We start from the raw sequence: 72,089 nt of genomic DNA, 5'->3' as shown, positions 1-72,089 counted from the left end.
TATCCGTATACTTGTACTCCTTTTTAGCAATAACACAGACGTTATTAAAAGCTTTCTATATTATACCGTGTTTATTGTTTTACAAGTTCAGATTTAAAGTAAAACTATATTGAACTTCAAATTAAGGGATCTTAAAAAACTTATAAAAACAATGATCATGAGTTGTTCTTAAAAACTCTAACATTATTTATTTTCGTTGACAGTGAATTGTGTTCATTGCATAACTACATATCTAAAACTCTTCAAGCAAAGTTTCTGCTAACAATGTATAGTTAAAGTTATCTCATTCTTTTATTAGTTTATAATCGTTAGGAGGCGATGTTTTAGCTTATGTTTCTTTATGCAATATTTTGGTATAAAATATAATTATTTGATATTCAAAACAATAAGTAAAAATTCATTTGAAACTTATAAATTATTAAAAAAAATTAATTCAACATCTTAACATTTATTTTATGAGCATAGAAAATTAAAGTTGCTTGTAATATACAAAAAAAAATAAGTTTAATTATATTCGAAGTTAAAAACAGTGTTTTATTTTTGGAAATTATGCTTCTTAAAAACAAAATTTTATTAAAGGTTATATTTCGCTTCAGTTATCTGAAAAGTATTACTAATTTTATCACTGTTAAATTTGTAAAAGTTCACAAACAAAACTTTACACTAAAATTTAAACTTTCAAAATTTAATGATAATCAACTAGATAAAGTTTAGAAAAAACTCTATATAAAGTTTTTTTGAAATCTAAGCTTGCTTAAGTTTCGTTATTTCTGTCAGTATTGTTATTAAAATAAAGTGATCGTAGTAAAATTAAATTTTATCCAAATAAAAACATAATAGAATTCATTTAATGTCTTAATAAATCCAACATTGCGATAAGTATTGCTTGAAGTCTTGTTTAGCCATACTACTAGTTCCGCTTTTTCTAGACTTTTTTTTTGGTATTTATAACTTTAATGTTTTCAAGTAAAACAAAGTTGTATTCAAAGTTGTTACGCTTAGTTGTTACAAAACTTCGTGCAGCAGATTTTTAAATGATATTTTTTGACAATTTTGTGCATAGATACTTAATCTTTTTTTAAATTTTTAAATCAAAGACAACTAAAAGACTTTAATTTTGTGTACAGTTAAAGTTATTAAAATATAATTATATTAGTCTTAAACTTTAACTACTTAGTATATAGTATAAAGTATTTTTAAGCTAAAACGAATATTAAATGTTTGTGTTTTTAGTTGAATATCGTAAAACTTACTACTTAAAAAGAACTTATTAAAAAAAACTAAAAACTAAAAACTAACCTAAGTTGTAATTTAAATATTTATTCTTAATACTTTATTTAACTGTGGATAAGAAACTAAACATTTTTTTTTAACATTTTGAGTTATTCCATTTGTATATTTGTTTTTCAGATACAGTTTGTTTAACTCAAGAATCAAAACGGTTGACAGACAACAGTATGCCGATTATAGAAAACAATTCAGCTCATTTTGCTGTCTACAAACCTGCAAAACAATATGTCGTTGAAACTTCCTTAAAACCGTCTAACAATGAATCGGAGTCTGTACTATTAATCAAATCTTTAAATGTTAGTTAAGAATTAGTTTTATTCAAACTGTTTTTTTTTTATTTTAAGTTTGCCCTTACTTTATCGATTGATTTCTTTTATGTTGTCAATATTAATTGTAATATAATGTCAATATTAATTAATAGTGTTAGTCTTATGTCTTACTAATTAAAACGAATTGACTACTAAGTTATTTTGAACTAAAATTATTTTAAGTACAAATTATACAAAACGAACAACATAGATATAAAATTTATTCGTAAACCTTTCACAAAAAAAAACATTTTTTTTCCTTGTTTTTTAAATTAAGTATGAAAAAGACTCTTTAATAAATACTTTTAGAGAATTTGAATTTTAAGTGAAGTTTTTTCAGAAGGTTATAGAAGTTTTTACAAATCGACTTTTGTTCACTTTTTAAGTGCTTAACTTTTTTTAATAGGTGTTTAAAATTTCATCACTTCTCTAAAAAAAAATCATTAAAAATTTTTATATTATACTAATAGCCCTTAACTTCCGAAAAATAAGATACTTAGCGTAAATCGACTAGTTATATTGTTAAACCACATTCTGAAAAGATATATGCAAAACACCATTCAAATACACACTTATTAACGAAATTGTGTTAATGAGAACTTTTTTAAATATTAAACTGAAGTGAGGAAAGTTTAAGATCTTAATTGAAAATATCAAAAATAGTAAAGTATACAAGTTGTGTATTTTACAATACATTATTTTGTTTGTTTAAATATTTTTGTTAAATACGCATATTTGTTAAGTACAAACTTTCAACCCAAAAACCTTGTGTTTACATTGCAAGTTGTATTTTTAAATTTTAATTATAATCTCTATTAAGAAAAAATAAAACTAAGCAACTACAAATATCTAATTTAAACAAATAATAAAAAGAACTTTTACAATATTTATTAAACCGTTAGCAACTCAACAGTACACAAAATTGTAATAAATGTAAAGTAATGGAAATTGTTAAATTATGAAAAATTATATAGGGCTGTCTTTCACCTTTTCCAAAGCGTTTTTAGCTGCTTCTAATGTAGTCAGGCTTGAACTTAGATGATAAAAAATATAAAATATCTTCTTTTTATTTGCTTGAAGCATTTGCTTAACAGTACAACAGTTCAACATTTTTAATAGCTTCAAAAGAAAGAATGTTTTCGATGAGTTTTTATTTTCAAAAGGGTTTTAAAAAAGATAAAAACAGAAAAAATAAAAATATATTTATATAAATTATTCTTTATCTAGTAGGACATTGTGCTTATTTAAGCTGAAGGCAACGGCGTACATAAAATTCTTAATAGCTAATTACACATAGAATACAATAGTTTTATTATTTTAAACAGTTAAGTTTTTTCAGGTTTTAGTAACAGCTTTTTCATTGGTGTTAATTGTGTCAAGCTTTGCGAATGTTGTCTTGTCTGATAGCTCTTTTGATCAAATTACGAGTACTATGTTACTTGTTAGTTGTGTTAATTGTTTAAATGGTTATATGTATATCTATTTAATAATACGAACAGTAAATAATAAAATTGTGTAAAAAATAATATCTTTTAGTTAAATTTAAGAGATTCCAAAACTAATTTATCAAGTAAGTCTAAACCAAAAGGAAAATTTAAGACTACTATATTTTTGCTCGTAAATAAACACAGTTCTTAACTAACATACAAATTTTGCTGCGCTATTTTCATAGCATATCTTTTTCATAAGAAAAATAATAGAATTCTACGATAAATGGAATTCAAATAAAAAAAATAATTTTATATATTCAAACATGTATATAAAATGCATTGTTTTAAATTATTGCAGAATTTACAATTGCTGGGAATTGCAGCACACATATTAGCAGGAGTTTTTGGATGTTTATGGGAAACCGATTTGAACAAAAAACAAAAGGTTTGTTCACGCATATTGCTTAAAAAAACAATATGTATTGTTCTCAAATATTTTTGTTTTTAAAAACTGTACATATTTTAGTATTTTTATTAACAAATATTTATTTTTTGCATTATTTGTTAAAGTCTAATCAATTATTTCATTACTATTTTTGCTAGAAAGTTTTTACATTTTTATTGTAAGAGTTTTAATATTTTAAAGTTTTTAAAATATTCTACGACTATGATTTTACTAAAATGACAGCTTTCAACAGTATACAATACATAATAATAAATTTAAAAAAGAAGGATAAAAACAATAATGAAAACTTTGTTATACTAAATTAATTATTTCAATTATGATTAGGTTAAGTATACTCCGATACGTTACTAGATGGTTTTAAAGAAGTTTTGACGGCATAATTTTTGTCAAGTTTATTAGAAAAATTTATTTAGCAGCATACTATAGTCTGTCGACTGCTTTAATCCTTAAGTAAAGACAACAAAATTCATTATTTAAAAAAAAACTAATTTATTTTTCGTATAAAAACTGGAGACAAAAGGCTTCAACTATCATTTACTACGTGAAACTTATAATAGTAAATTTTTTAATAACATCTTAGAAATATCTTAAATTGTCATAATCAAAGCTTTTAATAGTAGTTATAACTACGCTGTTAAATATAAGGATAAAACTGTTCTTAATTTATTATATGATTAGCTACTAATATTTAAAGTAATTTAATAACACATAGCTTAAAAGAAATAGTTTACTTGTCTTTGACTTATAAACTAAAAAAAAAATATTTATACGTACAACATATTAGTTTGGATAATCTTAATTAATAGTAAACACCTTGATATTTTATAAAAATTAATGTAACCATTTTGAATCCTTTCTATAACACTAAAAAAAATTTAACTTAGAATATTTTCCTTCTCAATTTTATGTGTTTATTAAAATATATCAGCACCTACAGTTTCTTGTATAGAGCCTCTCTACATCAGCATTAACAAAACAATATAAGTATATATATGTGCATATACATATACATATAAAACTTGGAAGTATTTATATACGTGTTATTATTTGAATTTGAAGTTTTTTTTTTCAAGTTTCGGTCATTAGTGCTCGACAAACTAAATCGGAGCTGAATTTCTAATTATATAATAAACCACAGTTTTTATAATAGAAAGACCTCTCATAATCCTCAGAAAAGCTTTAGTTTTTTAGAAGTGTTATACAGAAACTTAGAGTTTACAAATTTTATAAAAATAATGACGTAGATATGACGCTGAATATTTTTGTACATTAAGTTAAGTCACACTTGATCAGTTTAAAACATCTTTCTAATATAACTTTTTTTTCCGTACTTTACACAATTTTTAATAGAAACTACTTTAACTTTAAAAAAAACACAAGTTCTTAATTTAATAACAAAAATAAAAGCAGCGTATTTTCAAACTTAACTTACTGCACAAAAATCTTCAACATCGTTACTACGTGATAACGTTTAAAAAGTTTGTAAGTTCTAAATTCCTGTAAAACACTTTTAATAAACTAGAGCTTTTCTGAGATTTATGTGAAGTATTTCCATTTCACATATAAAACTATTGTAAAAAACTGTAGTTTGTTATACAACTAAATGTATATAAAAGTATATGTAACTAAATGTATTTGTATGTATGTACTTTATAAATATTTTTTATAATATCTTATATAAAACTTTGTTATATTAATCGATGTTTTAGAAACTAAGTTGGGAAACATATCAAAAGTATAGTTTTACATGTAGTAACTATCAAACTCAATTTAAAACAATGATAACACGATCAAATAAAAATTTATGCATAATTATAAACCTTTAAACCGTAACAGCCAAACGGCGTAAAAATAAACCACTTTGATTAACAGTGATGTCAAATCATATTCAAAAATACAATATAATTCATCAAGACAAATTACGTGTTTTATAAATATAAGTATGTTTAAAAAAAACAGTTTTAAGCAATATAGAGCTAAATACTTTTACTCATAAACGAGCTTCTAATTATGCTTGATTTAGCAACAATAACATATCTACATAGATTTGAAAAAACATATGTATAAGTTTAAAATATTCAAAACTGCAAACAGGTAATTCTCTTGCTATCTTGTTACAGTTTCAGACTCGTCATCAGTTCTTTTGAAGCTCTTATTGTAATTTATTTTGGTTTTAAAGATAAAGTGAGTTAAAATTTTATCAAAAATTATATTTGTTATGAATTTTTGCTGCATTAAGTTATGTTAAGTCGAACCAAAAAATTGTATAAAAATATGCTAAAATATAAAAAAAAATCCAGCTTTAAAATTGCTATCTCTTTTTTATGTTAAATAAATAAAATGAAAGCCTTTCTGTTTAAAAAAACACAAAAAAAATTCATTATGATGTTTTTCTTACTATTTAACTTTAACACTTTAAAATATTTTTATTTGTTTTATAAATTTAAAAGTTAAAAAACTTTATTTGAAGCATTAAATAATAGTTTTTAAACAGTACAGTGTATAACTTTCGTAAAAATATGCAATAAAAAGGAATCACTAAAAATTCTAAACTAAAATTCTAGAGTTCTAAGAACTAAAGTTAAATAAATTTTATTCTTTAAAAGTTGCTACCCTTTTAAAACTAAAACGATTGGTAATATTTTAACAATAGTATAAATACATTTAAAAAGTACACAAGAAAAATTAAATTTAAAAAAATTAATGCTTATTTATAAAGAAAATTATAATAAACTGCCTTATATAAAATTTCAAACTTTACTGTATACAACTTAAATTAAACCTTATTTTTATTCATATATTTTATCTTTTGTAAAAGAAAAATATGTTTAACTTTGAAATATTTTTAAATTTAAACTATTTACAATTGAAAGTGGTGTAAATTGATAATTTTAATAAACAATTTTAACAGTGCTTTTACGAGGGCTTGTGTTCAATTGAAGTTTTGTGGACCATGTTAGTCTTATCAACTGTAAACATTTGTCTGCTGGTAACTATAATACACCGTTTCTTGAGTTTATTTATCGGTGAGTTTTACAACAAAACTGTAGTTGACCAAGTCTGAACAGGGTTACATTTTATAGTCTAAATGTTCACGTTTTTTTTTCTTAATGTCTTGAATTTTAACTGTTTTAATATTTTTATTTTGTATTGAACAACTTAGATTACAACAAATGGACTAAATTATGTTTAAATACTGAGTTATTAATGTTGAAAAAGTTGTTTTTTTACTTTTCTTAAAGCCTGAAGTACATTATTTTGATTTTAAATTTAAAACAAAATGTCTAACAGTTTTTGAGTGTTAACAGACACAATTTTGTATTTTTCAAGTTTCTATTAGTTTGACTATGTCAGTTATTTTTTGTGATTTTTTTGAATTCATTTTAATTGCTATAAATAAAAAACCGATTATTTTTGAAAAAAACATTTTTTATTTTATTTTGCAACCGTTATACATTCTTGAAGTACTTCTAAATTCGTCGTCAGAAAGCAAGTAGAATAATAACTAAAGGTTCATTTTATGCACATAACAAATTTATAAAAATCTTAGTTAGACGTAGCTATAAAAACTAAAAAATCTTTAGGTTTGAGTAATTTTTATTAAACTTTAACGTATGTAGACTTTGCTTTACAACATATTACTTCAAAATTTTTAAAACTGTTGTTTAATTAGTAAATTCATAGTTCAATAGATATAGCATTTTTGAAACGCTAAACGCTGTATAGCTAATTTTTTATTCTTTTAAAAAACTAAAAACAAAAAAACAAAAACTAGTTATGAATAAAAACTTTTAGATATTGAACTAATTTGTTAGATTAAAACAAGCTAAAAGTTTATTAAGGTCATGCATTGTAACGTGATATGTATTTTTAGTTGTCCTAGTTGTCTCTGCCCTCAAAAACGTTAAATTACTAGTTTATATTTACGGTTTTTAAAACACGATTCACGTATTCAAAACAAGTCACGTTTAGCTAGTTTTTAGCTGTAAATGCTTAGAGTCAATTTTGCATGACAAAAATTGAAAATTGTTTAAAAACTAAACGTAAACGATGCAAGCATAAGTTTAAGTTGAACCGGTTGTAAGTATTTTTCAATAAAGTTTAACATTACGCTAGTTAAACTAAAGTTAACACAATTATTCTTATAACACAAATGTGTTTACGAATCTTAATTAATTATTATATACATTCAAAATTAAACTTATGAAATGTACTGTTAGATATATTTTCAGTTTTCTCTACAGATAACTATCAAGTTTATCACAGAATTTGTCTATTATTTTACAGTTAAAAAAAAATAAGTTCATATAAACAGTTTCTGTACGCTGTATGTTTTGTCTATAATATAAGCTTTAAGTCAGTCAGTGAGTTTTAAGAAACAGTATGCTATTACTTGGTTAAGTTTTTGTTAAAGTAAAACAATAAACATTTTTTAAAAGCTATTTCAATCACAAATGTACTTAAAATTAAACAAATCGTTTTAAAATAATACTGCAATGTTACAAACAATTATCTATCGTCACGTAATATTTTAAATAAACGTTTTGTTTTCTATGCTTATACGCTAAACAAAAGGGTATGTGTGTTTGTCTATACAAAACCAAAGTAGCATAAATTCTTTTTAAGAACATATGTAGTATAACATTCTTTAGGTACTTCTTTTTTCTCAGTAGCATTTTAAACGTGTCTCGTACTTGATAAACATCAGTGTAGTCTAATTTTTAATCACTTCCTATGTAAAAGTTTTAAGACTTTACGTTTTATAAAAAAATAGTTTTACTGTTAAGTAATTTTTTGTTGTGAAAAGTTTCGTTTATATATTTAAAAAGTATATATTTTTTTATTATAAATTAAGTATAAATTAAAAAATTCTATGCACCGTAAAATAGTGAAACAAATGAGCAAAAAAAATTCAGCAATTTTACAGCTTTTGTTTTGTATCCGATGAACTGCTCTTCAGAGAAAAGGCGTAATGCAATAAAAATTAAACAACAAATTAGGTCAGATTCATATCTATTTAAAAACTGGCTATATAGTCAATAATTAAATCATTTTTATAAATATTTATATAAAAATTTGTATGAATAAAAATAGTAAAAAAATTGTTGTAAAATAAATGAGCCAGTGATGTTGTATAGAACGTTGCAAAACAAAAAATAATAATTGTCGAATTTTAAAAAGACCAATTTGAAAAATAGTAGACCAACACCAGATGTTTCTATTGCTAAAAATGAAATTTAAATGGTATGAAATTTTCTATTACTTTTAGTAAAACTATTTTATTTTATAATTTTCCATCTACAAACTTTAACAAAGCTAAACAAAACCACATACAAAACTATAAAAGTCTTTTTAAAACAAGTTTTTATTAATTTCTTCAAATAAAAAATATAAACTTTTAAACTTTAAACTTTTTCTTTTGGTTTGAAAAGATTTTATATGTTTCATATTTTAAATTTTTTATTAATATGTCTTTATTTATATAGGTTTTTCGACAATTTTTTATTTTGTAAGTTCTTACAAAAAGTAAAGTTTTTGTAAGTTTTTTGTAAGTGCATTAAAATTAAATCTGCTTAAGTTTTACCTTTTTATATATATATTTTTATTTTGTGTATAATTAAAACAAAAGTTTTTCTTACAAAAAAAAAATTATAATTTAATATTAATCATTTTTAAAGTATTTATTTTTAGTTGTTATTTTCTTAGTTTGCAATTATTGAACTATTAAAAATATTATACTTTGTTTGTTAAATGTTTTTATTCGAAGCAATGTCTGACAAAAATCTGCCTTCTACTTTTTACTGTTATTAAGAGTAGTTTTGACTTTTTGAAAATCATCATGCATTTTAGATGAATATCTAGTATTTATGTATTGTTATTATCTAGTATTATTGTATTGTTTTCAGCTTAAAAAGACAAAGACTCTGCTTTCTTAGCTTTAAGTTATCATTTACACTTAATATGCACTCTTGAGAGATAATTTTGGTATATATTTATATATTTAGCATTTTTAGTGTCGTAAAAATTTAACGAATTAAATACATCCAAATTATAACATTTAGCACGTTAAAGCTTTAATTTGTCAAAAAGCTGCATTGCAAAAAATGATTCTAATGGAAGCTGTAGCTTCAAAAATCAAAATCATACATCTTTATGTTACAAAAATTTTAAGCTAAGCTATTAAATGATAACATGTTAACTTACTAAAGTTTTGTTCCTTATCAGATTTTATAGTTTAATAGTCTGTAAAAGATTAGTCAAATGTTAAATTAAACTTCTTACAAACAACTTGCATTAATATTTCTAAAATTAGCAAAATCTTGTTTTATTAATAATTTTTGTTCTTAGTATAAAATAAAAGGTTGTGATATATTTAAATATAACTTGTAATCATTTTAAAAAATGGCTTTAAATTATTAATTGTAATTTTATTTAATATTATATGTATAAAACCGTCTGCCTCTTTTTAATATACTGTAATATTTTAAAGTGAAAAAAATAAAATAAACAGAATTTGTAGTACCATATAGATAAAGATAGTTTGAAAAAGTACAAGGCAGATAAGAAAAGTGCCATAATAAACTAAAAACTAAACTACACCATGTAATTTCATGTCATCAATTATTATTTTAAAGAATAATACTATCTATCTTTAAGAAGATAAGTAAATGTCAATAATTTTATAAGCAAAAAAATTCGAGGAAACTGAAAAATTTTATTAGTCAACTTAATTTTTATTTGTTTAAGGAACGTTTATTATATAATATTTTGAGATTTAAAGTATATATTTTTTATTGCGTTACTAATAAAAAATCAAACTCAAGCGTACCATTTGCCTTGCTCTTCAATTACTTCTATTTTTACTATAGCTTTCTAGTTACTAACAGCTGTAATTAGTCAATTTTAAATTTTTCAATGACTGGCTCAGACTGAATTTTAAATATTGATAGCCTTTTAAAACTTTAACACAAAATTTAAAACTTAAATGTTTAGTGATTTTATAAAAAAAAAGTTTTAATATTATAAGTTAATTAATATTCGATTAATGATATGAACACATAAATTTTAATAATGTATATTATTTAAAATTTAGGACTTTTTTAAACGTTTATCGCAATGTTTTGTAACACAGCTAGAATCAAATATCTGTGCCACTGTATTTTGTTGTAATGATTTACTTTTATTACTTACTTGATCTCTTTCAAACTTAAACTCAACACAAATTTTTTCAAAAGATAAGCTACAATTTATTGCAATGAAACAAAAAAGCTAATTCCTAAAATCGCGTGATACTACTATACATTATTGCTGTACAGGGTAGAACTGCATTACCTGCTGAGTATGCTGCTGATGACCTCCTGATGGGTTCACCTGCTGTAGTTGCTGCGGTGGCACACCATTGAGCATGGCATAATTTTGCTGCTGCACATGTTGGTTGATGTTTAGTTGCGCCACCTGTTGGTAAAACTGTTGCATGGCTTGCTGCTGCAAAACCTGTTGATGTGGCTGGTTAGTTACACCCTGTTGAAACTGATGCTGCTGCCCCTGTGGGTGGAGAAATTGTTGAACCTGAGGCTGGTGGTAACCCGGATGTTGGTATATTTGTTGCTGGGCACCAAAGTAAAGCTGATTTTGCTGATTGTTAGCAGAATGACTTCCTACTTGTTGCTGCGCTGCTTCGGCTGCCTGTATTTTGAAGTGGTTATACGTTATTAACTATTTTTATTATTGTTTTATTTATAATATAAAATTAAAAATGTTAATTGATTATAAACCGATAAAGATTTTAAAATATATTAACAAAATAAGCTATAGTTTTAAGATAATGCAATAACAACTGGTACACTTACCCTTTTAGCAAGAGTCATTTCTGCTTTAGTCTTTTTGATAGACACGTGCAACTCTCTACCGTAATAAATAGCTTCATTCAATGCATTGGTAGCGTTGAATGCGGAATACGAGGAACCGAAGTTCACAAAACCGTAGCCAAGATGTCTTGGTCCGCTGTACATTACCTAAAAATAGTTGTTAATACTTTTGGTAAATAGATTTCTATAGTGAGTTAGTTTCAAAAATTTTTATTACCCGTTATTTAATTTAGACCAAAATTAAATAAAAAGATCAAAATCAGCTTTTCATTGATAAAATATAGAAATAACTAAAATTTATGAAGTGACAGTTACATAAAAAGAAAGTAAATCAATTTTATACTTTGATAATTTTTAATTTAATAACAAAATATTGCAAACCTTTGCAGAAACAACATGGCCAAACTGCAGGAAAGTCTGCTGAAGCGCATAATCGTCTACAAGGTAGTGAAGCCCGGACACATAGACAACTCGGTTTTTGTGCTCCAACGCCAATTCTGCCTTCCTCTTGTTCTTGTCTTCAGCAAAGCCGACGTACAACTGTTGACTGCCGAGTGTTGCGTTGTTCATTGCATTGATTGCACTTAATGCAGCTTCTGATGTTCTGTAGCAAACAAAACCGAATCCTCTCGACTCCCCGTTAGGTTTGCGTGTAACCTGAAAATGTTTGATTAACCAACATTATTTAATGTTTATTTTATCAATATAATTTTATTTGTTTGATTCAGTGTTAAATTACAATACACTTTACGTATTATAGCTGATTTCTACTATTATACTTTCTAATTTACTTCTTATAATTAAAACATTTATTAAGAAATTTTATTAACAACTTGTTTTTGAACTTTTTGTTATAAACCGATGTGTTTTAGATGATTACAGAAAAGAAACCACACAATAGTAATAACAACACAAGTTGGAAAAACAAAAAAAAATAAAATGTTTTTTGAAATTATCAGGGTAAAATTTTTTGATGAAGTATAATGTAAAGTAATCAATTTTGAAGTTATACTGTAAAAAAACACACACCTTTGCTGAGGTGATTTCACCAAATTCTTGAAAGGCGTCAATAAGACTATGATCATTTACATCGGCATCTAAGTTCTTGATGTAAAGATTTCTGCCCTTACTTTGCTCCTGCAACGTTTTCTTGTGGTAGATGAAATTCTTTTTCAAAGCAATTTTTCTCTCAGTCTTCTTTTGAGCACGGCAAACATAAATCTGTTGTTCTGTTTGTGGAAACACAAATTATAAATAGAAAAAACCTCTGAATTTTTTAATAAAAACGTATAGGTACTAAGTTATAAAACGTATTTCAAAGTTGTTTTTTTTTCTAAATTATCGAGTACTTAAAAGTATAAAAATACTTAAATAAATAATATATTATATAGCTACTCATTTTTTAAAACAATACATATCAATAGATGCATTTATATAAAACGTGGTGTACGACTCGATAACCGAAATGTTTTTTCGTACAACAGGTCATTTGACCAAACTTTTTGAGTCCTTTTTTTATCAATTAACAAACAATACTTATTTTTGTATTAAAATTTACTGATCATATAAATAATACTGACTGAATTTTTGTTTTTAAATTGCGAAAAAAAAATTATATTCAAACCTCCGATTTTAGTATTGTGGTGATCGCTTATTGCTTTTTCAGCGCCATCGTGGGTTGTCATGGAAACAAATCCGTAGTTACGACCAATCTCATCTTTCATTACAACAGCGTTCTTGACTTCACCACTTTTCTGCAATTAAAATTAGTATTATTTTTTTTACTTCTTAACATCATGATTTACAACGAAAGTTTTAATACTTTTTTATTTACAATAATATGACCACTATAAAATCAACTAACTGCAAACAATTCATTTAATTCAGCATCAGTCATATTGCCAATGTTTTTCACATAAAGATTAGTGAAACTATTAGCAGCTTCTTGGCCACGGTTGTAGTTAGATCGATGATATCCTACAAATACCTGAAAATATTTTGTTTAATGATCGTTACACAGAAAACAAAAAAAAACAGTATAAAAAAACATAAATAATATATGAAAAAATTTCAATTATTACTTTACCTAGGTAAAGTATTAAGTCTTTAAGTAGTACGGTAAAATGTACTTTGTAATAACTAGATGCTACTTAAGATCTATTTTTTTTAATAATAAAAATTTGTCTAAAGTCAATAAATAATCAACAAACCTCTTGCTCGTCTTCATCGTTCAACTTTTTCCCATTCATTGATTGGATTGCATTCAGAGCGGAACTTTCATCTTCAAACAGGACGTATCCGTATTTCGTATTGGACAGATTCTCCTTTGGCTTAATTGGTTCTTCAATCTGAATAATGATTTGTTTTGAGTCGGCTTATATTTAAATTTAAAACTCTTTACATTTAGTAAATGGTTTGCATATAAAATAGATACTAGCAAATATTTAACAATGGTTACAAATAGGTAAGCTTTTCCAAACAGTAAAAAATATATGCAGAAACATTTCTCGACTAGAATAAAAAGTTTTCTAATTTTGTTACTAGTTTAAACTTACCTTGCAGGATAATATGGTGCCAAACTGCATAAACATTCGGTTAAATTTCTGCTGGTCGTAAGAGTTGGGGATGTTTTTAACGAAGATGTTGCATTTCGCAGGCTGTTTCTTCTCAAAATCTGGTTCCCACTTCAACACTCTGATTGTTTTTCCGTTAACCTCTTTGTTGTTCAACTCGAATATAGCAATCTCAGCTGTTAAAAAGTGTTTGTTTAACAATAGTTTTTAGTTTTTTTTTTTTTGTATTTTTATACTCATTCTTTTTGTATAATTAAAAATAGACTTACTATTAAAAAAGTAGTTAAAATTTTAGTACAAGAATACAATGAACTTAAGTATTTTAAAGCCTAATCTTTCTATTGTAAAACAACAGGTTAAAATACTACCTGCATCTTGATCAAGCATTTCAACTTGCGCATACTTTTTACGCAACACAGTAAATAAAACTTTAACAGCTACTACTTTGCCATGCTCCGAAAAAGTATCGTAAAGCATCTTTTCATTAACATCGTCATGCAGATCTCCAACGTACAATGTCCTTTGTTGTTCACCAGATTCAGACATTTTTTTTCTTTTAATAACTTGTAATAAAAAAAATAAATTATAAATAGTATAAGAGGACCTGAAAAGTATTTATTGATTTCAAACTTTTCACTAGAAATGAGAAACAAATCATTTAGTTGCTACTTTTTGTTTAGACAGATATTCGATAGTAATTAAGATTATTAAGTATACGTGTGTTATAAATATAAACATAATGAAAAAGTACAACATAACAATTAGATGTAGTATTTATTTGGAACATTCTGCATTTTAGTTTGTTAGTATATATCAGGGTTTCTGAAAGTTTGTGGTATATAGATAAATGCTCTTTTATCTAGATACATAACTATTACAACTGATTAAAAATACTAAACTTAATGTGTTAGATTTAATTTTTGAATAAACAAATTCATTATAAACAAAATAAAACTAGCCTGAGTTACTTTTATAAATAAGTTGAACTAAAAAAACTTAATAACAATTTAATTTATGTTAAAAATTATTTCAAAATTGTAAGTAATACAAACTACCAAATGTTTAAAGAACTCTAAAATAGTTATATAGTGTTTGTAATACTTTTTGTACTTAAACCATAAAAATTTACTAATAAATTTGAATGCAGTTTTACGGATTTTTTTTTCAGGTTTTCTTAATTTTCTAGGCTTTTAAATAACAAGTTTTTTTCTTTTGTTTTATTGTTTAAACATATTTACAGGATAAAAAAATATAATCAATAGTATAAACTAAGTTATAAAAGTACTATAACAATACTTTAAAATATTTACTTTTATTTAAATGAGAAAACATAAATACTAAAACACGGAAAATTTTCGCGAGGATTATAAAAATAAAATATTTTACATGTAAAAATTGTTAAAAGTACAGGTTTTTCAAGGAAAATATTCATTTTCTATGTTTATTTATGCCTATATTGTCAAATTCAAGCTTTTTCACATTACCAGGTTTTTTTTGCATTACTGTAAATAAATTAAATACATTAAATAAAAAATGTAGATAGTAGACCAAAGTTTAAATATCAAAATACTTAAAACTAAATCAATTAGAATTAATTCTTAAAACCTAACCAAAATTTGTCTGATTTAAGTCTGAAAAACGTTTAGTAATCAAAATAACTTTAATGGTGCAAAAACTATACTCAGTAAACTTATCGTGTGTATTTTCAACAATTTACTGAAGTCAAAATTACACCATGATAAAATTAAATTAATTCAGTTTTGGTATTTTTTGAATATTTTATATTAAGCTGTAAGTTTACAAACTAAGTTTCAACTTTTATACAATTAAATTTGCTCAATAAATAACATATTAAATTCTAAATTTGAAATAACAACTTTAAACTTTTAATATGGAATTATCAGGCTTAACAATCTTAAAGTGAAAAAAACCAGAAACTTCCCTGATTAACCTTAAACTTCCCTGAGTTTCCCTGAGTTTTTTTTTAACTTAAAATTTTTATTGATTATTAAAAAAAAAAATTAATTTTAAGATATTAAATAATTAGCCACAAGACTAAAAAATATATAAATAAGCACTTGCAAATTAATAAAATTAACTTTTTTGAAAAAAATATTGAAACTGGTTTAACTAAATGTCATTCTAGATCTAGAAAAAAATTCCCAGATATATTTTAAAAAACCTTAAAACTTTACTGAAATTTTTAGAAAAAACCAAATGTTTCCTGAGTTTCTCTGAATTAAAAATAAAGGTAAAAATTACATGAGGTTTACTGAGTCTCCCTGAGGTTTTCTACAATTTGAAAATTCCCTGAGTTTCCCAGAATTCCTTAGGTTCCCTGAGTGTGTGACAACCCTGAATTATGCTAAGATAGTGTAGGAAACTATTTTGATACATTAAAAATTACTATCTAGAAAATATGATAATTACAAAGTTTCTTCTTACTATTTAAATTTACACTATGATAGGATAAATTAATTATGAAATAGCACTGATTTTTTTAGATTTAAACAACATATATTGAGATTAAAATATAATCTAAATTCATAGTTTTAGTCATACAAATTGAAAGCAAAATAAATCTACTAATACAAATTTTAGTACAAACAATTTAAAAAAAACATAATTACCTCTAAAAGGTTTTTTTTACTCTATCATTGAAAGCAGTTGACTTAAAAAAAATATTTTTAGAAATATAATTTATATTAGACTTGTAAACTTTTTTATAGTTTTTAAAAACTATTTTTTAAAACTATTTTAGAATACAGTTTATAAAATTTTATAGAATTCAAGTGTACTGTACAACAAAAAAAAATTAAAATTTAGAAACTACTTTATTAATTTGCATTACAAATGATAAAAATAGAATTTAAAATAAAGCTGTATAAAACGAAAATGGCTTTTAAAATTTATCAGCCATTTTGTGAAAATATAACAGGGTCGGGTTTTAATGAGACAGTGTTTCCACTAAGATTTGCTGAAGTCATTTTTCTAGATTTTTACCCGTAAGGTATTAGGTTTTTCAAGGGTTTTAATGATTTTCGTTTAATTTTCCAGTATTTTCTTTTTTTTTTGCCTACATTGTCGAATTCCAGCTTTTTTTTCATTACAAGGTTTTTTGGCAACCCTGTTACTAAAATTAATATATTAAAATAAAATGAAAATTGATAGTTAAACAAAGTTTGAATACTAAAATACTTAGAACTAAATCAGTTGGAATTAATACTTTATATCTAACTTAAATTTGTCGGAATTTAATTGAAAAAAACTTATTAATAAAAGATACTTTAATGGTACGAAGACTATACTCATTAAACTTATCATTTTGTATTTTTAGAAAAATACTGAAGTTAAAATTACACCATGATAAAATAAAAATAGTTTAGTTTTGGTAGCTTTTAAATATATTCAATTAAGCTAGAAATTTCAAGATGAATTTAAAGTTTTATACAATTAAATTTGGTCAATAGTTAACATATTTTAGATTCACATTTGAAAGTAAAAACTTTAAATTTATAAAAATGAAAGTATACGTAAATATACTAAAAATCATGTGAGAAATTTTTTTAGTATAACCAACTATCAAGAAAATATATCATATAACATTATAATAGCAAAACCTTAACCTTATTGTTTAAAGTCACACTACATTAAAATAAATAAACTATTAAATTGCACCGAATTATTTTAGTTTTAAAAAACATATCTAGAGATCAAGACATAATTCAAATTAATTTTTTCAATTAGTATTATGCACTTAAAAATTTAATAAATTGCAAAATAAACTCTCTGAAACATGTTTTGGTAATAACAATTTTAATGACCATAATTACTTTTAAAGGTTTTTTTTAAACTATATTATCAAAAACAGTTGACTTTAAAAAAAAACAACAAAACAACACTTTTACAAATATTATTTATCTTAAACTTATAATTTTTTTTAGATTTCTTTAAAACTGCCTATTTAAAACTACTTTAAAATACAGTTTCAAAAATGTTATATAATATAAACTTACTACAAATAAAACAATTCCTTAACTTTTAGAAACTACTTCTATCAGTTTGCATTCTATAATGATTAAAATAAATCTTTTTTAAACGAAAATGGCTTTAAAAATTTTAAGCCGTTTTCGTAATATACTAATAATTTATTAAAACTACAATACAAAGAATAAAATTTATCATAAAAGTTCTTAAAACATTACCAGTTAAATTTAATTTAATATATATATAAAGTAATAGAGGTTAATTTTGAAACTTCATATATGATTTTTAAATTAAATAGTAAGTATTGTGTGTCAATTATTTAACAAAAATAAAAAAGCTCTCAAAACAATTGGTTTTAGGATTTGGTACACGAAAATAATTTTCGGTTATCGAGTCGTACACCACTTGGATACAATAGTATAACGTCTTGTCCAAGACTTTAAAGTTGTAAGAAAAAAAATTCGAAAAATATAAGAACAAGGCAACGTGTTATAGAAAATCATTTAAACTTAATGGTTTTAAGAAACTGAAATATATATTGCATTTACCGTATATTACGTTAAAATGTATCCGTGGAATGCGACTCGATAACCGAAAGTTTCTTTGTGCACCAGGTCCTAGAACCAAATATTATGAGCAATTTTTTTGTTTAATAAAATAATAATAATAAAATTTTTTTATCTCTAGCTTGACATGATTTTGATTAAAAGAAGGTTTTATTGCATCATAATTAGATTTGTCATAGGCTTAGATAAACAAGTAAACTTCTTATTATGCAGACTTGTAAAATGTACTGTAAAAAGAAACACTTTTATTTTAATGTACTTTGAAGGCTGGACTATTTTGCCGTGATTAAAGATAAAAAATGTTTAAAACGAGTTTTTAAGAAATTATTGAAACTGTAGACTTTTTAAACAAATGAAAAAAACGTTTTTTTCTAGTATTAAATTTTTGGTTATTAGCTATTCTTTTGAAAATTATAGTGAAGTCTGAATATCAAAGTTGTACTAAGGTCTACTTGATTTATTTAAAATCTTAAAACCTAGCAAAATTTTGAATATAGTAAAATACAGTTTTCGAATGCTTTTTAAAGCTAGAAAAAGAGTCTAAATTTATAGTTCACTGAAAAAACTTCTTATCTAAGGAATTTCTATATACTTACATTTCATAGTAAAATATTACTATTTAACAGAAGATATGCATTAAATTTTTTTTTAATAGTCTTTGATATTCAAAAAAAACTTAATTTTTAATCCATCCACTAGACGATGAACTATTTTAAAGGAAAGGCCACATACTACATTATTGTCTTAAGCAGATGTAATTACATACAAGATAAAAGCTAGAAAAATAACTTAGAACTATTATTTATTTTTTAAGTATGTTTCTAACTGACTTAAAATATTTAATTAAGTATAATAGGTTTTTTCTATCTTAATGGTTTAAATACTGATTAGAAATGATAAAACTTTTATAAATCATATTTTATTAGAAAACTTATATTTTTAACAAATCTGATGCTGGAAACTTTTGTATTTGTTTCACATATTATATTTTGTAAGATTAACTTTTTTAATTTATTAGAATAATCTATTCCTAGGCCAGACAAGACTAATTTAAAACTTTTCAGATTGCTTAGCGAAGTCAAGCAGTTTTGAGCTTTCATAAATCTCAAGATAATAACTATGTCAAAAAAATCAGTTCCTTCCTTAAAATTATTTTTTTAATTAATTTATATGCTTTTTTATTTTTATTATGAAACATCAAATATTCAAGTTTTCTATATTTGCTCTTAATTTATATTTATCAAAATGAGTTTAGATTATATGCTTCAAACAGTACTAAACCAATAAAATTATTTGTATAAGGTGTTATTAGTATTATGATGTGAGTTTGGTTCTAAATAAATTTTAAGTTATAATAAACCTTGAGTCAAAGTTTGTGAAGTCAATAGGTTCTTAATGGAAGGTTCAAACTTAAAAACCAAAAAAAAAGCTCTTTCATTAAAAATCTATCTTCTTCGTCATTTTTACCAATATTTTTAAAACTTTTACAGAAATTCAATTATTAAATTATAAAGTTTCAAATGCAGAATTTTTTTTTAATTTTGAAAATTATATTTTTGATTAACAAAAAAACTACTTAAATTTTTGTTCTTTATAAAAAAATACATCTTTAATATTTTTAAAATTGCAACCTTCAAAGTCTTTTAAACTATAACATGAACACCTCATGAAATTTTGAGGTCTCTAGCTCAAACAATGAAGAAGAAAATAGATCTTTAATCATTTTTTGAATTTATGTAAAGATTGACCTCAAAAATTTGTGGTCCATAAGTTTGTATCAGAAACTCTTTACAAAAGTAACTACATCTGAAAAGTTTAATGAAATTTTAATTCAATAAAAACTTTTTAGTATTTTGTATTATAGCTTTTATGTAAAAGTCAATGTTATTTTTAGTACAAAAACGTTGGACCCACCCCCCTATGCCCTTAAGTCTTGTTTACTCAGTCATGTTAAGCTCATATCCTACTGCAAAAGTGTTTTAATACTCCAAAAAGTAAAAACTATCCAACTTATACATGGACTTCACTAGAAATCTAACTCCTTATATTTTTTAAATGGGTAGTTTTTAACTTATGATAAACTTTTTGTAACTAATATTTAAAACAAGCTATGTTTTTATTAAAGAGTACAAATAGCTTTATACTAACACAGAAAATTAAGCTTAAAACGCTTGAGAAACTGCTTCAAAGTTTCAGGAGATTTTATATAGGTTAATTAGGTTTACTCCTACTAAAAAGATCTTATTGAACTCTTTAACTTGATTAACATCTTATAAGTTACTTGAAAACTCTTAATATTCTAAAACAAATTTGGTGGCTTAGTTAATACCTTTAGAGCAATACTCTAATTATTAAAACTCATTTTTAGTCTATATGGCCTAAATTATTTTAGAAATATTTTGTCGTTCTGAAAATAATAACACAAATAATTTAAAGTAAAATAAATGTTTAATAAAAGTTGAAATAATAACTTGTGTAGACTAAGTTTTAGAGGCAAGTACCAAGAATATACTATATTTTCATTGGAAACATAGAATTTTTTTAAATTTATTTTATCCTTAAAATAAAATTTGCAGAATTACTAGTTTACTCTCCACTTAAAAATCTTAAATTAATTATTCAAACTATAAAAAATTATTTATAAAATTGACACCCACAAAAATGTTTCAGTTTGATTTATAATTAGTTAAAAATAAAATAGTTTCTTTTATTCTAATTTAGTTTTATATATTTTAGTTTTTAGTTGTTTTGGCTATTAAGTAAAGTTGAGATTTAGTTGTTTTTTTTTTCTAATTTAATATTTTATCATTTAACCTACCATAGCATTCTAGTACTTATTAACTACATCTTTAATTTAATGTTTAGAGTGTTTGTTAAAAGTAATTGTTAAGTTACAAGTTAAGCATATAAGTAGAAACACTTTTCAATCTTGTAAATATACTTTCAAACTTATCTGTAACTAATGCTTTTATAATATATATAACCAAGAATTTAACTTTTTATAAATGTTAATCTCAAATATAGATAAAGTTCACATAAATTCAAAAGTTAAAGGCATAGGGGGTCAGAACCTTTTTATGACATGTTAATCTTATTTTATAGATCTATAACTAAGCTAAAAGTTGCTTTTTACAGTTTATTATAATAAAAAATAGCTTTTGTGATATGAGGGAACAAAGTCGGATAGTCTAATAGATCCTTTAAAGGGCAAAGTTAAAAAATCAAAAAAAAAAACTATATCACAGGGTAGCTAAAAAACCTCAAAACGCAGAAAAACCTTGAAATTAACAATGTTTACATGTTGAGTAGTATAATTTCAATTTGGCACAAAAAATGTATTATATAGATAAAAAATGTGTCATCATGAAAGCTTTTTTTATTAAAAAACACATTAAAAGTAGCTTTACAGTATTTTTTTAATGCTTTTATACTATTTAACACAGTTTTTACCTTAACTTAAATTTAGGCTAAAGATAAACCTAAAAATGTGTACTTTTAATAACCTAAAGGAAATTTGAAAAAACTGAAAAAAATTTGCTAAAAACATTTTGCAACATTTGAAATATATCTTCTGCAACAGTTTTTAAGCAATCTTACTCAAATATTTCTCAGTTTAATCTTAACTTGATAATAAAACACAACCTAGTTGTAGGAATTAAAAAATATAAGTAAAGATATTTTTTCTTAAAAAATTTAAAAATATGTTTTTTTTATCAAGATAGTTGAACGTTATAAGTTTTGTTATTACAAATACACTTTTATAAACTATGCAGTTATATAATCCAAAACATTTTATTCAGAGTACGTAGTAGTTAATACACAATGCACACATTTTGGAACCGAGCAAACGCTCTGTTTGCTTTCACAGTCAGCGTTACTGCGGCAGTTACTTTTGCTGCTTTCCTCACAACCCACTTTCTTGACAACCAGAGAACAGCGGAGATCGGTGTTGATAAGACCATGGTGTTAGTTTCATTGTTTTTTAACAGGGTGGCCATTAAACCTAGAATACTGGAAAAACCTTGAATTTCACCATTTAGGCTAAAAGTCCTGGAAAAATCTAGAATTTGAGAAAATTAGTAAAAAAACCTGGAATTTTAAACAACTTTTACATGTTAAGTAGTAAAATTTCATTTTGACTCAAAAAATCTATCATACAATACAGATAAAAATCTTTGTCATCATCAAAAATTTTATTTATTAAAAAACACATTTAAAGTAGCTTTACAGTATCTTTTCAGTGTTATTATTAATTAAGTTTAAGACATTAACTTTAAACTAAAGATAGACCCAAAAAAGTGTACTTTCAACAATCTGCAAGAAATTTCCAAAAAAACTACACTTAACCCCGTTTTAAGCAGTTTTGTTGTTCAACATCTTGTTAATTTTTTGTATGTATAATAAATGGTTTTGACCTAACCACCTTGTTGTTTTTTTTCTATTTTTGATACTTTTTTAATACTAATGCACAATTCTCTTCAGCTAATTGTTTTGATATTAGGGTACTATGACTTTACTTTGTTTTGTAACATAATTAATGTTTTGTAATAAAATCTAAGTTTTGTAGCTAATTGTAGTGACAGTTGACTTTTACTCAAAACATGTATTAAAAACTTGAATATGTGCATTTTAATTACTCAGTTTGTTTTTATTGATTGCTTATATGGTCAAATAATGATAAGTAATTGTTTCTTTTGTACTTTTGTTTATCAAAGAACTAATAGGAGGAACATCGAAGAATACTATGCAGATATTACGAATGATTTGGGGGTTGTGCACTTCAGTTTGAAAGCTAGTAAGTGACTCTGTTTTATATTGTTATAATATACTACTTTGCTTTTTTTAATTTGCCTAATATTATGTCTATTTATATTTTAGGAAGCTAACTTAAACGGTAACAGGTTTGCCTTACAATCAATCTTGTTTTTTATTTTTACTTTAGAGAGTAGCAACCCTGTAGTAAATAAAAAAGATTAGACTGATTTTTAAATGTTATATAAAGGTTTTGTGTAGAAGAAAGACTAAAATTAGTACTGATTATTGGTGAAGTAAGTTTAGAGCTTTTTTATGCCAACTAGGGGGTTGCCATAAAGTCAGAAATTGTCGGGAAAAAATAAATATATATATAACAAAAAAGACAGGAAAAATGAGGGTTTTTGAAAAAAAGTCAGGAAATTTGATATTAACATTTGCTTTTAATAAGAAGGTTTGTATCACTATAAACTGCACCTTTGCTAATGTTATTATTTTATAAAAATAATTACTTTTGCAATTCAACTTGTTTTCAAGTTTTTAATTAATTTTTGAAATTGATTGAAATGTTTCAAGTTTTTAGTTATGTACTTTTGAATTGCTTTTAATTAAGAATTTAGTTTAAGAGTCAGATTTTTTTCTGCAAGAAATGTGGCAATCCTGCTTATATTCATCAGTTTATCACTATAAAACTTATATTATAATTTATTTACTCATCCAAAGTTTTTAAGTTTTGTTGTTCTTGTTAATGTTTTATTTTTGAGCAATGCAATACAGGGTTGCCAAAAAACCTGGAGATTGACATTTTAGGCAAAAATAACCCTTAAAAACCTTAAATTTTATTGAAAATCAATAAGAAACCTGGAATTTAATTTTTACTTTTAAAGTAATGAAGTTTTTATTAGATACAAAAAATCTATCATGTACAATTTTTTTTGGTATTGTAAGTTTTTTATATGAAATACTTTTGAAGTAGCATAACAGAATCTTATTAATATTTTTATACAACTTAAGACTGTGTTTTACCATTAATTTAATTTTATGCTAAAAATTAACAAAAATACTTATATTCTGAAAACCCAGATAAATTTTTCAAAAAACATTAGGCAATCCTGTACAACAGTTTAATGGGATTTTATAAATAAATTCAGGGTTACCACATACTAAGGCTACTTATGATATCTCAGGCTAGTTTTAAATATTGTAAAACTCTAGTCTACTTATAATAGTTGAAACTTTTTTTTTATAAATCTGACTTCATATATCTCAGACTAATATTTTATTTAAAACACTGTTTTATCAAGTCCATTTTAATTTTTTTTATAACTTTATAAAGCTTTTATTAATAACAATTTCTATCAGTTTTAAGCTCAAGTTATTTAATATTTTCAATAAAAATTGATAATACTTTCAAAGATGCAACAACATTTCTTACAAAATTATATGAAAGCTTAAATTATAAGTTTTTAATCAGTTTTTATAGCATATAAAATTTTCATTAACTATGAAATATAGTTGTTTTTGTTAAAAGTTCTCAATACGAAGAGCAGACCTCAACATTCTCTCGTCAATTTTATCTGACTCAATATCAAAAACTCACTAAAAATATTTCTTCTATTTTCGAGTTTGAGACCTCAAATTTTTAGAAAATATTTTAGACTTTGAATGTTTGAATTTTTAAAACATCAAAAAAGTTCTTATTTAATACTAAAAAAATAGGTTTTTTTTCTTAATAAGTTTGTTTTTCTTTTAATTAAAAAGAAAGTTGTAATGATTTTTGAAATATTAGCAATGTCTTGCAGTATAAATTTTAAAAGAATTGGTTAAAAAATTATGGAAAAGATTTAGGGATAAAAAATTATATGGCAAAATACAGGGTTCCCACTTCCTCTATAAATCCCTAGAAATTTGCAATATTCTGAAAAGTCCCTAGAAAAAAATTGAAAAGTTTGTAAAAATCCCTAGAAATTATTTTTTAATTGAAATTATTTTTATTGAAACTTGAAAACCAAAACAGCAACACCGCGTGGTTGAAATTACTTCAAGTTATTTAAGTACAAAATTGTGACTCTGTGGCGCCATCTGGCATATAAAATTTTTCTCTATTTATATTAAATACAATTTGTCTAAATTTTGCTTATTTATCTAAAATTAGAGCTCAAAAACCTTCGAACTTTCGTAAATTTTATATTAAGACTGTGCTTCTAAATTGTTAATGACACGTTTTCTTTTATGTACCTTAAAAATATATTTGTAATGTACAAAATTCAATGTTTTTTTTTAATTAATTTCCCTATAAATTTGCTATATTTCATGGGTTTCCCTATAGTTTATTTTTTGAAATTTTAGTGGTAACCATGTAGATAAACTCTTCAAAATAAGATCATCTTGCAAAAGTCAAGGCTGACCCCACCTTTTGAACACAATCCACTAAAAACTCATCTCCAAAACTGAAAAATAATAAATAGCTTGAATAATAACAACCCATCACAACACTAAATACACTAAACATGATATATCCCATAAACGCTTAACAGAAAAAAGTAAACACACGTATCAATTACTAAACTTCCAGACATTATTATTTACTTGACAGGCGTGTTCCATTACAAGCAGTTGTACTTGAATTAGCTTTACCCAAAAAATAAAAAACAATAAATTAACTACAATTGTTCCATCACAACAGACTTGACGGACGTGTTCAACTGGAACTGCAAGCAGTTGTTCTTGTACCTTCTGGCGGAATACGAGACCGAGGACAACAAGGTGAACCAGGTGGTTTTGTGGGACAAAATCATCAAGAGGGGGGAAAACGCCAACCTCGATTTGAAGAAGATGAACACAAAGTACTACTTCTTCGACGACGGCAACTTTCTCAGGTTTGCACAATTAATGAGACAGTTTTTTGTAATAGGTTTTAAATAAGTAATAATTAATACCTTCTGTAAGTAGTTTGAATTAAGTAATATATTTTTGAGGGTTGTATTGTTTTTACTTCAAAATATTTGTTTTGTTTAGTACTTTATACTTATATTTAGATATATATTTTCAGTACTACTATTTGATGATGGCAACTTTCTCAGTTTTGATTATTATAGATATAGATTATGTGATAGATTTCTGCTAAATGACTTTTTTGGGGAGCAAAACAAAAAATTTTAACGAACACTTTGCATTTTTTACTTCAAAAAAAATTCAAAGTGTTTGTTTGTATTTTTATATAATGGATTATTAGTTTAATTAATCTCTTTTTTTAATACTAAAGTACATAGATCTAATCTTACTATAAAGTACAAACTTGTTTAAAAGTTTTTATTATTTAAAGAGTAAAATATGCTTTATTAAACTTTAGAAGTTAGCTAGTGATGTTGGTATGTTGTACCGTTTTTATTGTTTTGTTTATTTCAATTTAAAGTATTGTAGTTTATTCGTTTTTTAATTAAAAGTTTATTTTGATATTTCCTTCATAAATAAGTTGATTTTTGTTAAAATTTGGAAATTATTTATGCTTTTTGAAAAGATGTATTTAAATTTATATTTACAGTTTAACTCCTTTTAATTTTATATCTATCTAAAATCTAGTATTTTGTAAATTTTAAACTGATACTTTTTTTTTTTATAATATCATAGTTTCTTAGTCATAATATAGATTATTTTCAATACTATAATTAGGCAACTTCTTTAGAAAAAAGAAAATTGTAGTATCATTTTCAAAACTTTTTTTATGGTACTGAAGATCTTTAAAACATTTTTAATTTTTGGGCTAATTTTTTAAAAAACAAAGTTAAATTTTAGGCTTTAGTCTTATAGAATAGCAAAAGAAATCTTCTCACAAAGAAGCTCAATTCGTTTGAACTTTATTAAAATTTATAGATAGTTTTAACAGCTGAATAGTGAAAGTGCGGTACACATCAGATATCATATAGAAAATACTAATTTATATTGGTATCCGCAAAACGTTTCTAAATATTTTATGATTTCAATAAAATCGTTTTCACATTAGCTTTAGTAAGTATGCTATACAGTAAAAACTAATACTTAAACAAAGTGGGGGAAATTAAATAGTTAGAATATAATTAAAATATTTACTGTTTTATAAGTTTATAGAATTATGTTTTTTATTTGTAACTGTATAAAAATGCTATCTTCACAGGGTGAAGGAAATAATTAGATTACAAACAATACTTTTACTAAAAGCCAATATTTTCACAGGGGAAAAGAGGTGAAACTGTCGCTTCACTGGAACGTGATACCGAATGCCGGGTACATGTGGATGGTTCCACCCAAGAGCCACCATTCGTTCGTCTTCCCTGACAAGTACATGAGCAAGAGGTATTAAGTGCAATAAGTTGGTAGAAATAAGTTGCTTCTATTGAGTATTTGTTGTATAAATAAGTTTTTCTTGAAAAAAAAACAATAATTTCGTTTGTATAGGCCTCACTTCATACTAAGTAATTTATTGTAAACGTATTTTTCTCAAAAAAAAAAGTATTTTGTTTCACCTACTACTGAGTATTTTATTGTTGTTGCATCTAATCTTTTTTTTACTTCAATTTCTAAGAGTTAAGTTATTTTTTGACGAATGTTTTGTTGCTATAACTGATAAATATTTCAAAGTTTATCTTTATTAATATGAGATGAATTATCCACTTGAAATATGTACATTTTTACTTATTTAGGCTACATTTATAGTCGTATAAAATTCACTTTGTTGTTATATTCTAAACTGTCCACCTAAAAAGTATTTTTTTTACTTTTTTTAATTTCTAGTTAAAATTACTTTAGACTGTAAAAATAGGTGATTAATTTCTTCGTAGCAGTTTTTTATTTGATACTCGGAAAAAACAAGCTAAAGCAGTTGTGTATTTACTTTATATTTGGTGATATATTTTGATACTTTGTATTTCAATTTGTACTCAATAAATTTTTAGTTCTTGTTATATCATTACTTCTGTTTTGTTGTTGCATTTTAAATGGAAGTTTCAGTTTTATTTTGTAAACTTACTGTTTTAAAAAATCATTTTTGAAGTAGTTAGAGACTCAGTTAAAATACTTGGAACAGAAATATTGATCTTAATTTAATTTTTTAATGACTCGAAAAATAATAACCAGTTTGTTAATAATTTGTTTATTTGAATGTAGCTTATAGTCCGTTTTAATCAATATACTTCTCATAATAATTCTCCAAAACAATGACAATGCAAGAAATATTGTACTGTCATTACAATGCTTCTTACCAAAAACTTTATTAAAGATTGTCTAAGTAAAAAGTTTAATTTTAAAATGATTACAATAGTTTTAAGTAAAATGCTAATAGCTACTATACAATGATTTGCATAAAAAGTTTTTTTTTTCTTAACTAAGTAGTATAATTTATCAATTTTAAACAGTTTTTTATATAGAGATTTGTGGTTAAATTATTACTCTGACTTTTGTAGAATATTTTTTTTATTATTAAAACAGAGGTCGTCAAGCTAAACTAAATCTTAGCACCCCAGATCGCAAAATAAAATATTTACGGCTCCCAATGTACAATTTTCTCATAATATTTAGTGCAGAATTTCCCAAACCTTTATCAAAATATAGCCTCCTTAAAATAAATTGAAAAATCCATGGCTCCCTCTCATAAGATTGCTAAAAAAACTACTTAAAAAACTTTTTTTTTGCTCTTCATCATCAACTCAAGAATATCTAGTGTATCAAAGTATGACCTCATGGGCCCAAAAAGGTTTCTTGATCTATTTTTGGAAACCCTGGTCTAATGAAAGTTTAAAAATTAGCTTTTAAAACACATAGACCTTTTTTTTGGTCTTCATCCGGAACTCAAGAATATCTAGTGTAAGTTTCAAGTTTAAGGACTGTTTTTCATGCACACTCAAATAAGTTTCGTCCACACTATTGCACATTAGTACGCACTTTGACCACCACTGATTTAAGCTACCAGAATCTCGGCTACCACTTTATTAGGTTAGTTTAAATACTTATGAAAGCTAACTTTAGTTTTTTTTTCAGTTGTTTGGAATCTAAGGTTTGTACGCAATTCTGTTTTTGCAAAACTCTGGCTAGTTGTAGACTTTTGAAGCCTGATTACAGCTTAGTTCAGTTTTTAGCTCGTGCATAAAAGAATTTGTTCCAATTACTTCAGGATAGTTTTTAGACATTCAGGACAGGATGAAAATTTTTAACTTTAAAAAGCAACAATCCTTTACAATTTATTGTAACTTAACTAAAATGAAGTTTTCAAAAATACTTTTATTAGATTTTGAAACAGTTGAAAGCAAACGTGTAATTTTAGTTTTGTTTAAGTCATTGTGCTCATAATTTATAAGTTTATATTTTATTTAAAAAATCTTCCACTCAGTATAAACATTTATTTCAAAAATAACACAAGTTTTATGAAAGGTTTTTATGAGCTATGTTATTTTTATAAATCCTCCGATCAATGTAAAATTACTAATAGCAGTTGTGAGGTTTTAAAATACGTTGATTTGTAAAAAATATTTTTATACTTATAAAACTAAAAACTAGTTGTAGATAAAACTAGTTTATTTAAAACAAAATACCAAAAATTAAATTAAAAAACAAAGTTAAAAATTTCTTTAAGTAAATCTGCTTTTGAGTACAGAGAAAACACATTAGTTTAAATAAATGGAGTACCTTTCTAAATTTTTGTTAAAAAAAATATGTAAATTACCGTTTCTTAAGTATTGTTCGAAAAATACTCAGTTAAAAGTAAAATTTGGTTTTGCCAAAAAATTATAATTTAATGTATAATACGATTTAAGTTAAAAGTTTGGAGATCCTTTGTACTAGCTGTTTTAGTTTCTTTTAAAGCTTACTTAGACTATTGATATATATATAAGGGTGATTATTTTTACAGCTGCTTTTGATTTTCCGGCTGAAAGAAAAATATGTTTTAGAAATATCATAAAAACACTCTGCGCAAAATTTTAGATGATTTGAAGAAACTTTTATTTTGGCACCAATATTATCAAAACCACCCATACATAATTTATAGGATCCAAAAAATGCGACCTTGGAGTTTTAGGCTATTTTTTCTTACGTGTGGCTAATAATCATACATATACATTCTGAACAATTTAAAACTACTTAAAGAAAGTTTTAATGGCCGCATTTCTTGATTTTATGTATTTTTTATCACTTTTTGTAAGTTTTCTTGAATATTTTTTCAAACATCAAGAAATTCCAACACAAAATGTTCTTTAAACTGTTCACAATGTGTTTGTGTGATAATTGGCCACATGTAAAAAAGTTTCAGCTAAAAACTTCCAAAGTCCTATTTTTATAATCCCTTACATTTTGTATTGGAATAGTTTTTAATTATTAAAATCGGTTGTTTCCAAGGTTAAAGTTTCTTCATCTAAAACTTTGCACATAGTTCTTTTTTTATGATATTTCCGAAAAATAATTCTTTTTATGCCAAAAACTCTTTTTCTCGGTTACCGATCTTGGAAAAAAGTAGCTGTAAAATTAAGGACCCTAAAATATATAAAAAGGGAAAACCAAAACTTAAAAGTCCTAGCAATATATGTTTTTTTAAGTAAATAATTTCTTACGTATACTATCGTTGCCTTCTTTTTTAATAAAAACTTCCCTAAAAAAGCTAATTAGTGTACTAGATAAACTATTCCGAGAAAATTTAAGTAATGAAAGATGCACTCTTAATTGAGCTAATAGTAAATACTGATAATTAACTTCAATTTTTTGTTACCTGGGTATTGAAACATTATTTTCAAGTTCTTTTATTATAAAAACTTCTTTTAGATTGAAGTTTTCCTCACTCAAAACTTTTTAGAATCATCGCCTACTTTACAGTCTGTTTGGTTTTAAAATACTTAATAAAATTGCAAAAAGTACTCTAAGTCGATTCTTAACTTTTTTATAGTCTAATCTTAAATAAGTCAAGAAAAAGCAGCTTGACTTTTTATTAAAGCTAATTTAAAATGTTTTATTTAAAAACACGGTCTGCAATAATTATCATATTTGAAGTAAATGTACCTTAATTTAATCTGTTTAAAACTTATATCTAAACTAACAAAAGTACAAAGTAACTGTTTTTTATCTTCAGAAGTCTTTTTTACTCGTATTGAAATTTGATTTAAGTTTATTTTAATTCAACTACTAACTATTTTTAAATTGGTTTTTATGAATTACTTCTATTCTCTAACAGTATATTAAATTCTGTATTTTTTTACTAAAATTAAGTACTTCGTTTTAACTAATTATTTTTTGATGAAAAATTTTTACCAATGTATTTATATTTAACTTATATAACATCGATAAATATTCTGAATTTTTTCATAGAAGTTACTACAAAAAGTTAGAGACTTTTTAGATTATTGCTAAATACATAAATGATTATTTAAAATATAAGCTATTATGCATATGTGGAAATATGTTATTTGTAATCATGTTGTAAGAAAACTGAAAAATGATATAATACTACAATTTTATGAGAAAAAAAAACTTTTACGAACACTAAAAAGTTACTATCCAATAAAAAGGAAAGAGTATAAGCAAGTAATTGAAGTTACATACCTGATAAGGAAGTATTACATCATTTGCATATAATTATTTTTTTTAATAAAGTATACGATTTAATAAGATCTAAAAAAAATTAAGAGAACTTTAATTCCTAAATAAGGTTAGCAAGCTAAGAATTAAGTTTAAAAGCCTTCCTTTTGAACTAAGAGATGGTTTTAAAGGTTACAATTTAAAAAGGCAGTTACAGTTTAAAAGACTCCAATTTACTTTAAAAGGCTCAAACTGTGCAAGCTTATAAGTATAAGCTTATAAAAAATAACTATCGTGTATCTTTGATAAAAAATGTCGTTCTAAATATACTTGTGTAATGAACTAACCTTTAAAACTATATAAATTTAAAATGCATATTTAGAAATAAAAAATAACGGCTTTAATTTTACTAACAATTTTATTACCCTTTAATTTTTGCTTTAAAATGCTTCTTAAAATTTTCTCATAAGGATCGCCATAATTTCAAACTTTTATTTCCATAGTTATTAGAAAAATAGTTTAAACACTCGAACTTAAAACTTCAGTAATTTTTATTTTTATTGATCATATACGTGCTTGATAGAAAATGTCACAACAGATCGTAATGAATTTTAAAAGATGAAAATGACTTTTTTTTTTGCATTTAACCTAGTTAATATTATCTTAAATATATTTAAGATAATATTAACTAGGTTAAATGCAAAAAAAAAAAGTTTTTATACTAATTTAAAAGTAACTATCTTCCAAGTAGTTTTTTTAACTTAAAAACTTATTTTTTACCGCTCGTCAAAAATTGTAAACAAATATTAATAAATCAGCGACTTTAGCAGTTGATTTTCATCTTTTAAAATTCATTACGATCTGTTGTGACATTTTCTATCAAGCACGTATATGATCAATAAAAATAAAAATTACTGAAGTTTTAAGTTATTTCTATATTCAGTTATTGAAACTTTTGTAATGGTTTTTGTTGCGTATGTTTTTAAGATATAAAGTTTTGTAAATTTTTTACAAACTACTTTTATTGTTTTCTTCTTTAACAATTAATAGTGAGTAAACTGAAAAAATTAAAATAATTTTCCAGTGAACAGCTTAATTGTTTTAAAGCGCTTAAAAAACTTTTCATATGTAACTAGAAGTACCGAACAGAAAAATATAAAACAATAAGATGACACAATACAAAAATATACACTATACAGTCTAACTAAAATTTCGTGTTGTATTTGTATAATGATCAAAGCATTGTTTTGCTAAAAATCTATTGAGATAAAAATAAATGTAAATAATTAATTTGATGGCTTTTACCGGTAAAATATATTAAATAAATTTGTTACTTAAATTAAGACCAGTTATCGTGATCCATTTATTTTATAGAACAAGAGTTTAAAAATTACTACATTCGTCTCCTGATAAATTTTTAAAGTAGTTAGTACTAATACCAACATTACTATTTAGTTTTTATTAAAACAATGTTGCTTGCTAAGCAAATATATTTTTTTCAGCTGAAACTAAAAGTAATTGGGAAAAACTTTAAAACTCAAAGAAGAGTTATTTTAATAACTGGTTAAAAATTTGAACTAAACTGATGACCGAGAGGTTTTTTTGTGTATCCAGTCTGTTCCTTGAATCAAAAAATTTGAGCAATTTTTTGTTTTTGTTCAATAAATCACTTAACTAATGTTAAACTTAAAATTTTAATAACTAATTCAATTTGGTGATTGTGACTTAGCGTCTACTTCAATTATCCTTGAAATTAATTCAAAGCGACTAAGATTTTAAACCCAAAATTAGTATATTTATACTAGCTCTTTTATTAAATAATGATATATTGTTTCAAGTACGACTTCACGTTTCGGAGTTCGGAAAGTAAATGATTAGATTGAAGCTAAATTATCGTTTATTGAACAAATAAAATACAATTTAAATACTCGTCTTAGGATCTGGTGACTATCCTAAGCTTATCGAGTCGCGCATCACGGATACCTTTTAACGTCTTGTCCAGGTCCAGCAACCTCAATCAAAAGTCATAGGAAAATAGGTCATATGAAAATCAAATGGACCATTTAGCTTATAAAAAGAAATAGATTAAATGGAAACAAATTTTAACAGAAAGTTGCTATTTCAAACTTAAAATTAATATAAAGTATATTAGTCTATATGAAAATTTTGTAGCATTTGTTTTAAACACGTTTTAATTTGGTGTCTATAAACAAAAATTAAGACTATTTAAAGTAACTTATTTAGTTTTTTTGTCAGAATTTAAATTACTAAACAACACTGATATTTTACAATTTTTTTTTAAAATAACATATTCGTACTTTAAGAATAAATTTATTTTTTATTTTTTAGTACGTTTTAAGGTAAGTTTTTAGTTTTTGAATCGATAACCGAGAGATGTTTTTGTACACTAGTAGATGCTTAGACCTTTTTTTTTTTTGATTATTTTCGTTTTTTATTTAATAGACTTATTTTTACTCTATTATGACTAGAAAATGATCAAAAATAACCTTTAAAGATACTATTGTATTTTCTTAGAATAAAGGCTAACTTTGGCATATTTAACTTCTCAATAAGCATAAATACTACAACTTATCAACATATATATCTCAATTTATTTTTACTGTTAGGAGGAAGTGTTAAATCGGATAACCTCAAAAAGTAATTAACTTGTGAAAAGTAAAAAAGTTATGTAGATATTTTTTTTAATAAGAAGTTTGATTTTTATCGAATTTAATTATATTTTCAATTTTAACTTTTATTTTTTAGTTCAAGTTCTAGAAATTTCTTAGAAATTCAGTGTATTTCCAATTAGCAATATTTTGAATAGTGAATAACGAACTTGTAACCAAACATTTATGTAACCAATGCAATACTATGTTAATTTTGGGAAATCGCTCATGCATAAAGTGTTATGCCATGATTGCATCATGGAGTAATGTTTTATAATTCATATTATGAAGTCAAAATTGTGGCTCATTGAAGAAAGATTATATGAAGAAAATCAAATGATTTATGATTTTAAATTGTAAATTGAGTATTGCAATTCTAAGTAAAGGATTATAAACCAAGTATAAATATTAATTATTATTATTATTTTATTTTTTATTTCTTATGGTAGAAAGTCTCACCTAAAAAAAAGAAAGAAAAATTTTAATAATTAAGTAGTACTAATTGAGTAAAATAAATATTAAATTAAAATATAGTAAGCAACTTTTTTAAAACTAAAACTAAGGGTTGCCAAAAAATCTGAAATTTTAGAAATTTTGAAAAAAAACCTGGAGTTTTGAACAAAAATCACTAAATAACCTGGAAAATCTTAGAATTTTAAACAATTTTCATATGTTTAGTTGTAAAATTTTTATTTGATACTAAAAATCTACCATAGAGACGGAATTTTTTTGTCATTATCAAAATATTTATTTAATTGTATTTTATTGTAAAAATTTACCAGTCTCAAACTCTACCCCTTTCAACACTTAACGTTTTTTGGGGGATTCAATTTTATTACATTTTTCTTATATTAGTTAAAGAATTTATTAAAAGATTCATTTAAAGTAGTTTAACAGTATCTTTTTAATGTTGTTACATTACTTAGCACAGTTTTAAACTTAGCTTCTAACTAAAAATAGACTCAAAAACGTGTACTTTTAAAAACCTGGAAGAAATTTCTCAAAAAATTTGGCAACTTGATTACTGCAAATATTGATCATGGATACCTTGGTTTTAAAATAAACAAATTAAGATAAATTTAAAAAAAGGAGCCCTATATAAATATATAAATGGGTTGCTCTTGTAGAGAGGACAACTCTTAACAAACATGTAATATGAACGTATACAAAATTGAATTTTTTTGGAGGAGACTGTGTGGTGTCAATGATAGACTATGGTTTTCATCGTTAATATTGGTAGTAATAGGTTTAAAAAAGAAAGCATATTATTATTTTTTCTTTTAGAATCAACCATGTTTTCTACAAGTTGATCTTATTTTATAGAGTTTTTTCCAAGCTTTAAGATGCTTTTTATTGTTTATAAAAAATTAAATTATTTTTTGAGATATAATCAGTCAAAGTTGGGCCGCATAATAGGTTCCCTATGGGAAGGGAAAACTAAAACAGCAAAAAAAGACTATTTCATTTAAAATCTATCTCCTCCTACATTTTTCAAGCAATCTTCTTCAAACTTTCACAGTTTAATCTTTATACAATAAAAAATAAATGTTACTTTGGATTTAAAAAAAAAAAATTTAAAAATATATTTTTTGAAAAAAAAACACTTTTTTTTTAAATTTTTGTGATAAAATTTTTGTTTTTTTAAATTACTAAAGTTCTAAAGTAAAATTTTTTCCTTTTATTATAAGGAACATTTCCTAAAAATTTGAAGAAGATTGCTTGAAAAATGAAGGAGGAGATAGATTTTTAGTGAATTTTAAAATTTCTGAGAAATTTGACCCCAAAAAATTTGTGGTCCATATGTTTATATTAGAAAATTTTTACAAAAAATCAAATATCTCAAAAGTTAAATGATATTTTTGAATTCTATAAAAACTGGCTTGTAGTTTGTACTTGAAGCTGTCATATAAAAGCCAAAGTTAATTTTTGTAAAAAAAAAAAATGGTGGACCCCCCTATGGCCTTAATTAAAGTTTTAGATAAAACTTATTAAAGTTATTTACAAATATATGGTGTGAGGCTTGATGACCAAAAGGTTATTCTGCACACCAGTCCATTGACCATAGTTGTGACCGTTCACATTTTTCTTTTATTCTACATTTCTACAAAATAGTGCACATATTTAAGAATATTTATTCAAATCAAAACTTAAGACTTCACATATATATTATTTTTGAAGAACCCATTTATACAAAACATTAGCAATTGAAATTTTAAAGTAACAATATTTTTCAAACAAATGTAAGTTATTGGTATATACAGTTTGTCTCAAAAAATATGGGTAAAAATTATTTTTTTCTTATTTTGGACATTTTGAAAAGTTGTATATATAATTACTTAGTAATTTGAAACTTAATAAATAATTACTTGGATCTTAATTTTGATCATAATAATTTTGCACTCATGTAATATCTGTTTGTTAATGTTTTAGTGGATTATAATTTGAGATAAAACTTAATTTATACTTTATTGTTCTTAATCAAACAATGATTTTTAACTCAAACTTGAGTTTTTAACTCATTGTTATAAGGGATACAACCTAATAGTATAAAGTACATTATAATTTTTCTAACCCAGTTTAAAAGCTTAAATCAAACCATATTATTCGAGTAACTATAATCAGAATTAAACCCTACTTTAACCTATTTCTTAATTTCTAAGATTATTAATTTAGTTAGTGTAAACGATGCTTAACTTCTTTTAGTAATATTACAGTTTATTTTATCATTAAAAATAGTTTTATTTTAATGTATAAAATTTAATTTAATCTTAATAATTAATTGTAAGTAAGTAATTAATACATTAAGGTATGTAATTATAATTAATATCTGTATAATTTTTATTTATTTATAACTTTAAGAACTATTTTAAATTTCTAATGCTTATAAAAGAAATACATGTTTAATAAAGACATTAGACTTAAAATAGTTAAATAATTTAAATGTCATATAGTTCTGATTGAAACAAATCCAACTTTGATGTAGTTAATGATCTGTCTGTTATAGTTTTTAACTTGCTTGATTACTATAATAATCAAACATTTTGTTTGATTTTTTATTCTATAGTTAAAATTGTCTATAACTTTGTAATATTTAGGATAATATAACTTTGTAATATACAATGTTATTTGTTTGTAAAATTATAATACTATTGTTTGATTGTCTTGAGAACAAAAGAGTATTTTTTATTATTTTTAAACTGATAATTTTTATGACTTTAATAATTAGCTTAGTTAAAATATTAGTAAAAAGTATTTCATCAGCCACTCTCATTTTTATTTCAGACATTTTTGATAATTTATGTTTTTTTTTTAACCACATTTTAACTGGTTTTTGTTGATAAGTAAAACTGAATCTGTTTCAAATTGAATTATACCAATACTTTATACGTTTTAAAGGCTGTGGTTAGGGGTCCAAGCATTTTTACAAAAACTTAAGTTTGTTTTTATACTATTTAATATATAAGAACTTTAAGTTTGAAAAACCAAGTATGCAATGTTTTTTCATTGTCAATGAGTTAAATATAAAAATATTACTATATACACATTAGGGTGCTTATTTTTTGGCAAGTTTTGATTTTCCAACTGAAAAAAGTTTTGTGTTTTGAAAATATCATAAAAACACTCTGTGCAAAATTTTGGATGATTTGAAGAAACTTTTAACTTGGCAAAAACCAATTTTATGGTAACTACCCCAATGCAAAATGTATGGGATCCAAAAAATAAGACTTTTTAAGCTGAAATCTTTTTACATGTGGCTAATTATCACACAAACAACTTAAACAATTTAAGAACAGTTTAAAACAATTTAAAGAAAGTTTTATTGAGACATTTATTAATTTTATGTAGGTTTTATCACTTTTTGTAAGTTTTTTGAAATTTCCAGATTTTTATTCAAAAAACAAAAAACACTTCCATAAAACTTTCTTTAAATTGTTTTAAATTTTTCTTAATGGTTTTGTTTGATAATTAGCCACATGTAAATATATTTTCAGCTTAAAACTCCTAAATTCCTATTTTTTGGATCCCATTTGTATTGCTTTGGGGTGGTTGATTTAAAATTGGTTTTTGCCAAGGTGAATGTTACTTCAAATCATCTAAAATTTTGCACAGGATGTTTTTATGAAGTTTCCAAAACATAATTTTTTTTTTAGCCGGAAAATCAAAATGGCCAATACATAAGCACCCTAATATACATATCTTCAAATTCTTAGCTATAACCATAAAGTTCTATAAAATATTCTTTGCAAGACATTTCTAGAAACAATTCAGGGAAAAGCAAAAATACAAAAAAAAAATTCTTAATAAAAAAATACTTATTTTTCAATTTTGTTTATTTTTAAAGACCAGACTAGTTTAATTATAAAACAATTGCTTAAAATTTTTAGAAAGTATACAATTTTGATTAATCAGTCTAATTAATTATTTTACTTTGCATAATCTAAAAAACTTGAAACTTGATAAAACTCTCCTTACCTGCTTAGTCTCAAAAGTATATAACACTGATTATAAATTTTATAAGTTAATTAATTGTATTTTAGTTTTTGATATTAACCTTTCTTTAAAATTGTTAAGCATCTTATTATATATATAGTTTATTGAACAACAAAAAAAGCGCTCAAAATAATTTGTCCTAAGATCTGGTGCACAAAAAACCTTTCAGTTATTTGTGCACATATCACATTATTATTATTATTACATTATAGTAATTACATTATTTTTTATAAAAAGTAATGATTGTACTTTTTTTTTGCTCAGTAATGATAGTATATTTTTTTATTCTAGTTTGACTTAATTAAAAAAAAAAAATTAAAGAATGTTTTATGAAATGACTCAAAGTTTACTTTTTAAGTTCAGATACTTCAAAGAACTGTATTATGCTAGAATAGACTTTTTTTTCATGAATATTTTAGTATTTTCAAGAAATTTCTAGATTTTTCTATAACTTTCTGTAAATTTCAATAACAATAACAAATAAAGAGTTGACACCCACTCAGTATATTCAGTGTATTTAGGATAACTCAAAACAGCTTGAAGTTTTTGAAAGTTTCAGTTTGACTCAGACCAGTTTGTTTTCAATAAGAAAAGTCAAAATAGTTTTTTAAGTATTTTATAATATAAGTTTAGTTTTTTTCTAAATCTTGAACGAAATTTAGTTCTTATTTATTCAATATTTTGATATTTTTTAACCAGTTTTTCACAAACTTCATTTGTATTGATTTAAAAAAGTTTAAAAAAAAATAATATTTCAAAAAACTTAAGATGTCTTAGGACAGACAGTTTTTGAACGCCTTGGATATAAAACGTCATTCAGGACATTTTTTGACTTAAAGATTGAAAACCTAGATAAGTTTTTAAACAACCAGTTGATTTATTCTTATGCTTTGTTTTACATTAATATTTAGGTATTTCCAAATTTTTTTGGATTAATTATACTTTTTAAATCAAAATTAAATCAGATATAATGAGTAATTTATGTACCAGTCCAGTATTTTCTAGTTTGTATGCATAAATATATATACAGGGTTGCCACTTTACTTGGAGTCCTGGAAAAACCTTGAATTTGACAATTTAGGCAAAAAAAAAAACCTGGAAAAGCCTGGAATTTTGGAAATTTTGAAAAAAACCTGGAAAAAACTGGAATTTTAAACAAAAATCACTAAAAACTGGAAAAAACTGGAATTTTAACAATTTTCACATGTTCAGTAGTAAAATTTTGATTTGACTCCTAAAATCTGTTATATAAATAAAATTATTTTGTCATCATCAAATTTTTATTTTGTTAAAAAAACATATAAAGTTGCTATACAGTATCTTTTCAATGTTTTATACTATTTAACACATTTTCTTACCCCAAACTTAACTTTAAACTAAAAATAGACCCAAAAATGTGTACCTCTAAAAACCTGGAAGAAATTCAGAAAACCTGGAAAAAAATTTGAAAAAAACAAGTGGCAACCCTGTATATAGCACATAGCAGGGTTGCCACTTTACCTGGAAACCTGGAAAAACCTTAAAAAACCTGGAATTTGACAGTTTAGGCAAAAAACCTGAAAAAACCTGGAATTTTGATCAAAAAACATGGATTTTTTAATAATTTTAACATTTTCAGTACTAAAATTTCAATTTGACACAAAAAATCTATCATATAAATAAGATTTTTTTTGACACCATCAAAAGTTTTTTTTATTAAAAAACACATTTAAAGTAACTTTACAACATATTTTAAATGTTTTGTAATATTTAACACAGTTTCTTTTATAGAAATTAACTTAAAACTAAAAATAGATTTAAAAATGTTTACTTTTAAAAACCTGGAAAAATTTGAGAAATCTGGAAAAAATTTAGAAAAAACAAGTGACAACCCTGACATAGTTAACTTATAGTCAGAAGCAAATAGTTTTATATTATAAATATATTTGTTTCTATAAAAGTTTTGTGAATAATTTTTTTACTAAAACATGTAATTTTAGTTTTACATACTTTACAATTTTAATTGATTATTTTAATACTTAACTCTTAAAATTAGAAAAAAATCTGTAATTTTTTGTAAGATGTTAGTTTTTATGTTGTATATAATTTTTTATAGAGTGTCTTAAGAAACTTTTGTAAATAAAGTACTAATTAGTATACATTCAACAGTTATATTAATTTATTAAGTATTTATTAAAAAATAAAATGAGCCACTGGTGTATGAAGTGTGAGATACCTCTCACTCCCAATGCAGAGGTTGGTAATTTTTTTTATATTAAGATTTACTGTTTTATTATATATTTGAAATACAATTCAATCAGTTAATTAAAATGGTGATACTACTGAAGGTAAAAAACTAAATAAGTAAATTTTATTGTACACATGTTGTTATCATTAATCAGTAATACAACCTATTCAACAGAATTTTTCTTGCCCAACATGCAATGAAAAAATGTTATTTGATAGATAAATGTTGTTAAGTTTTGTAATTTGTTAGATCTGGTATAAATGTTTACTACAATGCTAGAACTGTAATAGTTTATGATTAATTTTTCAACAGACTTTCTCTTGCCCAACATGCAATGAAAACAATGTTATTTGATAGATAAATGTTGTTAAGTTTTGTAATTTGTTAGATCTGGTGTCAATATTTACTACAATGCTAGTCCTGTAATAATTTATAATTAACTATTCAACAGACTTTCTCTTGCCCAACATGCAATGAAGGGTTCATCATTCCACTTGAGCAGCATTCGATGGATGTTGATGAACAGCAACAGTTAGTTTGTTTTATAAATATTTTTAGAAAAAATTAACAGGAAACTAATAATTTATATTAAGATACAGTTGTAATAGAGTATTGAAGAACAACAGCAACAATTAGTTTTTTTTTATAAATATTTATGATATTTTTAAAGATTTTAATTAATATTTAAACCAAATTATTTTCGATTATGTTTTATACGTTTAAAATAAAAAATTTACACAGTACTCATTCTTTATTAAACTAACACATGTTTCTGTGTGTTAACAAGTTAACACACTTCAGCGGAACTATGAAAGTTAAAGAACTAATTTTTGAAAAAGCTATAAAATTTGAGTATTTTTTCATTGTTCTGCTGAAGTAACACAGAAACATGTGTTAATTTTATAAAGAAAGAGTACTGTGTAAATTTATTATTATATATTCCATTGAACTTGTTTCGCTAGATCTTTATTAGTGTACAATTAACTTAAAGTTTTAAGTAGTTACATTAGAAATATGAATTTTTATGATAGATTTTGTAAAATACTTGATAAAATTCAGTATTTAAAAAAGTTACCTAAAAAAGCTAATTATTTATTTTATATTTATATAATGTTAAGATCACAATTGACAAGTTATAAAAGTATTCTATAAAATTGGTTGTATTATTTATTTTATAATTTATTGAACTATTATTATCATATATAAACAAAAGTTATAAAGTTATATTGAGATTGTTCTAAATAGTTCCACAGTTATTAATGTTTTTTGTTAAGTAATAAGAAATATTTTTAATTTCTTACTTCATAAAAGTTTATACTTGTGTCAAAACTTTTATGTTTTTTAAATAATCACATTTTTGTTTTTATACAATTCAGTACAAAAAAGTTGAAAAGCTAGTTTAATAGGTTACAGTGGAAACTTCTGCTTTTAAGGAATTGTTTATGTCATGTTTATGACTAATAGTTGAATTTTTTTTTTGTTTATAATTCTAATACAAGTTATTTGTTTTAGCTTGTAACAGTGCGTACAAAATTGTTTTTTTTTGAAAATTTTTTGATAATCAAAAACAATGAGAAAATTAAGTGAAATTAATTATGTTAATTTGTTACTTTTTACTTTTGAATGTTATATACATTGGTATTAAGCATACCTTATAAAAAGTGCAACACTGAATTTATTTATATGATTAAATAAAAGTCTTTAAAAAAATATGTTTTTAGGTTTCCACAAGCAAATACTACCTCTCAAAATACTAATTCCGGAGGCCGTAAGTTTATTACTGTTATTGATTTATTATAAAAGTTAATAAAAATATATAAATAGTTCAAAATAATTTTTTCTAAGTTTGTTATAGAGATTACATTAAAAGATGAAACTTACCATCTAAAATTTAATTTTGTAGAATATAAATTTATGTACTTTAAGTTAAGTTTTATTTAATTGAACAGTACTAGTGTGTATAATATTTACTATCACCAAAATTAGCTGAATGTTTTGTAAGATGTTTGCTTAGAACAAATATTTGCTAAACAACTTTTATATTTTTATTAGTAAACACATTTTTTATTGCTTTTTTGTAAAACTGTTGCATGTTATAAACTTAAGTAATTTATAAAATATAACACACAAGTTTGTAATTTGCTGAAATAATTTTTCTTTATTTGAATGTAATAATTGTTACTTGTATTTATTAGTTTTAGATATATATATAATAATTTAAGGTTTGAGTTCTTCAAGCTTCAAACTATAATCTGTTGGTTATCGCACATATAAAATTATAAAATGAATGTTATGTACAATAACTTTAATTTATTCGTGAACTTTTTATTTTGTGATGTTTCAGATACTCCTGCTTAAAGTAAACTGTCATCATTTATTTACACGACCAACAAAATATAGGTTATTTGATTTTTTTTTCTACAGAGTCTTTCACTCCACGCCAATCCTCCACGGGCAGGTCTTCCAGCAGAAGGAACAGAAACGCGGGGTTCCAGCGTAGCAGCAGCAGGGCATTCCAATCCGGTAATCCGTTTGGGGGGATCATGCAGATTATTGACCAGCAATTAAGTATGTGTTTGTTAAATTCAAACATATATATGTTAACATAATTATAAGTTCTTGACTTGGTTGAGGGTACAGTCAGTTGTTTTATTGATTAACAATTAGGTATGTGCGTTTGTAAAAAATGTATTTATTAAAAAAAAAACTTTTTTCATTCAGAGCATAGTCATTTCTTTTTATTGGGATTTTCTTAGTTTATGATTGAAAAATATAACTTTAAAGTATTTTGATAATCTATCCATAATATTTTTATCATATTACTGGTTTATAATTAGTTTTGAATGGATTTTGTAATAAACTAATATCTATCAAATTAAACAATGATTTATTTGAATTTTAGTGAGTAATTTAGTATTAAATTTTAAAATTAAAAATAGTTTACAAAGACTACAGGTTTAAATAAAACGTTTTCTTTTATCTTTAAATTTATTTCAGTGCTTAAGTTTAATTTTAAAAAATAATACTAGTAAAACTTTTTGATTTTTGACTCATTTGAATTACTACAATAAATAGACGTTATTTTATTATTTTTGTTTTAAATTGAGTTTTTGTATGTTAAACTAAAATAGTTAACCTAAGTTCTAGTGTCTGCATATCAAATTCAAAAGTTTCTAATATACCTGACCGCTATTTTATAAGGTTATGCAATATAGTTAAATTATTGATCAATAGCGCGCTTTAGAGTTAAATACATCCTTTTATAAAATGTAGGCTGCCCACGTAGTCACAAAATTGTTATAAAGTTATTTTGTTTTATAAACTAAAATAAATGATAGAAGTTACGTTGAAAAAATGAAATATTTAGTTTTTTTTTTTAATTTCTATTGAAATCTAAGTTTTTGGTGTTCTTAGTTTGTATACATAAAAAAGTTTATTATAAAAATACTTATTTATATTTTTTATGTTTTGTCACATAAAAAATGTTTTTATTAGCAACAATGGCTTTCACATAAGTTTGAACATACTAAAAAATGTTTTGAAATTACTAAGAAACTATCTCATTTTTTAAAACTGTTTAATTATTCATAGGTCAAGGCCAAGGAAGCAATCCAATTGAAATTTTCAACCAAATAATTCCACCTGGCCTAACTACTACATCAGGTTATTATAAAATACAAATTTTTATTGTTATACTGTATTTAGTAGTGGATTGTATAAAAAATATATGAACAGCAAGCTAAATTCAATGTATATTTATGTTATTAGCAAAAAATATCAAAGTAAATTTTTATCAATGATTGAAAAGTATTATATTTGGTTTATATCTTTTATTGATTAAATTTCGTAATATTATTTATTATTTTGTATTTTAATTAATAAAATTTCAATATTTTTACTATGTCTTTTTTTTCATTTGACAAAACAGAATATTATATAGAATAATGAAACATGATTGAAAACTGATATAAAATTTTAATTAAAATTTTTATTCACAGGTAACTCTACAAACAATGTTGGAGGCGGTTTGGAAAGTATTTTTGATGAAATAAGCCAGCAGTTGAGCAATTCCCGACGTTAGTATTTATTTAAAAATATTTTAATGCGTACTTTGTTCATCAGGATTTAATTAAAAAATAAAGTTTAAAATGTTTATACCATTTGTTTTCTTGTTTTAAGAATTACCAAATAGTTATTTAACATTTACAATTTTTTATAATTTCAACCACTATTTTACGTTAAAAAACAATTTTTCATTTGCTTTGATGGCTGTGTTGATTTGTAATTGTTTTAAATAAATCAATCAACTTATGTTCTAAATATTTAATACCACACTGGTATTACCAACAGTATAAAATAACCATCATAATTTGGAAATATTAAGACGGTTTAACAAGTAATACAAAAAATAAACATCAGTTATTTAAATTCAATATGAAATCAACAGCAGCAAGAAACAGCGCTCAACAAAACAACCCTCCTACTTCAGCTCAAAATACCTCTCAGCAAGGGGAAAGTACCCAGAACGCAACTCCACCACCAGGATTAGGTCCAGGCATCAGGGTGTTTACTACATCAGGAGGCAGTAATTCTGGTGAGTTATTAATATATTAGATTTTATTAATTTTCTTACAAAATGTCTGTGATATTATTAAACAATGAGTTTCAGCTGCCAATGAGTACTTCTGCTTAGTTTTTGTTAATTTAGTTTAGGGTTTCCCAAACTTTTTTGCAAATGGCCCCCTTTAAAGAAATTAAAAAAAGCCATGGCCCCCTTCAACAAGATTACTCATAAACTTCCTTTTTTTTGTTTGTTTTTTAATCTTCATCTGCAACTCGAGAAAATCTAGTGTAAGTTTCAAATTATGACCTCATGGCCCCCTGTGGCTCCTTTACTGCTCATGACCACCCTATTACCCCTTTGCTGCTCGTGGCCCCCCTCTTACCACTTTGCTGCTCGTGGCCCCCTGAGTATCTGTCATGGCCCCAAGGGGGCTAATTGGCCCACTTTGGAAAACCCTGATTTAGTTGGATATAAAAATTTAAACATCGCAAGTTGTCATTGGATGTTCCAAGCGTAAATTGTTAACTAGGTTTTCAAAACCCGTCAGTTAAAGCAACTAAGTACATAACAAATAACCACTATAAAATGATAACCATTGTGGTGTGATGTAATATACATTGTTTATTTAGCACTGGATTTTATTATATTGTACAATGTAAATAGTGACACTGATATGTTTTATGTTTTGTATTATGAAAAATAATAAAAACAATGAGTAATTTAAGTTAATTTTAGCAACATTGATGATTTAATGTATCAAAGTTAATTTTTAGCCTTTGTTTTATAACGAGTCATTGCTCAAATCAGGTTAATCCATTGTGTGTAATGCAAAAAAAAATCATTTATGTTAAAAAAAGCTTATCTTGCTCGTCAATTTAATGTTGGTTTGTAATTTTATGTAAACTTTTTATCCATTCTGACATAAAAAACTCATCATTAATCATCTAAAAAATTACTTAAATTGGCCAAATGTTTATTAAAATAACCTAAATAACCACTTACTTAAGTTTATGTTGTACATTTGTTGTACAACATCAGTTGTAAATGTATGTCATAAATATTTAGTTTATCCATAATTTTAGTAAAATTTTGCATAATAACTTACTAGTTCATGCGTATTAAATATTATATTTAGAGTACGCCTGTTTGTTTATACTGCCTGTGGGTGTTTATATATTGTTGTGTTTAAAGATTATCTTATTATGTGTGTCAAAAAATTGACTGTTAATTTTTCAAATTGGTCGAAGTTAATATATTTTTGTTAACTTGAATAAAAAAATAATTTTAATTATATTCATTCTATTTAATGTTACTGCTTAGTTTTAGTATATCTACAATAATCAAATAAACTAAATCAAAATTATAGATAGACTTTTGTTCTATCAAAGTAATTGCAATAATAAGGAAATAAGCTATTTTAAAAATTATGTAGTAATTTATAATTATTCTTAAATATAAATTTGTTGTTAAATTAAAAGATCAAACTATAAATGATTTAACAATAAAAAGTTGACGTTTTTGATAGTACAACAAAGTAAACTTATTTTATTCTGTATTTTTTTTAAATGTTATATAATATGTGATGTTTTTAAATGTTAGTTCATAATATGTGTTGTTATTTGAATCCAGTTAAACTTTTTTTCTTGTATCGAAAAAAATACTTTCAAAATATCAAGAAACAGTTCGTAATTGTAAAAAACTTGTTTCAAAAAACTTCCTAAACACAAGTACCTGTTTCTATATGGCTTCCTTTATGTAATTTAGAGTGTCATTTAAGTACGCTTTTGTGTTCAGAAATTACATTTTGTGTATGGGAATGCGTATCATGATGATTGATAATCAATAATGAGAAAATTCCTCACGCTTAATGATTGTTGCACCAAAAAATTTTAATAATTGAATTTTTGTGGCCGTTTTTGTTTGATCATGTGGAATAGTGCGATTAAAAGTTGAATAAAAAGTAAAACTAAAACTGTACAAGTTTACAGTTTTATTCGTTTTATTTTAGTTTTTCTGTTTAGAATTTTCATAGCTCATATATTTTCTTAAAGTTCAACGATGAAAAGTTAAATTAAAAATAGAACAACCAAAACAAAATCTTTATTAAAATATGGTTTTACTTTTATTTTTAACTTTATACTGCAATATACAATAAGTATTATATACAATAATATTAAAACTTTCAGGCACTCTATATTTTAGTACTACTTAAGGATAATAAGTAACAAGAAACCAGCATACTACAAATTTTTGTGGTTAATTTTACGTGTATTTAATTTTTTTTGAACATTTATTCCACGTATTTTGAAAATTATACCATAGAAAACTGAAAATTTGTATTTTTTGAAATGACCTTTGTTATCAAAAAAATATTTTGATTTTTAAATACTTATCAAGCATCTTATCATCCAAACTGTTTTTCACCGTGGACCATGAGTTTACAAATACAATTTCTGAAAACTATTTCACTTGTTTAACGTGATAATATTATTTTAACAACAATATAAGTGACAACACTTACAAAACAAATCTGCTTTGCTACTCATAACATTTTTTTTGTAAAATATGAATATGCACATTTCTTAACAACAATTACAATTGATTATTTAATAACAATGCATATATAATTTAAAAATGGTATCAATTGTTAAAAACTAACGTAACATTAATATTTTCAAAACTGATTTATTTATTCATATAAAACTAATGGTAATGATATAATAATACTAATACTAAGCACTTAAAAAAGCACGTTTAAATTAGACTTTTGATTTTATAAACATTTTAAATTATAATTATTTCAAAAAAAAGTAGTAGCTTTTTACACTTTTCAATGTTTTTATACTATTCAACACAGTTTCTTACCTTGAACTTAATTTTAAATAAAAATAGACCCAAAAATGTGACTAAAAAAACTTTTAAAAACTTGGAGGAAATTTTGAAAGCCTGGAGAAAGTTTTCCAAAAACGTTTGGCAACCCAGTACTAATACTAACAACTTGTTAATAAAAACCACAAAAACAGGTAACAGCAGAATTATGGTAAAAATAATTTAAAACAAACGTAATAATAATATTAACAGGTAACAGCAGAATTATGGTAAAAATAATTTAAAACAAACGTAATAATATTATTAACAGGTAACAACATAATTATGGTAAAAATAATTTAAAACAAACGTAATAATAATATTAACAGGTAACAGCAGAATTATGGTAAAAATAATTTAAAACAAACGTAATAATAATATTAACAGGTAACAACAGAGTTATGGTAAAAATAATTTAAAACAAACTTAATAATAATATTAACAGGTAACAACATAATTATGGTAAAAATATTTTAAAACAAACGTAATAATAATATTAACAGGTAACAACAGAATTATGGTAAAAATAATTTAAAACAAACGTAATAATAATATTAACAGGTAACAGCAGAATTATGGTGAAAATAATTTAAAACAAACGTAATAATATTATTAACAGGTAACAACATAATTATGGTAAAAATAATTTAAAACAAACGTAATAATAATATTAACAGGTAACAGCAGAATTATGGTAAAAATAATTTAAAACAAACGTAATAATAATATTAACAGGTAACAACAGAGTTATGGTAAAAATAATTTAAAACAAACTTAATAATAATATTAACAGGTAACAACATAATTATGGTAAAAATATTTTAAAACAAACGTAATAATAATATTAACAGGTAACAACAGAATTATGGTAAAAATAATTTAAAACAAACGTAATAATAATATTAACAGGTAACAGCAGAATTATGGTGAAAATAATTTAAAACAAACGTAATAATAATATTACAGGTAACAGCAGAGTTATGGTGAAAATAATTTAAAACAAACGTAATAATAATATTACAGGTAACAGCAGAAGTCGCGGTGATCCGCAGACACCTCCCAGTCCGCCGAATGGAGATTTCTTCATGGAGTTAGTTTTCATTTCTTTAACTCTGGTTGTTGTTTAACTTGATTTTTTCTGTAAAGTCTCATAAGTATCACAATGAGTTTATCAATAACGGTGAATTGATTTAATTTTATTTCCCATATGTGAAAAAATGTTATAAAAATTAAAACAAGAAAACGAATACAGAATGTAATGAAATAGTAACCTGATAATGTTTTTTTCTTATATTTTCAAATACCTGTTATGAGTAAAAGTTTTTAACAGTTTTTAAGGCAGACACATATAAGTTGAATATATTATATAAAAAGACCACATTTTTAGATGCCATGTAATAATAGAACTCAAGCACAATAATTTTTATATTCTCAGTAATCCTAATAACCTTAATTTTTTAAAATAACTCACAGTATGTTTACTTCACAGTTTGATAAGTAATAAAATAGTAACCTCATAATAACCTCAATTTTTTAAATAACTTACAGTATGTTTTCTTCACAGTTTGATAAGTAATAAAACAGTAACCTTATAATGTTTTTATTGTACTTTCAAATTTTTTCGTTAATATATTTTCTTCACAGTTTAATAGGAAGAATCATAGGCGACAACGGTCAAGGTTCTCCATTCGCCAACCTTGGTGGTGGGAATATCGAATTGTTAGTTTTATTTAAGTTTAAAACAAAGTTGATTGATTTAAAAGTTTTGTTGGTAAATATTTATTATTATCGCCGACATTTGTCTGTGACTGAGTTATTTATTGAAAAAAAACTATACAATTAATTGTTTCATAAGGCTACTATTTCAATAAAATATCTTGTTATGATATGTTATACAATGCAGCTTATTTTTAAAATATTTATTTTTAATTTAGCTATATAATTGATAAATATTGTAGTAAATTAAAACCATTTAAATGTTGTGTATCAGCTTTATCAGCTGAGGACATTACCAAAACAAAAGTGTTAATAAACAAATTTTGTTATAAAATTGAACTTTGTGTTTAGTTTTAAATAAGTTGAATATAAGTTCAGAAACTTGAACAAATTGAACATTTGAAGTATAGTTATAAGTTTAACTGAAACAAATTAGTAAAATAAGTGCTGATAAACAAATGCAAACTAATTTACTGACTTTTTTACAAACAGTGTTATCGATAACGGAATGGACTTTCCGAATGGGGGACTTTTTGGCAGAAATTTCGGGGATTTTGTGAGCGATGGTGACCTCGGCAATATTGAAGATTGGGTTAGTTATTATTTAAAAAAAATGTATAATAATTCCTAACGCAATCATTGGTGACATGACGAAACAAGTCGAATATGTCAGACGTATGAAAATGTGATGAAAGTGTATTATGTTCGAAAACTTAAAACTTGGTGTTTGATAGATGGTGTGAGTGTGATAGAATTATATGTAATTATTTGACCAACCTGTTTTGTTCTGAGGTATTGTACGAATGTTTTTTAGCGCAAAGCGTTTAAAGACAAAAGTATTAATAAGATAAATAATAAGTTATTTAATTATTCTACAGGACTTTAAGTCATCTTGATTGTTTTCTTTTAACTTTATTTGCAATTAGTTTGCAAAAATTTAAAAATATATTCTATTTATTTTTATTAGTAGATTAGAAAAATTATACATTTAAAACTTACTTCTAATTGTGCTAAAAACAAGTTGTATTGTTAACCCTATGTTTTACTGATACCAAAATAAACACTGCTAATTATACCAAGTCAACAAAAACTACAGTTTGTAAGTGCTGCTTTCTTAAGCAAACAAAGTCGTTTGTTTGTGTGTACATTAAAGTAAGAAACATTTTTATTGATATAATAAAAGTTTATCAAACAAACGCATTTTTTATTTTTGAAGTTTAAAGAAAAAGTGTTCTTGACAGAGGTAATTAAAGAAAAGTATTTAATGAAAAATATAGCCTATTTTTCCTGTTTTAAAATTCTGGCAGTGGTAATAATAAAAAAAAAAAAAACACTAAAAGATACTATCTTGTTTTTACCGTGAAATTTATTTTTAAGTTAAAATAGATTATTTACGATAAAAATCAATTAATGTAAAATTACAGATGAAAATTTGGTGTAACTTTTAATTATTCGATTTCTTGTTATTGTGAAAATATGCAAATCCAGAAAACTTACATAATATCCTGAAATAGTCTTATAGTAGCATCAAAAAAATTACAGTTACTTTATTATTATGTTACTCCAAAAAAGGTCCTTGAAAAATAAACACTAAATAAGATAACTGTAATATGTAGAGTCTGAATTTATTTTTATGTTTTTAGTATGTTACAGTTGTAGGTATTTTATATTGTTCTAGATTTGTTTTTATTAAAAAGTTAATCGTGTTAACATATTTGAAAAAAATTGTTTATGACAACTATTGTTTCGTAGTATTTGCATTTTACTTTAAATTAAGATTCAGAGTAGTTAAAAATTGTATTACTCACTTAAAAACTTTAAAATTTCTGATTTAAAAGTTGGAATTCCAAAACTTTAAACTAGCTCGTAAACTTTCACAGCTAGGTGTCGTCAGTGAGAATTTTTTGTTTAGCACTTTAAATTTTATTTAAATTTTCGTGACAGTTAGTGATTATAAGACTTATAGCAGGCTGTAACGTGATAGGTATTAGAAAATTAAATTATTAGTTTTCTATATATTTAGCCAAAAACATACCGCAGAGAGAATTTAAATTTAATGGTTTAATTGCTGTTTGTGCTTTCAAAGTTTTCTCATAAGTTTTCTTGTTAACATGTGGTTTTAAAAAAAATATTATGTTTTAAGATTGAAAAAAATAATAATAATGTAAAAATTAATTTATGTGTACTTAATTAAAACTATAAAATAAATTTGTAATTTTATTTGGATACATTTATTAAATTGCAAACAAGTTAAAAATAATCTTTTTATTATATTCAATAAAATACAAAGTACTTATGCAATTGGTGTTTTTGTAATTAATTGAATATTTTAAAGCAGTAATAGATTATATTTAAAAAAATTTCAATGCATATAAGTATTATTTTTCATAACTAGTCTTACAATTATATTTAATAACCGTTTGAACTCAAATCAAATAAAGCTAATAAAAAACTACTTTTTGTTTTTTTGTTAAAGTTTATGTTAAAATATTTAAATTTTACTCACAAATAAATTAAATTAATTTTTAGCTGTATTGTAAATACGTTACATGTTTTTGTACTCTAGTGTCATAAAATTCAAGATTGACTTTTTAAAATTTATTTGTTGTCGGTGTATGTTTAGAATGATTGAAAGTCGTGTAAAAACAAACAAAACAATTTGTTTAAGAATAGGTTAAGTTTGTTTTCATATAATGATAAATTATTTTTATCCAAGTAACGTATAGAAAAATACTTACCGTTTTTAAATTTTTATTTGCCACACCAAAACAAACTAAGTTTTGTGAAAATAAAATCTATATATTTACCAAAAAGCTGTTACAATTAAGATAGAAATGCCTGAAATAGATAGATTGGATCAGTTTTAAATTATTCGTTTCATAAAAAAAAAGTATTTTCTTCTAGTAAGTGGATCTCCAAGTAGCAACAAATTTAAAGCTTGAAAAAATTTATTTTCAAAATAAATTAGTATAAACTTTAATATCATAAATATATATACATTAAAAGTTCATTAAGTATTATTATGAAGCTATTAGCTGTTTATGTTTATACGGCAAGATCATTCATTTTCAGTAAGTTTACTCCTATATACAAAATTACTTTGTTTATAAAAAAAAATCATGTCAACCATTTACAGTGTTATTTTTGAGATTTTTTGTTTACAAACGATCATAGAGACACATCATTTTTAGTAAAAAACGTTTTTAATGTAAGCTTTGAATTTTATCAAAAACATCATTCATTCATTGTCAGTGAGCTTCCTTTCAGCACAATAGATTTTAATGCACGCATATACAATGGAAATTGTGTATAAAATACAAGCTTCATTTGGCGTGATAGACACGTTTGTTATCGCTATTTGCTCAAAGGTCGCCTTTATATATATGTACGAGGCGAAATTTTATCTCCAAACATCTGCGCTAGTTTCGATAATAAATAAGTGACCTTTTTAACTTTCAATTTTTTTTTAAATTTTAATGTTAGTATTATTATTATTATTCAAACGAAAGTTAGACAAGCTCAGTTTAAACAAGTACAAATATTAAATACTTATACATTATAAATAGTCTTTTTTCAGAGTATATATATATATGTTTTTGGATAATCTGATATTTATTTGTAATAACTTTCAGATTATACTATTTGAAGTATTAAAAAAACTAAATTTGTTTAAGGAAGTTATTATAGTTTTTAAACAATTTTGGTTAAATATGAAATTTTTAGAGTTACTTATTTAGTAACGCATAATTTAATATATTACTTATATGCTAATTTGGATAACATACATGACCTTTATTTAATTTTGAACAAATATTTTAGCAACATTTATCTTAGTTCTCTAGGCAATCTTAGTTATCAATGAAAGTTTATAGAGTTGAATTTTTATTAAATATGTAAAGTTTTCAGTATTTGATAAAATAGGCATGTGGTAATTTTCAAAAATAAGTATGACCTTTTTAACTTCTAATTTTGAAGTATAATTTGGTTGGAGCGTAATTAAATTCGTTCTATATCACTTGCGATCTAATCTAAACTATTTCGGTCTGAAATAAAATTTTAAAATGATTATATTGACAAATAGTTTCTTACCTTCGAAATTATATTAAAAATAAACAAGGTTTAAGGTTTGTAATCTTATTATTTATCTGAAAATAAATATTTAACTATGTAAAATTTGCTGTAATAATATTATTTTCAGATATCAATCATCTTATAATTACTGGCATTTCTACCTTTAGGCTATTATTTTAAAAACAAAGCTTAATCTGTTATTAATTTAACAATGAAATCTTATTTTCTCATGCATTGTAATAAAAAAGTATATTTTTTTTAAAATAAATAAAATAAAGTGTATGTTTTTTTAAATATTTAGAAAATATTCTTAAATTTTCCAGATTTTTATAGTGATGTTGATAAATTAGTTTGTTTAAAACTTTAAAGCTATTAGTAGAAAAGTGTTTTGGTCATTGAATGGTTTAATACTAGAAATTAAAAAAATATTAGTTTTTGAGTTACACCAAAACGGTTTCGAAAGTTTTCAAAGTACATAAAAAATCATGAGTTAGTTCTTTATATATTTAGTAATATTTTTATTTTCAGAACAAGATCTCAGTTTTCTTTAATTAAATTATCAGATCTTTTCATATTTATTTTTAGAGATAAAAAAATAGATAAACTCACAGTAAGACTAATGTGACTTGCCTCACACGTATGCAAATTTGTTTAATGTTACGTCATAATCACTTCAAATTTATTTAGGGTGACGTCACAATTAACTTAAGTAGACCCGTAATATTTATCGAGTGACTCAAAATGATCTGGTGCGCCTAAAAACGTTTGAGTGACCTTTAATGTTTATACATTTTATCTCTGGTTGGCAAATATTTATTTTACAAATTTAAAAACCTTTTTCTTAGTTCTGGTTTTAGTCTTTTAACTTTCATATCATGGTAAAGACAGTTTTTTATGAAACTAAGCTTTTAATAAGTGGTCAAAATTTGAATATAGCACTATAAAACTTTATTAATATTGACCTAAAATGAAAAAAGTTAAACTGAAAAATATGTATATTAAATTTGTAAAAAGTTCAAAAAGAAGTTTTTTACTACTTTATTAAAACGAAAAATTTGTATACATAATAAATTTTATTGCGCTATTTAATTTCGCATCAGTTTTTTAATAAAGCTCGCTAAAAATATTTTATAACCGTGAGATAATTTTTATTAAAATGAGAGTTTAGTTTTTTTAGATATAAAGTTAAGTCAGTTTATGATATTTCGTGAGCTGTGTTGATACTTGATATTGTTTATTGTTTGTTTATGAATTTATAAACAATTTTCGTTTGTGTTCCACAACCAGTATTTATGAATACATTCCAAATTTACGTAATGTTTTCAGGCTGAAATTGATTTTTTCAACTAGTCAAGTAAATAAATAGTAAAAGGTTAATGAGCAAAGTTATTAAAATTGTAAGATTAATACGTTTATTATTATATTTAACTCAATAACAAGTTAATTTTATTTTCAAATAAAGACATAAAGTATATACTTGTAAAGTATATTAAATCTAACATTTTGAAGATATATGTTGTAAGGTTTTCATATTTTTGTTAATTTTAAAAGTTTTCAAAATATTGTTAAAAACATTATTAAAAGGTTATTATATAAAACCAGCATACAGTCAGCATCAAAGAAAAATGAAACGCATTATAAAATGTTTAAACATTGGAAAAAGTAATTTTCTCAGACATAAACAAAATTTTAAATTATATTTTTAAATTGATACCGAGCCAGCTGGAAAAAAAGCACATACGATATTGATTGATTGATAAAAAGTGAACAAGAACAGGTGTTTGAAATTACGAGAGAACACGCCTCTCTTTTTTACTTCTCTCTTTTTCATGTCTCTCGTTTTTGCAGTTTTTATGTTAGAGTTACGGAGGTTTTCAGTACACATTACAGTTAGGGTCGTGAATTATTGATAGGGTAGATTTTTTGTGTGTGGAATTTCTACAATGATTCTGTATTTTCTAGTTGAATTGATTAGTTGTATACGTGTAACTTTTGTTACTTTAGCGGTTTTTGTATTTTTAAAACTTACTAAGTTTGATCTCACTATTAAAAACAATCAAGTATAGTATATATTTTTTTATGAGTATTATTGTCTAGTCCAGCTATAGATAGTACATTTAAATAAAATAAAGGAAGCTTATATTTTTTAATAAGCTTTCAAACTTAGTAGATTTCTGACAGAAATTTTAATTTAACCAGTATTTTAAAAATCGGTATAAAGTTATTTGTGATTTTTGAATCTTTATAATATTATACCATTTAATATTTTAGCTCTAAAAACATTAAATACCATAAACAAGCTTTTTATAACCAATAAAGATGTAAAAGTTTAGTATAGTTTTATATATGCTGTATAACAACTTAAGCATATGATATTTATTTGATTAGTTATATATAACACTGTAATGTTATAATGCGTGACTGTAAATATTTTTGGTATTTTCTTAATCAAGAAAATGTTTTCAGACTATCTTTGCATCTTAAAATAAGATACTTCCTTTGCCCTTTTAAATATTAATACTTTTTTGTTAGATTTATTTCAATTGGAGTTAGTAAGAAAATAGGTTGTTTTTGATAAAATAAATATTTTTGTATTTAAATTAAATCTGCTGTCTTTGTTTCAGTTTTTTTTTTCAATAGTATATCTAATGTGTTAGCTTTTTTTTTCGAAAGAAAAGTCTGTTTTATTTTCTGTAAAAAACTTATACAAGTAAGAAAGTATTCAAATTAGATTCTAGTTAAAAATCTTTTACAGGTTTTATTACTTATATTTTACGTGTTTAATGTAATACAGTGGTTTTATTTTAGTATTTTAATTGCTAGTTAAAAAGCTAAAATAACTAAGTCGCTTACCAAAATCCCAGTAGCAATTAGCTTTTATTACAAAAATTAGAAATACTTTCAGCTTTAATTTATAGGAATATAATTGGTCTTAATTTTAAAAGTATGTTGTAAATTTTACGACTAAGTATTAATTTGAATTAATTATAAAAAGGGCCAATAATAAAAAAAACTTTTCATTTCTGTTTTCAAGCTTAGTAGATTTCCGAACAAAACCAGGAGTAATTTAAAAATCGGTAAAAAGTTATTTGTGTTTTTTGAATCTTTATACAATTATATTGTTTATTTTCAATTTTCAAAACATTTATTATAATAAATAAGCTTATAGCCAGTACAAATTGGTGTAAAATTTGTATGTGATTTTAGATATGCCATATAGGAATTTAAGCGTATGATGTTTATTTGATTGATTATACATAACACTGTAGTGTTATAAGGCGTGACTTTAAATATTTTTGGTGTTTTCTTTAATTTAGCTAAAGTTTTCATTCTATCTTTGTATGCTAAAATAAGATATATCTTTGGCAATTTAAATATTTCCTGAGAATTATTTTAAAAGGACCCAGTAAAAAAATATAAATTTTTAATTGTATATAGTTTGTAAATTAAACTTTTTGTAAGTTAACACTTTTGTTTCAGAGAGAAATACTTTTGAATAACTTTGTTTTAAAAGCTTAAATGTGTTGTAAAATTTTTAAATAGTAGTTATGCGTGAATAGATTATGTTTGCCGTGCCGAATACAAGAACCGCTGTTAATTTTTTTTTCATATGAAAGTTTTGTTTATTACAGTATTTTTATTTCATATAAACGTAATACTTAGTTTTAATTTATAAACACTTATGTTTAAAAAATAATGTTGTGTTTTAGTATTTTTATTGCTAATTAAAGGGCTAAAAAACTCATTAAGCAAAATCCCTGGAGCAATTAGCTTTTATTACTGAATTTAGAATTACTTTAATTTGAAACTAAAAGACGTTAATTTGTGTCAATGTTTAAAATTAGATATTACATTTTATAAATTTAAGTGTGAATTTTGATTTAATTACATTTAGATAATATAAGTATTATTTCCTCTTAGTCATAAAAATATATAAACTGTATTAAAAATTCCCAAAACACTTAATAGTTTGTTGGGTGTAAATAAAAATAATTAAAAAAAACCATTGTTGCGTTAAATCGCTCAATTTATAATCACTTTGTACAAGGTTAAATAAACTTTCCCGTATTTTATTGGCAAGTTGAAAATAGATAATTGCTCTGTTAACACGGCAATTATCTTTTTTTTTTAGAAATTAAAAACAAATGTTTAAAACTCCGATCACGTAGTACAAAAAATTGTTTTCAACAACTGCGTATCTTATTTTATTTTTAGTATATTTTAGTTGTCCAAATAAAATGGTTTTAAATTTGAGTAAATTTAAATGATAATGTAAATCATATAAAAAAAAGTTTTACATTAGAATAAGCTTATTTTATTGGTCCATCAGATATGTTTTAATTTTTACAACTTTTAAAAGTAATGTTAAAATTAAAAACATTTGTGTTTTTTTATATATATTGTCACAAGACTGCTAACTAAAAACATACAACAGCTTGAGCGTGTTAACATAACAAGTTGAAATGATAAAGAAAGAATGTGCATACTTAAAGTTTTAGATTTATTAAGGAAAAGTTCTGTTATAGATAAGAAGATTAATTTGTGTGAAAGAAGTACGCAGTTGTTTCTCGTGTTTTATACTTTATTTCAAATCAGTAGAAATATTTTTGTTGTGTCACCTTTGGTTATGCTGAATTTTTCTTAAAAAAATTCCGTTAATTTTTTTTTGATTAAAACAGCAAGTTAAGTTGCAATATTTTATTAATTTAATAAAACAAATAGTTTTTGATAAATAAACAAACAAAATGGTGTCGTATATCGACTGCGTTTATCAAATTGACCAAATGTTGCAGCTGTACAGAAATTTCGGAAACATTCAGGGCCCCGCCCCTGCTACTGAGGAATCAATTAGGGAGATTCCCCAGACCAAGATAACCCAACAGCATGTCGGTTAGTATGATGAGTTTGTTTTACAGTATTTAATATTAATTTTTTTAACATTGTTTTTTGAAAATTTAAATAAAGGTTGTGTCCAATTGAAGATGGCGTTAAAAAATCAGTATTTTACCTAGCACGAAATAGCTTCTAATAATTTTTTTTAAAGCCTGTCTCAAAACGTTTTCGTTGTCTGTGATTTTAATTTGTTTGTTTACTCTAATTTTAATAATTTTATAAATATAACTGCTCCTATAGGTCAGTAAATGTTACACTGATTCGGTAGTACGTGCGTATTTATACTAACAAATATATACAGCAATAATACTAAAAAATGTTGTTTAAGAATTGAAAGGTATAAAATCGTATCTTATAAAGTTTTAAGTTTAAATTTGCTCAAAATTTTTGTATGAAAAACACCCAACTAAGTTTGACACCACTAAAAAAGAAAAAAACATACGTATTACAAGGCTCTGTATTTAAATAGCTAATACTCAATTTCACAATCGGTAAATCCTGTGAATATTCAAACAACCAAAATTGATTAATTTCCGACTTTAGCTTGTAGATTATAAGAAATTGCTCGCACAAATTTTCTACACCATCGCAAAATCCGTATCATTTTTAACCTTTAAAGCCGAAAGGTTCACCTTGTTAGCAATTGGTACGAGCAATTTGGTGCGCGGTAATCGCATTACGAAGTGAACTCTTCACCCCACCTCTAACAATAGTTAGCACAACTAGCCGTGTGAACTGTGTGTGAACCCTTGGTATAAGCTTGTTAACACAACAATACTTTTGTTCAAAGTTCATCGTTGTTTAGCTGAATAGTTGGAATGAAACGTTGTCATGTGGTTTTATAGAAATAATGTTTAATTTTCAGTTACATGTAAAAGTTAAATACTTGATGTTGATTTTTAGTTGATATTTTAATGAGTACTTGGTATATTTGTTTATTTGTGGTATAGCTGTTTAATATGCTATTAATGCTTTTAAATTCTTTAAGTACATAGGTTTGGTTTATGCATATGTTAGTTTATGTTTAAGTTCTATAATAAAAACTTATAGTTATTAAATCCTTTTAAATTGATATTTTTTAAATATTTATCCAGGAAAATCATTATTTTTGCCCTAAATATATACTTTACAAGTTTTAACAACATGCCGTAAAACAACTTTAATAAAAGTATTACATTTTCATTTAATTACATGAGTGAGATCTAAAAAAATTTTTGTAAACTAACAAAATCAATAAATGAAAAACAAAGTTTATTTGGTGACAGAAAAGTGTTTAAGAGAAGTTGGCTAAAATAATTGTAAATCTAATTTCTGCTTTGAATAATTTACATTGAGATATAGCTACTTACATTCACCCCTTAAGAATCCCTAATTCCTCCCGTATGCCCTCACCACAACCTTTTAAACTGCTTTGTGACGTCATAATCAGAATACGCAAATTGCATTTTAATGCTCTCCACAATAAGGGGTTTATTCAAAGGTCAAAAAAAAACAATTGTCTCCGAATAACATGAATAAGCCATAAATTTGCAATTGGCTCGCGTTTGACCTAAATAAGAATTTTATTAAGAGTTTAATTTTTTATCGGTTGTCAGAACACAATTTTCCTTGTAACATATAGTTCAAAACTTGACTTTTTATGCAAATTGCCCTATTAACATTTCTATGAATTATTTGTGTTGTTCTGGCAAAGTTCAAGTCACCACATATTTTTTAGTACAAATTGATATTGGTTTGTTGTTTGTTTTCTACTTTAGGAAAGTTTTTTTTTCTTGTCGTACTTTTTTAATTTCGTTGCATTAAAAATACTTATTTAACCATATAAATAACCACTCAGTTTTCCTTGCAAATTATTCTTAAATAACTTTTAATTTTAATTTTGAATAATTATTTTACTCAGTTTTTACTTTAATTTTACGTTATTTAAAAGCAGCTAACCTCTTTTTAGTCTCCACTCATTTTCTAATATTACGATTTCAATATGTTTATATTTTTACAGCGATTAAGTTTAATAGAAAAAAGTCTCATGTCCCTCTAGGTCCAAATCCAGCCTTTAAGCCACTGTAAAACGCCATTCAGTCGTTGTGCGAAGATTTATGTCAAAACTACTGGTTCTTAAACTCTCTAAACGCATAAGCCAATCCGATATCATATTTCACGGTTTTGAGTAGACTTGTGATCTTACCAGTAACTTAATACACATGCGACCCTACAAATGACCTTTGAACTTTCGCTGTTACGTCATAATGGCTTGGAATTTCAGGTAGAATTTCACGCAAGAGATTACAGCGTTGCAGATTAAACTTTCAGTGAACCTCGTTTAAATACACGTTTCTTGCAAGGAATATTAAACACGCCTCTTTTTCATGCATGTTGATTGAGGCTTTAATTCAGTGTAATTTTGTTTTCGCAATTTTTTTGAATGGGTTTATTGTTTTATACGATGCAATATCAAGTACATTTGTCGTTGTAACATTTTAATAATTTTTTTTTGATGATAAATTTGTAAATAAACTTTTCAACTTAAGATATCAAACATTTAAAATATAAGCTATAAGTAAAAATCCACAAATTGAAATAATTTGAATTAAAACAACACCAGTGTATAAAGTTTATTTGATCACAAAACCGAAGTATCATAAGATGTTTTTATAAAAAAACAAATAAAGATAAAGTTAAATAATGAATAATATACAGTCAGTTACAAAAATAACATCTAATGTTACTTTTGGTTTGTGCTTAAAGTAAACTTTAAAAATTGCGGTCAATTTGTTATAACTAGTAATAAGCATTCATAACCTTTTCTTAGTAATAAGTTCTTATCTCTAAACCTTCAAAGTGGTCGTAAAGCTCACTTATTGATTTTTTTACAACATTTTACCATAAAGGAGTCTTTGAAGCAAACTTTCAAACAGCGCCGCGCGTATTGTTGTTTTTTGTGACGTCACACATACAGAGAAAACGGCACATGAAAGGAAAATGTTCGAGTCTGCGCACATTAGCATGCTTGTCTGCATTTAGAGTGCTTTTATAACAGGAAAAAAATAACCTGAGTTCACTGAAACTTGTCAATTTGTTTTATATCGATTTAAAAATTCATATTAGCGAGTTTAAAAAATATTATTGTTTTTATTAAAATCCAAATAAGAATTCACACAATGACCTAACTTTAAAAGAACTGAAGGTTCAAACAGAAGTTTTAATGTTTGTTTCCAACTACAAAAACTGTTTTAAATTGCAGCAAATATAAATTTGATGTGTATTAAGTCGACGGATAATTACCCTTAATGTGCTTTTAGTGTCACCGAACTTTGAGCGGCTTCCTAAAAACTGTTTGCGTTAAAAGCGAAAATAAACCCGTTTTTACTGTAAACATCCCGTAAATGCGTTGAAAATTGATATTTGAAGCAGTAATGAGCTTTTTGGAAAACTTTCAAGCGAATATCAAAGGGAGTCAGTTTATATTTTCCACAATTTAAAAATGTTTTAGTGTTTTATTTTAGCTCAAATTATTTTGAACTTTTTAATCATGTAAACACTTGAAATACTTAAATGTTTACTGTCAAAAAAAGTTCACGTATCAAAATATAAAGTTTGTTTTTTTAACGTGTCTGGCAAGTATGTCAAAGAAATTGGATGTGTCATTTTTGAAGTTATCTTGACGTGTCTGTATGAGCTTTTTTTATTTTTCGAAAAATTTCGAGCTTAAACTTAATTGAATCTTGATTTTAATCTTTTCTTTTTAATTTTACTTTGTAATCTCATAAGGTCAATTGGAATAACTTTTAGTTATAAAAGTGAACCATATTTTAACATTTTTATTGGCTGTTTTGATACATAAGCTTATTAAAACTGATCAACTTAAAGCACAGTTTTACCTTACAATGAAATTCCAAAGTAAACTAAAATTGTCTTGATATTATATATTGATCTTAATTTATTATTGGTATTTCAGCAAACTTTTTAGTAAACAAAAATAATATTATATAATAATAATTTCAGCTTGTGCCAAACTTTTATGGCATAGAAAACAGTATATAACTTTGCAAACTAAAAAGTATATTTTAAAGTAAACAAAATATTAAATATCAATTAAAAAAATTAAAAGAAAAAACAATTTCAGATTTTTTTATAATTTTTTTTTAATGTAACAGACGAGGAATTGCAGTGTTCAGTATGTTTTGAGAACTTCAATTTAGATGAGCAAGTTAAGAAACTACCATGCAACCACATGTATCATCCACAATGTATTGACCAATGGCTTGTACATGTATGTTTGTCCTTTCATTTAATTATTTTATTTATATAAAAAATACCATTCAATCACATGTACCATCCACAATGTATTGACCAATGGCTTGTACATGTACGTTTGTTTATTTTAATTATTTTATTTATATAAAAAATACCATTCAATCACATGTACCATCCACAATGTATCGACCAATGGCTTGTACATGTACGTTTTTTCTTTTATTTCTTTCAGAGACTAATAAAAAACTGACTTTTCTAGCTTTGTACTAACATGAAAAGTTAAGACCATATATGGCTAAAGACAGGTTAGTAAAAGTTTTAATTTGTCATCATGATTTTGTGGCATATTAAAGTTATTGAAGAATCGATAAGGTATTTATTATATTTGAAAAACAGTTATATTATTACTCTATTTAAGGATATGATTTGTAAGCCTCTAGTTTTAATAACTATTGGTATTATTACTAACGAGTTAAAATTTTCAAGTGTTTCACTACCAGCTGTTTTCTTGTAAAAATATTTTCACCTTCTTTAAAATTTACCTAATTTTGAATCAAATTAGTATTTTTCTAAAAGTTGAGAATATTTTACACATGTTCATTTTAGAATAAAATAGTTTCACTGGTGTAAATTTTATAAGTTAAGTTTAAAATTAAAACATCTACTTCTACCAGATCAATGCTTTGAACTTTTTTATCTTAAAAGTATTATCGTTTTATCAATCTTTGCGGATTAAGAAGATAAAATAAATGTTTACAAATAAAAAGAACTAGTTTATATTAAACATAGCTCTTAAAAAAGCATTTTTTTCATAAAAACTAAAACAACTTTATGAGCACTGAAATTAACAAATAAAGATTCTTTACCGCAAAGTATTCTTTACAATAAAAAGCTCTAAAAGCTCCATTTTTAAAGAAGGAAATAGTTTAAAATAAAATTAGAAATAAATAAAAGCAGCAAATAAAGTAAAAATTTGAATAATTTAATTTTCAAACTGTCGCAGCAAAAATAAATAACAGTAGTTTTATAACAAGTTATTCTAAAATAATCACAAAAAATACTTCTACTAATAAAGATAAACAGTAGAACTGCGAAGAAAAGTTTAATAAAAAACTGTTAAAACACATTTATATTTAAAAATTGTATGAGAAAAAGATATTAAATTTTTCAAATAATTATTTACATACCACAACGCTCGATCAACTTGTATAAACGCTGTGTATAAAAAACTACTTGAAAAAATCATTAGGAAAGCCACTGATCTACTGAAATAAATATGTTTATTATATATAATAAATTAAATAAATATAATATCACCACAGCACAACACATGCCCGATTTGTCGCGAGCCGGCAGCCCAAGACGCGCAGAGAAGCTCCAACAGCAGAACGAGCGCGAGGGAAAACCCCCCAACACAAGAAAATCAGTCGGGCGGTACGACCTCAACTTCTAATTCCAATCCCACTCCTAGAGGAACCAGTCTCAGTTTCAGGTATTTGTTAAAAATAACTTGTAAAAAATGCATGACAAGTATTTTAATATTTATAGTAGTCGAAATTAAACGTTTTTTTTTCACCGGTAGTTTAATTCTAGCAAATAAAATACCAGCTGCTTTTGAACTGAACTTCGTTTCCAAAGTATTATTAAAAAGTTCTAATATTAATTTTTATGATATATTTTTTTTTCTTGTTTACTAAATAGACTGAGTCCCAGAAGCAGAACCATCTACAGTTTCAGGTATTTATTACAGTAAGAATATTATAGTTTTAAGTATCTCAAATCTTCCCTTGGTTGTTTGTTGTTCTTCGTGATTTTTTGTCTTTATTAAAATTGTTTTAAATAAAAAAGTTTTTTTATTTTACAAAAAAATCTACAAATTTTTAAGTATTCGTTATATTGCCTAAAATACTTTCAAATTCTTCTTCAGTGGGTAATTAGAACTGAATTAATTCAAACTTGATTTACTTGCCAAAAATTTACTTAAAACTTGATTTATAATTACGTCATAATATATTTTTTTTAAACTTTTATATGCAAGAAAATTTTGAATTAATTCAGTTCTAATTGCCTACTGAAGAAGAATTTGAAAGTACTATAGGCAATATAACAAATACTTAAAAATTTGTAGATTTTTTTGTAAAATTAAAAAACTGTTTTATTTTAAACAGGTGTTTATTAAAAATAATCCTAAAAAAAAATTACAAAAAGTGTTTTAAATGTTACAGACGTTGAAATGTTTTTCACCAGTAGTTTAATTTTAGCAAATAAAGTATAAGCTTCTTTGGAAGATTTACAAATGATAATTATTAATAAAATTAGTAGTCAATTTTTTTTAGAGATTTTTATTATATATATAAATAAAAAATATGTTTTCTTGTTTACGAAATAGAGTTCCAAGAACTAGAAACAACATCACTATCAGGTAATAACTAAAATTTTAATTACAACAAAATAGTTGTAAAAAGTAATTTACATACTAATTATGTTGAAATGATAAGCATTGCTTAAAAAGTATTTTTTATATTTAATCATTTCACCTTTGATTTAGTTTTATAGCTTAAAGTCTTATTCGTTTTGAATTAATTTGATCATTTAAATTGAACTTGACTGTAAATACACGATAGTTACTTTACACTTAATGCAATAATTTTTATTTGATTATGATAACAAATGGTATGATTATCATTACTAAAGCTAAACCTGTTTTGTTGCTAAATAATTTTTTTTCTTAACTTAAATCTAAAAAATGTTTTTTCTTGTTTACTAATCAGGATTTTTCGTATTACCAGAATCCATAGAACCCCCACTCAATCCTCGCCTAGCAACAACCAGCAATCACCTAGCAACCAAGCAGAAAATTCACCTAGCAACCAAAACACACCCACCGCAAGTTCTGGAGGAAACCAAGCGGAAAGCGCCCCTGACAACCAGAATGCCACCCCTAGCAACGAACAGCAAACCCAGCCCCAGCAACAAGCGAACAACAGCACCAACAGGATCAGGGACTTCTTCGGAACTTTTATGCCCTTTTTCGGGAATGTCCCCAGACACCAGGAGAATGAAGACGATGTCGACCAGCTTGATTAGAACTCTCCCAAAATTTAAGGGAAATACCCGAGAGTACTTGAGAAAATGGTGTTTTTGAATTCTGCTTCTAATCCAATATATTTGTTGGGTTTTTTTTTCTGGCTGTTGGAAAACTGTTTAGCAGACTATTTTGTTATTCCATAAATTTAAGAGAACTAAATTTTATTGAGATACTTTTCAGCAGTGTGTTTTAGATTTATTTGATAAAAATATAATTGTTTCGGTAAAAAATATTATTTTTTAAACAGCTTTTCATTTTGTTGGTCTAGAAAACAACACGTTTTTTTGCTTCTTCACTTAAAATTATCATTCTTCCCTTTTATTTTTGATCTTAGTTAAATATTTTTATGTACTTTCATTTTGTCATTCAAGGTTCTAAAACGTAGTAATTTTATTATGACCAGATAAAAATTCCTATATATTTTTAAAGTGTCTATTTTTCTTCCATATATGTAAAATTATTTAAATTTCTTAAAAAAAGACTTTTTAGCAGTATAATTTTGGTTTATTTAACTAAAAAGATAACTGTTTTGGTAAATTATTTTTTAAAACAGCTTGCTATTTTGGTGGTCTCGAAAACAACGTGTTTTTGGTTTGTTAAGTTAAAATTGTCGTTCTTCCTTTTTACAACTTATATCTAAGTCGGAAATTCTCAAATATTTTTTATTTGTCTGTTAAAAGTTTGAAAATAATAAACTTATTTTTATTAGACAAAATTCCTATCCATTTATTAAAGTGTCAACTATTTTTCTTAATGCAATTCGTTTCAATAAAACGTATAATAAGCGTTAAGTGTTATTTAGTTTAATTTATTTAGTCAAACTCAGAGATTTATTTCTTAAAATATTTATTAGTGTTCTTCCATAAGTATGTAACATGTAATAAATAAACAAAAAATGGTTTAAATTTAATTGGTTAACTGTAATTTCTTTTGAGAAAATAAAAGTTTTAAATGAAAAGGCTTTCGTCTGCTTAAAGTTAGTTAAAGTATCAGAAAAAACTTGAAATTAAGTTTTGTTATGGAAGCTAAAAATCTAAAAACTTTATGAAATATAAATTGATTATTTAAGGTTTAAAACTAAAATACTTAGCAATAGTCTTAGATTTTTTAAAAAATTGTCAGCTAAACAATAAATAGAAACTCAAAAGTTTACTTCTTTAATTAACTTTTGTGGATAATGTTCAATCGTTACCACAAAAGTGTGTAAAAACACAGATCAAAACTTTTCATCGAAATATTGACAGTATTTTTAAACATTATAAGTATATCACTCTAAACTTTGTAATTACTTTTTGGATTTATTACTATGAATTAAATTAACTAGGTTTCTTAACTTGGTGATTTGTAAAACAAAACTGGCAATTAACTTTTATAGGGATTATAAAGGTACTTTTTTATTTGCACTAAAACGATTTATTTCCAACTAAAGTGACTCTAGAGCAGCGATTCTTAAACTGGAGTAAACTCACTTGTTTTAAGGGGTAAATTTTTCTTAATATGTAAATTAATAATGTTTAATTGTCTTTTTAACTTCTAGTTAAGTATTTAATTGTATTTTTTTAAAGTTAAATAAACTAATGAAATATTACTAATTTTTGTAATTAATAAGCTTAAAGTTTAAAAAACCTAGTTATTTCCCCAAAATTAAACACTATTTTGTATATTGGAAGTAAACTTGGTAATTACCTTTCAAATGGGGTAAACACGAAAAAAAAAGGTTAAGAAACGCTGCTCTAGAGCAGGGGTTCCCAACCAGGGGTGCTCGCACTTGGGGGTGCGAGATGGCTTTTCATTTTTGTAATATAAATAAGAAGGTTTTCACTTTCTGATAAAGTTTATGAAGTTAAAAAGTACATTTTGTTGTAAAAAGAAGTTGCCGCTAATTTTCTGAGTAAATTAACTTTATCAATAGGTCATAGAGCAAGAGCGCATTTCTAAAAGTAAATTCATTTTACTAATTTCATTTAATAGCTGTTAGTTTAGAATTAACATTTCAGTAAAGCTTTCTTACAGTTTAACACCTGTAAATTTTAATCATCTTATCTTTAAATATTTTATTTTCTTAACTGGCCATTAATTGTTTAAAACAGTTAATGAGTAGCGTTTATTTTAATTGAAACACTTAGATAAAAGTTAGTATCTTCAGCAGGTTTTTTATTAGCTGTTAAAAACAGGTTCTGTTATGTCTATTACAGTTATGATGTAATCTTTTATTTAGCTTAGTTGTGCAGAAAGTGGTGCTTTAAGATTTAGCATCAGTAAATTGTAAAATTCACTGCAACTACTGTATGTTATACCATTTAAGAAAACTTGTTTTTAGCTTTAGTGAAACCAATTTTTATAGATCAGCAAAAGTATTCAATGCATCAACTTTATTTTTATTCATTCCTTTTTTGATCTTAACCCGTTTATCTTTTTCAATCTACTTTTTTTTTAATTTATCTTGTAAGCAAACAAACTTTTTTTTTGTATTTGCTTTTATACAACATATCTTTTGACAATTTAAGACTAAACATATTTTAACTTTTTAAAATATTAACTCAAACCTTTATTACTTTAAAACCCTCTTAGCTGCTAATAGTTTTGAAAATGAAACATTACATAAGCTTAACTTAAAACAGCTGATTTTTATTTTTTAAGTACATATATTTTTAAGAAAATGTATAAAAAGTGTGTTCTGATGTTTTTTACCTTATAAAAAATAGATAAAACTTATTCGAATATAGTTTGTTATGTTTTTAAGTTTCCAAGTATTTTTTTCGTTAATATAGTACACTATCATAAAAATTAAAATACAAATTATTAATTAATGAATTATGTTTTTATAATAAATTATTAACAAATAACTTAGCATATAGTCTTTGGGGTACAAGATCAAATTAAGAGACTTTAGGGGTGCGGGGCATCAAAAAGGTTGGGAACCACTGCTCTAGAGGATAAAGTCTAAAGAATATTTGAGAATGGCCCTGGTGATCTTAAAAAAGGTTTCTAACTTATAAACTTTTACTTCGACACTTGACAACAACTAGAAGAACTTAGTAGATAGTGTCACTATAAGTTTTATATTAAGTTAACCTGGATAAATAAAGAAAGTACTTCTAGAAAACATTGCAACTTAATACAAAAGGTCTGAGACTACTATTAATGGAATGATTAACATTTAAGCAAAAAAGAAAGTCATAAATAAAAGATAATATTCAAAAATGCGGAGTTTTATAAACTTTAAACAGGGTTACCAAAAGTATTGGTATTTTGAACAAATTTTACATGTAAAATAGTAAAATTTGTATTATATATGAATAATTTATAAAAAATTCTATAATTTTTATTAAACTTTAAACACATTTAAAGTAGCACTACAGTATCTTTCCAATTTAATTAGAAGGACAAAAAGCATTTATTTTCAAAACCTGGAAAAGAACCCATATCTTTTTTTCTAAAAACCTTCTGAAAGCCTGTATAAAGGATCACAAACCAGACTTCTATAACAAACTTTTAACTCGGCAAAAGAAAATGATAATAAAAAAAAACTTAAAGCAACAAAAAAGTAAAAATAAAATCTCCAATTTGTTTAAAATAACATTGAAAACTTCAAGTTTTATAAAGTTAGTTTTTGCCAAAGCAATAACTTTAGAAATTTGTTTAATTTCGCTGCAAACCTCACAAATTAAGAAAAAAGGATTGGTCAGACATAGCTGTAAAACAGTACTATTTCACCAAGGTAAACATTATCCACAAAAGCATAACAAGAACAACCTTATTGCAAAAACTGGAAGCTTTTTTGAGACAGAAGCTTAAAAACTAGTCGGCCTATATATCTTTTAACTGTTTAAGAAACAAAAGATCTTTAGTAAAAACAGTCTTTGCATGAACTGACGATGTTTTGGCAGTCGTAGGTGTCTACTAGGACGATTTGTGGAAAAGAAAGTAAACAGCAAATGTATATAATTAAAGTGTAGCATTTTAATACTAACTTGTAGCTTTTTATCTACAAAAAGAAAACTACAAGCCGTGCAGAAAACCAAACACGCATACAGTTTGTCTAAATAGTTATTCAAATCACCCAGAGCATCTGTTAAAACATGTTCTAGTTGCAGTTGACAACCCTTTGGATTTTTTTTACAGCTCAACTAATTCACTATAAGCACAAAAAAATGCGATCATGAGTAAGCTTTAACCTTTGAAAGTAAAAAATAATGAAACTAAGGAGAAAAAACATATTATAATTTTATCCTTATTTCCGGAAAAGCAATGATCGACGGTAAGTTTTTTAACAGAAAACTTAACTTATGAGACTACTGTAAAATAAAAAAAAAAGACGTTATATCTTATATTGCCTCCGCTGGATTATTTTTCAAATATCTCTATATATATCTATATAATCTATATAGTATGTATATACGAAACAAAAATACAGTTTAAAAAAAACAGCAATGCTACAACTATCTTCAAGCAAGTTTCTATGGAAACTAAAAATTAATAAAATTAATTTAGAAAACAGATAGAAAAAATCAGCAACAACAATAAAAAGTAACTAGAATACAGTCTTTAGTATTTTTATTTAACGACAAATAAAAGCACTCGAAATGTTTGGTCCTAACTTAGACTCCTAAGACTTCGTGCAAAAAAAAAAAAAAAACTATCGGTTATCGAGTCGCACACCACTTGGATACCTTTAAATGTCCAGGACAATATGTACTGAACTTAATTTTTTTATGATCTGTAGTGAATTAGTTTTAAATTAGTGTTATGGAAATAAGTAAATGAAGATATAGATGATTTAGTTTAACTATTAAATTTAAAAATTAAAAAAAAGATTGGTTTACCTAGTAATAAAAAAACTAACCGTATTTTCTTTTAGTTAATTTTTTTTCAAATATTGTAAGTACATATGATTATAAAATTTATGCATTATTGCATTAATAATGAAAAAAATCTATTAAGTTAAAACGTTCCCTGCTACAATGTATGAAATTTAATATTTTAATACACACAAAAAATGTTATTTGATTTCTAAAATATCATTCTCTATACATATTTTTATTTTTAATTAAAGTCTAAATTTCTAAGAATTCTAAGTGAAAATATCTATTTAGGTTGTAGTGATCATGATTTTTTAAATTGTTTAACCGTATAGTACATTCATATGGTTAATATATAATTTTAATGTAATTAAACAGAAAACTGTGTACGTAAAATAAACTGTTCTTTTTTACTACTTTGAAATAATTATACTAAAAACTTTTAAAAACTGTTAAACAGTAACTATCTTTAAAAAATTTAAGCCAACACTTTCTTTCATAATGTCACTGAAATGAATATAAAAAGGAACGGGAAAATTTTACTATTTAAAATTATGTTAGTATAAGAGTTTTTGTTAAGTTTTTGATCACATAGAAAATAATAAAATCTCATCAAGCGTATATCAATGAAAGGATTAAAGCAATTGTATAAATTATGTAACAGCTATTTT

The 72,089-nt window shown here is 24.5% G+C and overlaps 2 protein-coding genes across 2 annotated transcripts; both read left to right on the top strand.

Moving 5' to 3' along the window:
• Positions 1-22,292: 22,292 nt before the first annotated feature.
• Positions 22,293-28,092, top strand: LOC145835826 (signal peptidase complex subunit 3-like). The gene is made up of 4 exons (XM_082943556.1): positions 22,293-22,453; positions 23,213-23,283; positions 25,927-26,119; positions 27,453-28,092. Exons 1-4 carry the CDS (start codon positions 22,311-22,313, stop codon positions 27,577-27,579), a joined length of 534 nt encoding a protein of 177 aa, XP_082799682.1. The 5' UTR covers positions 22,293-22,310; the 3' UTR covers positions 27,580-28,092.
• A 12,990-nt stretch (positions 28,093-41,082) lies between these two features.
• On the top strand, positions 41,083-67,334 carry LOC145835944 (uncharacterized). The gene is made up of 14 exons (XM_082943714.1): positions 41,083-41,170; positions 41,614-41,693; positions 42,884-42,930; positions 43,587-43,730; positions 44,754-44,825; positions 45,161-45,238; positions 45,610-45,756; positions 49,618-49,684; positions 50,239-50,313; positions 50,803-50,902; positions 59,175-59,271; positions 63,429-63,544; positions 64,851-65,020; positions 66,318-67,334. Exons 1-14 carry the CDS (start codon positions 41,120-41,122, stop codon positions 66,613-66,615), a joined length of 1,542 nt encoding a protein of 513 aa, XP_082799840.1. The 5' UTR covers positions 41,083-41,119; the 3' UTR covers positions 66,616-67,334.
• Positions 67,335-72,089: the final 4,755 nt, after the last annotated feature.

Source organism: Thalia democratica, chromosome 5 (genome assembly GCF_965202585.1).
Source record: "Thalia democratica chromosome 5, ktThaDemo2.hap1.1, whole genome shotgun sequence".
NCBI classification, from domain to species: Eukaryota; Metazoa; Chordata; class Thaliacea; order Salpida; family Salpidae; genus Thalia; species Thalia democratica.
The sequence above is the reverse complement of the archived record's forward strand: the minus strand, read 5'-3'. Positions and strand labels throughout refer to the sequence as shown.

Excerpts from the sequence above, each read along its gene's own strand:
- LOC145835944 (XM_082943714.1), top strand. The coding sequence starts at position 41,120 with ATGAGCCACTGGTGTATGAAGTGTGAGATACCTCTCACTCCCAATGCA. Across the intron at positions 41,694-42,883 it reads GATGTTGATGAACAGCAACA|GTTTCCACAAGCAAATACTA; the intron begins GTTAGTTTGTTT and ends ATATGTTTTTAG. Across the intron at positions 42,931-43,586 it reads AAATACTAATTCCGGAGGCC|AGTCTTTCACTCCACGCCAA; the intron begins GTAAGTTTATTA and ends TTTTTTCTACAG.
- LOC145835826 (XM_082943556.1), top strand. The coding sequence starts at position 22,311 with ATGCACACATTTTGGAACCGAGCAAACGCTCTGTTTGCTTTCACAGTC. Across the intron at positions 22,454-23,212 it reads GGTGTTGATAAGACCATGGT|GAGGAACATCGAAGAATACT; the intron begins GTTAGTTTCATT and ends AAGAACTAATAG. Across the intron at positions 23,284-25,926 it reads GCACTTCAGTTTGAAAGCTA|ACTTGACGGACGTGTTCAAC; the intron begins GTAAGTGACTCT and ends CCATCACAACAG.